General features: G+C 45.3%; 1 protein-coding gene and 1 pseudogene across 1 annotated transcript; one reads left to right on the top strand and one right to left on the bottom strand.

Annotated features, from left to right (window-relative positions):
- Positions 1-28,707: 28,707 nt before the first annotated feature.
- LOC139361529 (large ribosomal subunit protein uL23 pseudogene) lies at positions 28,708-45,857 on the bottom strand (annotated as a pseudogene).
- Positions 45,858-58,169: 12,312 nt separating this feature from the next.
- Positions 58,170-62,902, top strand: LOC139361530 (uncharacterized). The gene is made up of 5 exons (XM_071090117.1): positions 58,170-58,191; positions 58,280-58,456; positions 58,703-58,989; positions 61,015-61,610; positions 62,018-62,902. Exons 1-5 carry the CDS (start codon positions 58,170-58,172, stop codon positions 62,145-62,147), a joined length of 1,212 nt encoding a protein of 403 aa, XP_070946218.1. The 3' UTR covers positions 62,148-62,902.
- Positions 62,903-72,089: the final 9,187 nt, after the last annotated feature.

Below are 72,089 nucleotides of genomic sequence, written 5' to 3'. Positions count from 1 at the left end.
ACCAGTTTTAGCCGGTTTGATCCGGTTCCATCCGGTTTGATCTGGTCTGAACCGGTTTCATCCAGTCTGATCCGGTTTGAACCGGTTTGAGCCGGTTTGAACCTGTTTCAGCCGGTTTGAACCGGTTTCAGCTGGTTTGATCCGGTTCCATCCGGTTTGATCCGGTCTGAACCGGTTTCATCCGGTCTGATCCGGTTTGAACCGGTTTGAGCCGGTTTGATCCGCTTTCAGCCGGTTTCAACCGGTTTCAGCTGGTTTGATACGGTTCCATCCGGTTTGATCCGGTCTGAACCGGTTTCATCCGGTCTGATCCGGTTTGAACCGGTTTGAGCCGGTTTGATCCGGTTTCAGCCGGTTTCAACCGGTTTCAGCTGGTTTGATCCGGTTCCATCCGGTTTGATCCGGTCTGAACCGGTTTGATCTGGTTTGAACCAGTTTGAGCCGGTTTGATCCGGTTTCAGCCGGTTTCAACCGGTTTCAGCTGGATTGATCCGGTTCCATCCGGTTTGATCCGGTTTCAGCCGGTTTCAGCTGGTTTGATCCGGTTCCATCCGGTTTGATCCGGTTTCAGCCGGTTTGATCCGGTTTGATCCGGTCTGAACCGGTTTCATCCGGTCTGATCCGGTTTGAACCGGTTTGAGCCGGTTCCATCCGGTTTGATCCGGTTTCAGCCGGTTTGATCCGGTTCCATCCGGTTTTATCCGGTGTGAAACGGTTTGATCCGGTTTGAACCAGTTTGAGCCAGTTTCATCCGGTTCCATCCGGTTTGATCCGGTCTGAACCGGTTTCATCCGGTTTGAACCAGTTTTAGCCGGTTTGATCCGGTTTGAACCGGTTTGAGCCGGTTTGATCCGGTTTCAGCCGGTTTCAACCGGTTTGAACTGGTTTGATCCGGTTCCATCCGGTTTGATCCGGTCTGAACCGATTTCATCCGGTTTGAACCTGTTTTAGCCGGTTTGATCCGGTTCCATCCGGTTTGATCCGGTCTGAACCGGTTTCATCCGGTCTGATCCGGTTTGAACCGGTTTGAGCCGGTTTGATCCGGTTTCAGCCGGTTATAACCGGTTTCAGCTGGTTTGATCCGGTTCCATCCGGTTTGATCCGGTCTGAACCGGTTTGATCCGGTTTGAACCAGTTTGAGCCGGTTTGATCCGGTTTCAGCCGGTTTCAACCGGTTTCAGCTGGTTTGATCCGGTTCCATCCGGTTTGATCCGGTCTGAACCGGTTTGATCTGGTTTGAACCAGTTTGAGCCGGTTTGATCCGGTTTCAGCCGGTTTCAACCGGTTTCAGCTGGATTGATCCGGATCCATCCGGTTTGATCCGGTTTCAGCCGGTTTCAGCTGGTTTGATCCGGTTCCATCCGGTTTGATCCGGTTTCAGCCGGTTTGATCCGGTTTGATCCGGTCTGAACCGGTTTCATCCGGTCTGATCCGGTTTGAACCGGTTTGAGCCGGTTCCATCCGGTTTGATCCGGTTTCAGCCGGTTTGATCCGGTTCCATCCGGTTTGATCCGGTGTGATACGGTTTGATCCGGTTTGAACCAGTTTGAGCCAGTTTCATCCGGTTTCATCCGGTTTGATCCGGTCTGAACCGGTTTCATCCGGTTTGAACCAGTTTTAGCCGGTTTGATCCGGTTCCATCCGGTTTGATCTGGTCTGAACCGGTTTCAACCAGTCTGATCCGGTTTGAACCGGTTTGAGACGGTTTGAACCTGTTTCAGCCGGTTTGAACCGGTTTCAGCTGGTTTGATCCGGTTCCATCCGGTTTGATCCGGTTTCAGCCGGTTTCAGCTGGTTTGATCCGGTTCCATCCGGTTTGATCCGGTTTCAGCCGGTTTGATCCGATTTGATCCGGTCTGAACCGGTTTCATGCGGTCTGATCCGGTTTGAACCGGTTTGAGCCGGTTTGATCCGGTTTCAGCCGGTTTCAACCGGTTTCAGCTGGTTTGATCCGGTTCCATCCGGTTTGATCCGGTCCCATCCGGTTTGATCCGGTCTGAACCGGTTTCATCCGGTCTGATCCGGTTTGAACCGGTTTGATCCGGTTTGAACCTGTTTCAGCCGGTTTGAACCGGTTTCAGCTGGTTTCAACCGGTTTCAGCTGGTTTGATACGGTTCCATCCGGTTTGATCCGGTCTGAACCGGTTTGATCCGGTCTGATCCGGTTTGAGCCGGTTTCATCCGGTTTCAGCCGGTTTCAACCGGTTTCAGCTGGTTTGATCCGGTTCCATCCGGTTTGATCCGGTGTGAACCGGTTTGATCCGGTTTGAACCAGTTTCAGCCAGTTTCATCCGGTTCCATCCGGTTTAATCCGGTCTGAACCGGTTTGATCCGGTTTGAACCAGTTTGAGCCGGTTTCATCCGGTTTCAGCCGGTTTCAACCGGTTTCAGCTGGTTTGATCCGGTTCCATCCGGTTTGATCCGGTCTGAACCAGTTTGATCCGGTTTGAACCAGTTTGAGCCAGTTTCATACGGTTCCATCCGGTTTGAACCGGTCTGAACCGGTTTCATCCGGTCTGATCCGGTTTGAACCGGTTTGAGCCGGTTTGATCTGGTTTCAGCCGGTTTCAACCGGTTTCAGCTGGTTTGATCCGGTTCCATCTGGTTTGATCCGCTCTGAACCGCTTTCATCCGGTTTGAACCTGTTTGATCCGGTTTGATCCGGTTTCAGCCGGTTTCATCCGGTCTGATCCGGTTTGAACCGGTTTGAGCCGGTTTGATCCGGTTTCAGCCGGTTATAACCGGTTTCAGCCGGTTTGATCCGGTTCCATCCGGTTTGATCCGGTCTGAACCGGTTTGATCCGGTTTGAACCAGTTTGAGCCGGTTTCATCCGGTTTCAGCCAGTTATAACCGGTTTCAGCTGGTTTGATCCGGTTCCATCCGGTTTGATCCGGTCTGAACCGGTTTGATCCGGTTTGAACCAGTTTGAGCCAGTTTCATCCGGTTCCATCCGGTTTGATCCGGTCTGAACCGGTTTCATCCGGTCTGATCCGGTTTGAACCGGTTTGAGCCGGTTTGATCCGGTTACAGCCGGTTTCAACCGGTTTCAGCAGGTTTGATCCGGTTCCATCCGGTTTGATCCAGTCTGAACCGGTTTCATCCGAGTTGAACCAGTTTTAGCCGGTTTGATCCGGTTCCATCCGGTTTGATCTGGTCTGAACCGGTTTCATCCAGTCTGATCCGGTTTGAACCGGTTTGAGCCGGTTTGAACCTGTTTCAGCCGGTTTGAACCGGTTTCAGCTGGTTTGATCCGGTTCCATCCGGTTTGATCCGGTCTGAACCGGTTTCAACCGGTCTGATCCGGTTTGAACCGGTTTGAGCCGGTTTGAACCTGTTTCAGCCGGTTTCAACCGGTTTCAGCTGGTTTGATCCGGTTCCATCCGGTTTGATCTGGTCTGAAGCGGTTTGATCCGGTTTGAACCAGTTTGAGCCAGTTTCATCCGGTTCCATCCGGTTTGAGCCGGTCTGAACCGGTTTCATCCGGGTTGAACCAGTTTTAGCCGGTTTGATCCAGTTCCATCCGGTTTCATCCGGCCTGATCCGGTTTCATCCGGTTCCATCCGGTTTGATCCGGTTTCAGCCGGTTTCAACCGTTTTCAGCTGGTTTGATCCGGTTCCATCCGGTTTGATCTGGTCTGAACCGGTTTCATCCAGTCTGATCCGGTTTGAACCGGTTTGAGCCGGTTTGATCCGGTTTCAGCCGGTTTCAACCGGTTTCAGCTGGTTTGATCCGGTTCCATCCGGTTTGATCCGGTTTCACCCGGTTTGATCCGGTTTGATCCGGTCTGAACCGGTTTCATGCGGTCTGATCCGGTTTGAACCGGTTTGAGCCGGTTTGATCCGGTTTCAGCCGGTTTCAACCGGTTTCAGCTGGTTTGATCCGGTTCCATCCGGTTTGATCCGGTCCCATCCGGTTTGATCCGGTCTGAACCGGTTTCATCCGGTCTGATCCGGTTTGAACCGGTTTGATCCGGTTTGAACCTGTTTCAGCCGGTTTGAACCGGTTTCAGCTGGTTTGATCCGGTTCCATCCGGTTTGATCCGGTCTGAACCGGTTACATCCGGTCTGATCCGGTTTGAACCGGTTTGAGCCGGTTTGATCCGGTTTCAGCCGGTTTCAACCGGTTTCAGCTGGTTTGATACGGTTCCATCCGGTTTGATCCGGTCTGAACCGGTTCGATCCGGTTTGAACCGGTTTGAGCCGGTTTGAGCCTGTTTCAGCCAGTTTGAACCGGTTTCAGCTGGTTTGATCCGGTTCCATCCGGTTTGATCCGGTCTGAACCGGTTTTCATTCGGTCTGATCCGGTTTGAACCGGTTTGAGCCGGTTTGATCCGGTTTCAGCCGGTTTGAACCGGTTTCAGCTGGTTTGATCCGGTTCCATCCGGTTTGATCCGGTCTGAACCGGTTCGATCCGGTTTGAACCGGTTTGAGCCGGTTTGAGCCTGTTTCAGCCGGTTTGAACCGGTTTCAGCTGGTTTGATCCGGTTCCATCCGGTTTGATCCGGTCTGAACCGGTTTTATCTGGTCTGATCCGGTTTGAACCGGTTTGAGCCGGTTTGATCCGGTTTCAGCCGGTTTGAACGGTTTCAGCTGGTTTGATCCGGTTCCATCCGGTTTGATCCGGTCTGAACCGGTTTCATCCGGTCTGATCCGGTTTGAACCGGTTTGAGCCGGTTTGATCCGGTTTCAGCCGGTTTCAACCGGTTTATGCTGGTTTGATACGGTTCCATCCGGTTTGATCCGGTCTGAACCGGTTTCATCCGGTCTGATCCGGTTTGAGCCGGTTTCATCCGGTTTCAGCCGGTTTCAACCGGTTTCAGCTGGTTTGATCCGGTTCCATCCGGTTTGATCCGGTGTGAACCGGTTTGATCCGGTTTGAACCAGTTTCAGCCAGTTTCATCCGGTTCCATCCGGTTTGATCCGGTCTGAACCGGTTTGATCCGGTTTGAACCAGTTTGAGCCGGTTTCATCCGGTTTCAGCCGGTTTCAACCGGTTTCAGCTGGTTTGATCCGGTTCCATCCGGTTTGATCCGGTCTGAACCAGTTTGATCCGGTTTGAACCAGTTTGAGCCAGTTTCATCCGGTTCCATCCGGTTTGATCCGGTCTGAACCGGTTTCATCCGGTGTGATCCGGTTTGAACCGGTTTGAGCCGGTTTGATCCGGTTTCAGCCGGTTTCAACCGGTTTCAGCTGGATTGATCCGGTTCCATCCGGTTTGATCCGGTTTCAGCCGGTTTGATCCGGTTTGATCCGGTCTGAACCGGTTTCATCCGGTCTGATCCGGTTTGAACCAGTTTGAGCCGGTTTGATCCTGTTTCAGCCGGTTATAACCGGTTTCAGCTGGTTTGATCCGGTTCCATCCGGTTTGATCCGGTCTGAACCGATTTGATCCGGTTTGAACCAGTTTGAGCCAGTTTCATCCGGTTCCATCCGGTTTGATCCGGTCTGAACCGGTTTTATCCGGTCTGATCCGGTTTGAACCGGTTTGAGCCGGTTTGATCCGGTTACAGCCGGTTTCAACCGGTTTCAGCAGGTTTGATCCGGTTCCATCCGGTTTGATCCAGTCTGAACCGGTTTCATCCGAGTTGAACCAGTTTTAGCCGGTTTGATCCGGTTCCATCCGGTTTGATCTGGTCTGAACCGGTTTCATCCAGTCTGATCCGGTTTGAACCGGTTTGAGCCGGTTTGAACCTGTTTCAGCCGGTTTGAACCGGTTTCAGCTGGTTTGATCCGGTTCCATCCGGTTTGATCCGGTCTGAACCGGTTTCATCCGGTCTGATCCGGTTTGAACCGGTTTGAGCCGGTTTGATCCGCTTTCAGCCGGTTTCAACCGGTTTCAGCTGGTTTGATACGGTTCCATCCGGTTTGATCCGGTCTGAACCGGTTTCATCCGGTCTGATCCGGTTTGAACCGGTTTGAGCCGGTTTGATCCGGTTTCAGCCGGTTTCAACCGGTTTCAGCTGGTTTGATCCGGTTCCATCCGGTTTGATCCGGTCTGAACCGGTTTGATCTGGTTTGAACCAGTTTGAGCCGGTTTGATCCGGTTTCAGCCGGTTTCAACCGGTTTCAGCTGGATTGATCCGGTTCCATCCGGTTTGATCCGGTTTCAGCCGGTTTCAGCTGGTTTGATCCGGTTCCATCCGGTTTGATCCGGTTTCAGCCGGTTTGATCCGGTTTGATCCGGTCTGAACCGGTTTCATCCGGTCTGATCCGGTTTGAACCGGTTTGAGCCGGTTCCATCCGGTTTGATCCGGTTTCAGCCGGTTTGATCCGGTTCCATCCGGTTTTATCCGGTGTGAAACGGTTTGATCCGGTTTGAACCAGTTTGAGCCAGTTTCATCCGGTTCCATCCGGTTTGATCCGGTCTGAACCGGTTTCATCCGGTTTGAACCAGTATTAGCCGGTTTGATCCGGTTTGAACCGGTTTGAGCCGGTTTGATCCGGTTTCAGCCGGTTTCAACCGGTTTGAACTGGTTTGATCCGGTTCCATCCGGTTTGATCCGGTTTCAGCCGGTTTGATCCTGTTTGATCCGGTCTGAACCGGTTTCATGCGGTCTGATCCGGTTTGAACCGGTTTGAGCCGGTTTGATCCGGTTTCAGCCGGTTTCAACCGGTTTCAGCTGGTTTGATCCGGTTCCATCCGGTTTGATCCGGTCTGAACCGGTTCGATCCGGTTTGAACCGGTTTGAGCCGGTTTGAGCCTGTTTCAGCCGGTTTGAACCGGTTTCAGCTGGTTTGATCCGGTTCCATCCGGTTTGATCCGGTCTGAACCGGTTTTATCCGGTCTGATCCGGTTTGAACCGGTTTGAGCCGGCTTGATCCGGTTTCAGCCGGTTTGAACGTTTTCAGCTGGTTTGATCCGGTTCCATCCGGTTTGATCCGGTCTGAACCGGTTTCATCCGGTCTGATCCGGTTTGAACCGGTTTGAGCCGGTTTGATCCGGTTTCAGCCGGTTTCAACCGGTTTCAGCTGGTTTGATACGGTTCCATCCGGTTTGATCCGGTCTGAACCGGTTTCATCCGGTCTGATCCGGTTTGAGCCGGTTTCATCCGGTTTCAGCCGGTTTCAACCGGTTTCAGCTGGTTTGATCCGGTTCCATCCGGTTTGATCCGGTGTGAACCGGTTTGATCCGGTTTGAACCAGTTTCAGCCAGTTTCATCCGGTTCCATCCGGTTTGATCCGGTCTGAACCGGTTTGATCCGGTTTGAACCAGTTTGAGCCGGTTTCATCCGGTTTCAGCCGGTTTCAACCGGTTTCAGCTGGTTTGATCCGGTTCCATCCGGTTTGATCCGGTCTGAACCAGTTTGATCCGGTTTGAACCAGTTTGAGCCAGTTTCATCCGGTTCCATCCGGTTTGATCCGGTCTGAACCGGTTTCATCCGGTCTGATCCGGTTTGAACCGGTTTGAGCCGGTTTGATCCGGTTTCAGCCGGTTTCAACCGGTTTCAGCTGGATTGATCCGGTTCCATCCGGTTTGATCCGGTTTCAGCCGGTTTGATCCGGTTTGATCCGGTCTGAATCGGTTTCATCCGGTCTGATCCGGTTTGAACCGGTTTGAGCCGGTTTGATCCTGTTTCAGCCGGTTATAACCGGTTTCAGCTGGTTTGATCCGGTTCCATCCGGTTTGATCCGGTCTGAACCGATTTGATCCAGTTTGAACCAGTTTGTGCCAGTTTCATCCGTTTCCATCCGGTTTGATCCGGTCTGAACCGGTTTCATCCGGTCTGATCCGGTTAGAACCGGTTTGATCCGGTTTGATACGGTTCCATCTGGTTTGATCCGGTCTGAACCGGTTTGATCCGGTTTGAACCAGTTTGAGCCGGTTTGATCCGGTTTCAGCCGGTTTCAACCGGTTTCAGCTGGTTTGATCCGGTTCCATCCGGTTTGATCCAGTCTGAACCGGTTTCATCCGGTCTGATCCGGTTTGAACCGGTTTGAGCCGGTTTGATCCGGTTTCAGCCTGTTTCAACCGGTTTCAGCTGGTTTGATCCTGTTCCATCCGGTTTGATCCGGTTTCAGCCGGTTTCAGCTGGTTTGATCCGGTTCCATCCGGTTTGATCTGTTTTCAGCCGGTTTGATCCGGTTTGATCCGGTCTGAACCGGTTTCATGCGGTCTGATCCGGTTTGAACCGGTTTGAGCCGGTTTGATCCGGTTTCAGCCGGTTTCAACCGGTTTCAGCTGGTTTGATCCGGTTCCATCCGGTTTGATCCGGTCCCATCCGGTTTGATCCGGTCTGAACCGGTTTCATCCGGTCTGATCCGGTTTGAACCGGTTTGATCCGGTTTGAACCTGTTTCAGCCGGTTTGAACCGGTTTCAGCTGGTTTGATCCGGTTCCATCCGGTTTGATCCGGTCTGAACCGGTTACATCCGGTCTGATCCGGTTTGAACCGGTTTGAGCCGGTTTGATCCGGTTTCAGCCGGTTTGAACGGTTTCAGCTGGTTTGATCCGGTTCCATCCGGTTTGATCCGGTCTGAACCGGTTTCATCCGGTCTGATCCGGTTTGAACCGGTTTGAGCCGGTTTGATCCGGTTTCAGCCGGTTTCAACCGGTTTCAGCTGGTTTGATACGGTTCCATCCGGTTTGATCCGGTCTGAACCGGTTCGATCCGGTTTGAACCGGTTTGAGCCGGTTTGAGCCTGTTTCAGCCAGTTTGAACCGGTTTCAGCTGGTTTGATCCGGTTCCATCCGGTTTGATCCGGTCTGAACCGGTTTTCATTCGGTCTGATCCGGTTTGAACCGGTTTGAGCCGGTTTGATCCGGTTTCAGCCGGTTTGAACCGGTTTCAGCTGGTTTGATCCGGTTCCATCCGGTTTGATCCGGTCTGAACCGGTTCGATCCGGTTTGAACCGGTTTGAGCCGGTTTGAGCCTGTTTCAGCCGGTTTGAACCGGTTTCAGCTGGTTTGATCCGGTTCCAACCGGTTTGATCCGGTCTGAACCGGTTTCATCCGGTCTGATCCGGTTTGAACCGGTTTGAGCCGGTTTGATCCTGTTTCAGCCGGTTATAACCGGTTTCAGCTGGTTTGATCCGGTTCCATCCGGTTTGATCCGGTCTGAACCGATTTGATCCAGTTTGAACCAGTTTGTGCCAGTTTCATCCGGTTCCATCCGGTTTGATCCGGTCTGAACCGGTTTCATCCGGTCTGATCCGGTTAGAACCGGTTTGATCCGGTTTGATACGGTTCCATCCGGTTTGATCCGGTCTGAACCGGTTTGATCCGGTTTGAACCAGTTTGAGCCGGTTTGATCCGGTTTCAGCCGGTTTCAACCGGTTTCAGCTGGTTTGATCCGGTTCCATCCGATTTGATCCAGTCTGAACCGGTTTCATCCGGTCTGATCCGGTTTGAACCGGTTTGAGCCGGTTTGATCCGGTTTCAGCCTGTTTCAACCGGTTTCAGCTGGTTTGATCCTGTTCCATCCGGTTTGATCCGGTTTCAGCCGGTTTCAGCTGGTTTGATCCGGTTCCATCCGGTTTGATCCGGTTTCAGCCGGTTTGATCCGGTTTGATCCGGTCTGAACCGGTTTCAACCGGTTTCAGCTGGTTTGATCCGGTTCCATCCGGTTTGATCCGGTCTGAACCGGTTTCATCCGGTCTGATCCGGTTTGAACCGGTTTGATCCGGTTTCAGCCGGTTTCAACCGGTTTCAGCTGGTTTGATCCGGTTCCATCCGGTTTGATCCGGTTTCAGCCGGTTTCAGCTGGTTTGATCCGGTTCCATCCGGTTTGATCCGGTTTCAGCCGGTTTGATCCGATTTGATCCGGTCTGAACCGGTTTCATGCGGTCTGATCCGGTTTGAACCGGTTTGAGCCGGTTTGATCCGGTTTCAGCCGGTTTCAACCGGTTTCAGCTGGTTTGATCCGGTTCCATCCGGTTTGATCCGGTCCCATCCGGTTTGATCCGGTCTGAACCGGTTTCATCCGGTCTGATCCGGTTTGAACCGGTTTGATCCGGTTTGAACCTGTTTCAGCCGGTTTGAACCGGTTTCAGCTGGTTTGATCCGGTTCCATCCGGTTTGATCCGGTCTGAACCGGTTTTATCCGGTCTGATCCGGTTTGAACCGGTTTGAGCCGGTTTGATCCGGTTTCAGCCGGTTTGAACGGTTTCAGCTGGTTTGATCCGGTTCCATCCGGTTTGATCCGGTTTCAGCCGGTTTCAACCGGTTTCAGCTGGTTTGATACGGTTCCATCCGGTTTGATCCGGTCTGAACCGGTTTCATCCGGTCTGATCCGGTTTGAGCCGGTTTCATCCGGTTTCAGCCGGTTTCAACCGGTTTCAGCTGGTTTGATCCGGTTCCATCCGGTTTGATCCGGTGTGAACCGGTTTGATCCGGTTTGAACCAGTTTCAGCCAGTTTCATCCGGTTCCATCCGGTTTTATCCGGTGTGAAACGGTTTGATCCGGTTTGAACCAGTTTGAGCCGGTTTCATCCGGTTTCAGCCGGTTTCAACCGGTTTCAGCTGGTTTGATCCGGTTCCATCCGGTTTGATCCGGTCTGAACCAGTTTGATCCGGTTTGAACCAGTTTGAGCCAGTTTCATCCGGTTCCATCCGGTTTGATCCGGTCTGAACCGGTTTCATCCGGTCTGATCCGGTTTGAACCGGTTTGAGCCGGTTTGATCCGGTTTCAGCCGGTTTCAACCGGTTTCAGCTGGATTGATCCGGTTCCATCCGGTTTGATCCGCTCTGAACCGCTTTCATCCGGTTTGAACCTGTTTGATCCGGTTTGATACGGTTTCAGCCGGTTTCATCCGGTCTGATCCGGTTTGAACCGGTTTGAGCCGGTTTGATCCGGTTTCAGCCGGTTATAACCGGTTTCAGCCGGTTTGATCCGGTTCCATCCGGTTTGATCCGGTCTGAACCGGTTTGATCCGGTTTGAACCAGTTTGAGCCGGTTTGATCCGGTTTCAGCCGGTTATAACCGGTTTCAGCTGGTTTGATCCGGTTCCATCCGGTTTGATCCGGTCTGAACCGGTTTGATCCGGTTTGAACCAGTTTGAGCCGATTTGATCCGGTTTCAGCCGGTTTCAACCGGTTTCAGCTGGTTTGATCCGGTTCCATCCGGTTTGATCCAGTCTGAACCGGTTTCATCCGGTCTGATCCGGTTTGAACCGGTTTGAGCCGGTTTGATCCGGTTTCAGCCTGTTTCAACCGGTTTCAGCAGGTTTGATCCTGTTCCATCCGGTTTGATCCGGTTTCAGCCGGTTTCAGCTGGTTTGATCCGGTTCCATCCGGTTTGATCCGGTTTCAGCCGGTTTGATCCGGTTTGATCCGGTCTGAACCGGTTTCAACCGGTTTCAGCTGGTTTGATCCGGTTCCATCCGGTTTGATCCGGTCTGAACCGGTTTCATCCGGTCTGATCCGGTTTGAACCGGTTTGATCCGGTTTCAGCCGGTTTCAACCGGTTTCAGCTGGTTTGATCCGGTTCCATCCGGTTTGATCCGGTTTCAACCGGTTTCAGCTGGTTTGATCCGGTTCCATCCGGTTTGATCCGGTTTCAGCCGGTTTGATCCGATTTGATCCGGTCTGAACCGGTTTCATGCGGTCTGATCCGATTTGAACCGGTTTGAGCCGGTTTGATCCGGTTTCAGCCGGTTTCAACCGGATTCAGCTGGTTTGATCCGGTTCCATCCGGTTTGATCCGGTCCCATCCGGTTTGATCCGGTCTGAACCGGTTTCATCCGGTCTGATCCGGTTTGAACCGGTTTGATCCGGTTTGAACCTGTTTCAGCCGGTTTGAACGGTTTCAGCTGGTTTGATCCGGTTCCATCCGGTTTGATCCGGTCTGAACCGGTTTCATCCGGTCTGATCCGGTTTGAACCGGTTTGAGCCGGTTTGATCCGGTTTCAGCCGGTTTCAACCGGTTTCAGCTGGTTTGATACGGTTCCATCCGGTTTGATCCGGTCTGAACCGGTTTCATCCGGTCTGATCCGGTTTGAGCCGGTTTCATCCGGTTTCAGCCGGTTTCAACCGGTTTCAGCTGGTTTGATCCGGTTCCATCCGGTTTGATCCGGTGTGAACCGGTTTGATCCGGTTTGAACCAGTTTCAGCCAGTTTCATCCGGTTCCATCCGGTTTGATCCGGTCTGAACCGGTTTGATCCGGTTTGAACCAGTTTGAGCCGGTTTCATCCGGTTTCAGCCGGTTTCAACCGGTTTCAGCTGGTTTGATCCGGTTCCATCCGGTTTGATCCGGTCTGAACCAGTTTGATCCGGTTTGAACCAGTTTGAGCCAGTTTCATCCGGTTCCATCCGGTTTGATCCGGTCTGAACCGGTTTCATCCGGTCTGATCCGGTTTGAACCGGTTTGAGCCGGTTTGATCCGGTTTCAGCCGGTTTCAACCGGTTTCAGCTGGATTGATCCGGTTCCATCCGTTTTGATCCGCTCTGAACCGCTTTCATCCGGTTTGAACCTGTTTGATCCGGTTTGATCCGGTTTCAGCCGGTTTCATCCGGTCTGATCCGGTTTGAACCGGTTTGAGCCGGTTTGATCCGGTTTCAGCCGGTTATAACCGGTTTCAGCCGGTTTGATCCGGTTCCATCCGGTTTGATCCGGTCTGAACCGGTTTGATCCGGTTTAAACCAGTTTGAGCCGGTTTCATCCGGTTTCAGCCGGTTATAACCGGTTTCAGCTGGTTTGATCCGGTTCCATCCGGTTTGATCCGGTCTGAACCGGTTTGATCCGGTTTGAACCAGTTTGAGCCAGTTTCATCCGGTTCCATCCGGTTTGATCCGGTCTGAACCGGTTTCATCCGGTCTGAACGGTTTGAACCGGTTTGAGCCGGTTTGATCCGGTTATAGCCGGTTTCAACCGGTTTCAGCAGGTTTGATCCGGTTCCATCCGGTTTGATCCAGTCTGAACCGGTTTCATCCGAGTTGAACCAGTTTTAGCCGGTTTGATCCGGTTCCATCCGGTTTGATCTGGTCTGAACCGGTTTCATCCAGTCTGATCCGGTTTGAACCGGTTTGAGCCGGTTTGAACCTGTTTCAGCCGGTTTGAACCGGTTTCAGCTGGTTTGATCCGGTTCCATCCGGTTTGATCCGGTCTGAACCGGTTTCATCCGGTCTGATCCGGTTTGAGCCGGTTTGATCCGGTTTCAGCCGGTTTGAACCAGTTTGAGCCAGTTTCATCCGGTTCCATCTGGTTTGATCCGGTCTGAACCGGTTTCATCCGGTCTGATCCGGTTTGAACCGGTTTGAGCCGGTTTGATCCGGTTACAGCCGGTTTCAACCGGTTTCAGCAGGTTTGATCCGGTTCCATCCGGTTTGATCCGGTCTGAACCGGTTTCATCCGAGTTGAACCAGTTTTAGCCGGTTTGATCCGGTTCCATCCGGTTTGATCTGGTCTGAACCGGTTTCATCCAGTCTGATCCGGTTTGAACCGGTTTGAGCCGGTTTGAACCTGTTTCAGCCGGTTTGAACCGGTTTCAGCTGGTTTGATCCGGTTCCATCCGGTATGATCCGGTCTGAACCGGTTTCATCCGGTCTGATCCGGTTTGAACCGGTTTGAGCCGGTTTGATCCGGTTTCAGCCGGTTTGAACCGGTTTGATCCGGTCTGAACCAGTTTGATCCGGTTTGAACCAGTTTGAGCCGGTTTGATCCGGTTTCAGCCGGTTTCAACCGGTCTGAACCGGTTTGATCCGGTTTGAACCAGTTTGAGCCAGTTTCATCCGGTTCCATCCGGTTTCATCCGGTCTGAACCGGTTTCATCCGGTTTGAACCTGTTTTAGCCGGTTTGATCCGGTTCCATCCGGTTTGATCCGGTCTGAACCGGTTTCACCCGGTCTGATCCGGTTTGAACCGGTTTGAGCCGGTTTGATCCGGTTTCAGCCGGTTATAACCGGTTTCAGCTGGTTTGATCCGGTTCCATCCGGTTTGATCCGGTCTGAACCGGTTTGATCCGGTTTAAACCAGTTTGAGCCGGTTTGATCCGGTTTCAGCCGGTTTGAACCGGTTTCAGCTGGTTTGATCCGGTTCCATCCGGTTTGATCCGGTCTGAACCGGTTTCATCCGGTCTGATCCGGTTTGAACCGGTTTGAGCCGGTTTGATCCGGTTTCAGCCTGTTTCAACCGGTTTCAGCTGGTTTGATCCTGTTCCATCCGGTTTGATCCGGTTTCAGCCGGTTTCAGCTGGTTTGATCCGGTTCCATCCGGTTTGATCTGTTTTCAGCCGGTTTGATCCGGTTTGATCCGGTCTGAACCGGTTTCATGCGGTCTGATCCGGTTTGAACCGGTTTGAGCCGGTTTGATCCGGTTTCAGCCGGTTTCAACCGGTTTCAGCTGGTTTGATCCGGTTCCATCCGGTTTGATCCGGTCCCATCCGGTTTGATCCGGTCTGAACCGGTTTCATCCGGTCTGATCCGGTTTGAACCGGTTTGATCCGGTTTGAACCTGTTTCAGCCGGTTTGAACCGGTTTCAGCTGGTTTGATCCGGTTCCATCCGGTTTGATCCGGTCTGAACCGGTTACATCCGGTCTGATCCGGTTTGAACCGGTTTGAGCCGGTTTGATCCGGTTTCAGCCGGTTTGAACGGTTTCAGCTGGTTTGATCCGGTTCCATCCGGTTTGATCCGGTCTGAACCGGTTTCATCCGGTCTGATCCGGTTTGAACCGGTTTGAGCCGGTTTGATCCGGTTTCAGCCGGTTTCAACCGGTTTCAGCTGGTTTGATACGGTTCCATCCGGTTTGATCCGGTCTGAACCGGTTCGATCCGGTTTGAACCGGTTTGAGCCGGTTTGAGCCTGTTTCAGCCAGTTTGAACCGGTTTCAGCTGGTTTGATCCGGTTCCATCCGGTTTGATCCGGTCTGAACCGGTTTTCATTCGGTCTGATCCGGTTTGAACCGGTTTGAGCCGGTTTGATCCGGTTTCAGCCGGTTTGAACCGGTTTCAGCTGGTTTGATCCGGTTCCATCCGGTTTGATCCGGTCTGAACCGGTTCGATCCGGTTTGAACCGGTTTGAGCCGGTTTGAGCCTGTTTCAGCCGGTTTGAACCGGTTTCAGCTGGTTTGATCCGGTTCCAACCGGTTTGATCCGGTCTGAACCGGTTTCATCCGGTCTGATCCGGTTTGAACCGGTTTGAGCCGGTTTGATCCTGTTTCAGCCGGTTATAACCGGTTTCAGCTGGTTTGATCCGGTTCCATCCGGTTTGATCCGGTCTGAACCGATTTGATCCAGTTTGAACCAGTTTGTGCCAGTTTCATCCGGTTCCATCCGGTTTGATCCGGTCTGAACCGGTTTCATCCGGTCTGATCCGGTTAGAACCGGTTTGATCCGGTTTGATACGGTTCCATCCGGTTTGATCCGGTCTGAACCGGTTTGATCCGGTTTGAACCAGTTTGAGCCGGTTTGATCCGGTTTCAGCCGGTTTCAACCGGTTTCAGCTGGTTTGATCCGGTTCCATCCGATTTGATCCAGTCTGAACCGGTTTCATCCGGTCTGATCCGGTTTGAACCGGTTTGAGCCGGTTTGATCCGGTTTCAGCCTGTTTCAACCGGTTTCAGCTGGTTTGATCCTGTTCCATCCGGTTTGATCCGGTTTCAGCCGGTTTCAGCTGGTTTGATCCGGTTCCATCCGGTTTGATCCGGTTTCAGCCGGTTTGATCCGGTTTGATCCGGTCTGAACCGGTTTCAACCGGTTTCAGCTGGTTTGATCCGGTTCCATCCGGTTTGATCCGGTCTGAACCGGTTTCATCCGGTCTGATCCGGTTTGAACCGGTTTGATCCGGTTTCAGCCGGTTTCAACCGGTTTCAGCTGGTTTGATCCGGTTCCATCCGGTTTGATCCGGTTTCAGCCGGTTTCAGCTGGTTTGATCCGGTTCCATCCGGTTTGATCCGGTTTCAGCCGGTTTGATCCGATTTGATCCGGTCTGAACCGGTTTCATGCGGTCTGATCCGGTTTGAACCGGTTTGAGCCGGTTTGATCCGGTTTCAGCCGGTTTCAACCGGTTTCAGCTGGTTTGATCCGGTTCCATCCGGTTTGATCCGGTCCCATCCGGTTTGATCCGGTCTGAACCGGTTTCATCCGGTCTGATCCGGTTTGAACCGGTTTGATCCGGTTTGAACCTGTTTCAGCCGGTTTGAACCGGTTTCAGCTGGTTTGATCCGGTTCCATCCGGTTTGATCCGGTCTGAACCGGTTTTATCCGGTCTGATCCGGTTTGAACCGGTTTGAGCCGGTTTGATCCGGTTTCAGCCGGTTTGAACGGTTTCAGCTGGTTTGATCCGGTTCCATCCGGTTTGATCCGGTTTCAGCCGGTTTCAACCGGTTTCAGCTGGTTTGATACGGTTCCATCCGGTTTGATCCGGTCTGAACCGGTTTCATCCGGTCTGATCCGGTTTGAGCCGGTTTCATCCGGTTTCAGCCGGTTTCAACCGGTTTCAGCTGGTTTGATCCGGTTCCATCCGGTTTGATCCGGTGTGAACCGGTTTGATCCGGTTTGAACCAGTTTCAGCCAGTTTCATCCGGTTCCATCCGGTTTTATCCGGTGTGAAACGGTTTGATCCGGTTTGAACCAGTTTGAGCCGGTTTCATCCGGTTTCAGCCGGTTTCAACCGGTTTCAGCTGGTTTGATCCGGTTCCATCCGGTTTGATCCGGTCTGAACCAGTTTGATCCGGTTTGAACCAGTTTGAGCCAGTTTCATCCGGTTCCATCCGGTTTGATCCGGTCTGAACCGGTTTCATCCGGTCTGATCCGGTTTGAACCGGTTTGAGCCGGTTTGATCCGGTTTCAGCCGGTTTCAACCGGTTTCAGCTGGATTGATCCGGTTCCATCCGGTTTGATCCGCTCTGAACCGCTTTCATCCGGTTTGAACCTGTTTGATCCGGTTTGATACGGTTTCAGCCGGTTTCATCCGGTCTGATCCGGTTTGAACCGGTTTGAGCCGGTTTGATCCGGTTTCAGCCGGTTATAACCGGTTTCAGCCGGTTTGATCCGGTTCCATCCGGTTTGATCCGGTCTGAACCGGTTTGATCCGGTTTGAACCAGTTTGAGCCGGTTTGATCCGGTTTCAGCCGGTTATAACCGGTTTCAGCTGGTTTGATCCGGTTCCATCCGGTTTGATCCGGTCTGAACCGGTTTGATCCGGTTTGAACCAGTTTGAGCCGATTTGATCCGGTTTCAGCCGGTTTCAACCGGTTTCAGCTGGTTTGATCCGGTTCCATCCGGTTTGATCCAGTCTGAACCGGTTTCATCCGGTCTGATCCGGTTTGAACCGGTTTGAGCCGGTTTGATCCGGTTTCAGCCTGTTTCAACCGGTTTCAGCAGGTTTGATCCTGTTCCATCCGGTTTGATCCGGTTTCAGCCGGTTTCAGCTGGTTTGATCCGGTTCCATCCGGTTTGATCCGGTTTCAGCCGGTTTGATCCGGTTTGATCCGGTCTGAACCGGTTTCAACCGGTTTCAGCTGGTTTGATCCGGTTCCATCCGGTTTGATCCGGTCTGAACCGGTTTCATCCGGTCTGATCCGGTTTGAACCGGTTTGATCCGGTTTCAGCCGGTTTCAACCGGTTTCAGCTGGTTTGATCCGGTTCCATCCGGTTTGATCCGGTTTCAACCGGTTTCAGCTGGTTTGATCCGGTTCCATCCGGTTTGATCCGGTTTCAGCCGGTTTGATCCGATTTGATCCGGTCTGAACCGGTTTCATGCGGTCTGATCCGATTTGAACCGGTTTGAGCCGGTTTGATCCGGTTTCAGCCGGTTTCAACCGGATTCAGCTGGTTTGATCCGGTTCCATCCGGTTTGATCCGGTCCCATCCGGTTTGATCCGGTCTGAACCGGTTTCATCCGGTCTGATCCGGTTTGAACCGGTTTGATCCGGTTTGAACCTGTTTCAGCCGGTTTGAACGGTTTCAGCTGGTTTGATCCGGTTCCATCCGGTTTGATCCGGTCTGAACCGGTTTCATCCGGTCTGATCCGGTTTGAACCGGTTTGAGCCGGTTTGATCCGGTTTCAGCCGGTTTCAACCGGTTTCAGCTGGTTTGATACGGTTCCATCCGGTTTGATCCGGTCTGAACCGGTTTCATCCGGTCTGATCCGGTTTGAGCCGGTTTCATCCGGTTTCAGCCGGTTTCAACCGGTTTCAGCTGGTTTGATCCGGTTCCATCCGGTTTGATCCGGTGTGAACCGGTTTGATCCGGTTTGAACCAGTTTCAGCCAGTTTCATCCGGTTCCATCCGGTTTCATCCGGTCTGAACCGGTTTGATCCGGTTTGAACCAGTTTGAGCCGGTTTCATCCGGTTTCAGCCGGTTTCAACCGGTTTCAGCTGGTTTGATCCGGTTCCATCCGGTTTGATCCGGTCTGAACCAGTTTGATCCGGTTTGAACCAGTTTGAGCCAGTTTCATCCGGTTCCATCCGGTTTGATCCGGTCTGAACCGGTTTCATCCGGTCTGATCCGGTTTGAACCGGTTTGAGCCGGTTTGATCCGGTTTCAGCCGGTTTCAACCGGTTTCAGCTGGATTGATCCGGTTCCATCCGTTTTGATCCGCTCTGAACCGCTTTCATCCGGTTTGAACCTGTTTGATCCGGTTTGATCCGGTTTCAGCCGGTTTCATCCGGTCTGATCCGGTTTGAACCGGTTTGAGCCGGTTTGATCCGGTTTCAGCCGGTTATAACCGGTTTCAGCCGGTTTGATCCGGTTCCATCCGGTTTGATCCGGTCTGAACCGGTTTGATCCGGTTTAAACCAGTTTGAGCCGGTTTCATCCGGTTTCAGCCGGTTATAACCGGTTTCAGCTGGTTTGATCCGGTTCCATCCGGTTTGATCCGGTCTGAACCGGTTTGATCCGGTTTGAACCAGTTTGAGCCAGTTTCATCCGGTTCCATCCGGTTTGATCCGGTCTGAACCGGTTTCATCCGGTCTGAACGGTTTGAACCGGTTTGAGCCGGTTTGATCCGGTTATAGCCGGTTTCAACCGGTTTCAGCAGGTTTGATCCGGTTCCATCCGGTTTGATCCAGTCTGAACCGGTTTCATCCGAGTTGAACCAGTTTTAGCCGGTTTGATCCGGTTCCATCCGGTTTGATCTGGTCTGAACCGGTTTCATCCAGTCTGATCCGGTTTGAACCGGTTTGAGCCGGTTTGAACCTGTTTCAGCCGGTTTGAACCGGTTTCAGCTGGTTTGATCCGGTTCCATTCGGTTTGATCCGGTCTGAACCGGTTTCATCCGGTCTGATCCGGTTTGAGCCGGTTTGATCCGGTTTCAGCCGGTTTGAACCAGTTTGAGCCAGTTTCATCCGGTTCCATCTGGTTTGATCCGGTCTGAACCGGTTTCATCCGGTCTGATCCGGTTTGAACCGGTTTGAGCCGGTTTGATCCGGTTACAGCCGGTTTCAACCGGTTTCAGCAGGTTTGATCCGGTTCCATCCGGTTTGATCCGGTCTGAACCGGTTTCATCCGAGTTGAACCAGTTTTAGCCGGTTTGATCCGGTTCCATCCGGTTTGATCTGGTCTGAACCGGTTTCATCCAGTCTGATCCGGTTTGAACCGGTTTGAGCCGGTTTGAACCTGTTTCAGCCGGTTTGAACCGGTTTCAGCTGGTTTGATCCGGTTCCATCCGGTATGATCCGGTCTGAACCGGTTTCATCCGGTCTGATCCGGTTTGAACCGGTTTGAGCCGGTTTCAGCCGGTTTGAACCGGTTTGATCCGGTCTGAACCAGTTTGATCCGGTTTGAACCAGTTTGAGCCGGTTTGATCCGGTTTCAGCCGGTTTCAACCGGTCTGAACCGGTTTGATCCGGTTTGAACCAGTTTGAGCCAGTTTCATCCGGTTCCATCCGGTTTCATCCGGTCTGAACCGGTTTCATCCGGTTTGAACCTGTTTTAGCCGGTTTGATCCGGTTCCATCCGGTTTGATCCGGTCTGAACCGGTTTCACCCGGTCTGATCCGGTTTGAACCGGTTTGAGCCGGTTTGATCCGGTTTCAGCCGGTTATAACCGGTTTCAGCTGGTTTGATCCGGTTCCATCCGGTTTGATCCGGTCTGAACCGGTTTGATCCGGTTTAAACCAGTTTGAGCCGGTTTGATCCGGTTTCAGCCGGTTTGAACCGGTTTCAGCTGGTTTGATCCGGTTCCATCCGGTTTGATCCGGTCTGAACCGGTTTCATCCGGTCTGATCCGGTTTGAACCGGTTTGAGCCGGTTTGATCCGGTTTCAGCCGGTTATAACCGGTTTCAGCCGGTTTGATCCGGTTCCATCCGGTTTGATCCGGTCTGAACCGGTTTGATCCGGTTTGAACCAGTTTGAGCCGGTTTCATCCGGTTTCAGCCGGTTATAACCGGTTTCAGCTGGTTTGATCCGGTTCCATCCGGTTTGATCCGGTCTGAACCGGTTTGATCCGGTTTGAACCAGTTTGAGCCAGTTTCATCCGGTTCCATCCGGTTTGATCCGGTCTGAACCGGTTTCATCCGGTCTGATCCGGTTTGAACCGGTTTGAGCCGGTTTGATCCGGTTACAGCCGGTTTCAACCGGTTTCAGCAGGTTTGATCCGGTTCCATCCGGTTTGATCCAGTCTGAACCGGTTTCATCCGAGTTGAACCAGTTTTAGCCGGTTTGATCCGGTTCCATCCGGTTTGATCTGGTCTGAACCGGTTTCATCCGGTCTGATCCGGTTTGAACCGGTTTGAGCCGGTTTGATCCGGTTTCAGCCGGTTTCAACCGGTTTCAGCTGGTTTGATCCGGTTCCATCCGGTTTGATCCGGTCTGAACCGGTTTGATCTGGTTTGAACCAGTTTGAGCCGGTTTGATCCGGTTTCAGCCGGTTTCAACCGGTTTCAGCTGGATTGATCCGGTTCCATCCGGTTTGATCCGGTTTCAGCCGGTTTCAGCTGGTTTGATCCGGTTCCATCCGGTTTGATCCGGTTTCAGCCGGTTTGATCCGGTTCCATCCAGTTTGATCTGGTCTGAACCGGTTTCATCGGGACTGATCCCGTTTGACCCGGTTTGAGCCGGTTTGATCCGGACTGAACCGGTTTGAGCCGGTTTGAACCGGTTTCACCTGGTTTCATCCGGTTCCATCCGGTTTGATCCGGTCTGAACCGGTTTCATCCGGTCTGATCCGGTTGGAACCGGTTTGAGCCGTTTGATCCGGTTCCATCCAGTTTTATCCGGTCTGAACCGGATTTATCCTGTTTGAACCAGTATGAGCCGGTTTGATCCGGTTCCATCCGGTTTGATCCGGTCTGATCCGGTTTGAACCGGTTTGAGCTGGTTTGAACCTGTTTGAGCCGGTTTCAACCGGTTTCAGCTGGTTTGATCTGGTTCCATCCGGTTTGACCCGGCCTAACCGGTTTCATCCGGTCTGAACCGGATTGATCCGGTTTCAACCAGTTTGAGCCGGTTTGATCTGGTTCCATCCGGTTTGATCCGGTCTGAACCGGTTTCTTCCGTTCTGATCCGGTTTCATCCAGTCAAAACCGGTTTGATCCGGTCAAAACCATTTGGAACCGGTCGATCCAGTTTGATCCGTTCTGATCTGATCTGGTTTGATCCGGTCAAAACCGGTTTGAACCTGTCTGATCCGGTTTCATCCGGTCTGGTCCGGTTCGATCCTGTTTGATCCAGTCTGATCCGGTCAAAATCGGTTTGATCCCGTCAAAACCGGATCCATCCGGTTTGATCTGGTTTGTTCTGGTCAAAACTGGTTCGACACAGCCGCCACCACCTGCCCGCCGCCCTGGCTTCTGGGAGCCCCATCGCCGGGGGGGTCAGGCACCCCCCGTGATCGGGCTCCCAGCCGCCACCACCGGCCAGCCCCCCTGGCTTCTGGTAGCCCCATCCTCAGGGGTGCAGGCACCCCCCTCGATCGGGCTCCCAGCTGCCACCCCCGGCCCGCCCCCCTGGCTTCTGGGAGCCTTGTGGACTCACAGCCTCTTTCTGATATTGTGAGTAATATCATCTCCACATCTGAAAATTTTCATCTCCTTCTCAGACGATTGTACACCCCCAGTGTGCACATACTCAGAGGGAGTAACCCCCTCTGTATTAGGAGTCATATCAGCCTTTTCCTCCCTGAATATTCAGAACAGTATCCCAGGGTTGTTTCTACTTCCAGTGGTACTGATTGTCATATCCTCCTCTCCCAAGCAGAAGTTCGAAACACTATTACGGGGGGTGTACACCGTCTGTGATATAGAAATTAACATCGTCCTCTCCCCGGTGGATATCAGGAACAAGTCTATTAATCATTAATATTAGTAATTATATTAATATTAATAATAATTATTGATATTAATGATCACAATAAAGAGAGTAAAAATTAATACTGGTTTAAAATGTTAATGATTTGTAACAATAATTATTAGTAATATCACTATTAATAATAATATAACGATATTAGCAATTAATGTGACTTAAATCAATACCCAGTGATGCTGGGAATCAAATAATAATTAGTTTTAGGAACTAATAATATTTGATGACATTAATATTAATAATTAATTGAAAGCAGGCATAATCATGTATTGAAAATCATTATCCATAATTAATAATGGTATCTTATGAATTTTTAGTATCATTGATAATTATTAAAATCGATCATTGATGATTAATAATCATATTATTATTCCTCATTCCACAGGAAATGTAAACCTACTTGTGATGCTGTTCTTAATATCCAGGGACGGAAAGCAGGATTTTAGTTTTTTTTTTTTTTTTTTTGAGATGGAGTCTCGCTCTGTCGGCCAGGCTGGAGTGCAGTGGCCGGATCTCAGCTCACTGCAAGCTCCACCTCCCGGGTTCACGCCATTGTCCTGCCTCAGCAGCCTCCCGAGTAGCTGGGACTACAGGCGCCTGCCACCTCGCCCGGCTATTTTTTTGTATTTTTTTAGTAAAGACGGGGTTTCCCCATATTAGCCAGGATGGTCTCGATCTCCTGACCTCGTGATCCGCCCGTCTCGGCCTCCCAAAGTGCTGGGATTACAGGCTTGAGCCACCGTGCCCGGCCGGATTTTAGTTTTAATATCACAGTAGGTGTACGCTCACCACGTGATGCTGATCCGAATATAAAGCGGGGTAGAGTATCACATGACTCCAAACATAGCAATGAATGGATAGCTACCCGGTAATATTGCTCCTAATATTCCCGGAAGAAGCCTATGCTATTAGTCCGAATATGGCACTGAGGGTACAGCTCTTCTGAGATAGTGTTCCTAGTATGCGGAGGGGTAGAGGATGATAATAATTCGCAGGCTGTGTGCTCCCGCCCAGTGATATTGTAATTACTATCCTGGGAGGGAGAGGATGATATTGCACTCTGTACAGCAGGAGGCGGACACCCAGTCTGGGATATTGTTCCTAATATCCATGGAGGGGACAGGCTGATATTACTCGCAATGTGGCACAGGGTGGACATTCACCCTGTTTCATCCTTCTCAATATTCCAAGGCCGAGAGACTGATATTAATCTCAGTATCACAGACACTGTACAACCCCTTGTGATACTCTTCCAAATATCCAGATCAGGTTCCCAGCAGCCACCCCCAGCCTGCCCCCCCGGCTTCTGGGAGCCCCATTGCCAGGGGTGCAGGCATCCCCCGCGATCGGGCTCCCAGCCGCCACCCCCGGCCCACCCCCCTGGCTTCTGGGAGCCCCGTCGCTGGGGGTGCAGGCACCCCCCGCGATCGGGCTCCCAGCTGCCACCCCCGGCCCGCACTCCTGGCTTCTGGGAGCCCCATCGCTGGGGGTGAATGTCCCCTTTGTCCTTATCAGCATGTAGCTAGCAATATTGTGACATTTTTACTGCAGAGTGAATGATGACTGGGGCATCTTAAGAGGAGTTGTAGGGTGTTTCTTTCTGCATAGGTACCTCTTCTCCCTCCTACCCGCAATTGACAAGTGCCCATCCACTCCAGCATTAGAGATGCTACTAATATGTGAATTTTTGGTGGTCCCTCCAGGTGAGCCTTCCCAGACTTTCCCTTTTCCAGGAGCTCAACCTCCTGTTCATGTCTAGCTGTCTATCTACTCTAACAGAGCCCACTATCCTGTGTCTTTCCCAAAAATAGTGAGGGAACAATGAATTGGAAACCATAGCAAATGATATACATGTAGATGAAAACTTTACAACTTACACAAATAATCACTCAAAATCATCCTTACACTAAAAATGCAAGACTATACAATTTCTAGAAGAAACTATAGAAGAAAAGCTATGTGCCTTTGGGTTTGGTAATGAATTTTAACAAATGGCAAAAAAGGTTGATATACCCAGAAGAAATGACAATGTGAATTTCTTAATATTTATAAATATTTAAAGTTTATACTCTGGAAAATACCTTGTGAAGGGAACAAAAAGACATGTCACATATTGAAAGAAAATATTTGCAAAATACAGATCTGAGAAAGACTTTGTATTCAAAATACATACAAAATTCTTAAAACTGAACAATAAGTTAAACAGCCCAATTAAAAATGCACACAGATCTGAACGGACACCTCACCAAAGATGATCTACAGAAGGCAAGTAAACATACCAAAAGATGCTCAACATAGTACATAACTGAAAACCACAATGAGATAGCACAGCTGGTCTATACCTCTTACAACTGCTAAACTCTTTAAAAAATGACAAATTGCTGGAGGAAAAACAAGAACTCTTTTCATTGCTGGTGGGACACTGTGTATAAGACCAAAATATGCCACCCTAAAATATAATGGCAGGAAACCAGAATATGCCACCCAAAAATATGTCCCTTTGGCTTAAGAATTATTCCAAGCTGATTATTTTGAAAAAAAAAAAAAAAAAGCCAACAAAGGAAGTTCTGAAAACAGAGTAGAAGTTACCCTTGTGTAAGGAAAATTTACATCTATAAAGGAAATCCCCATTTAAAAGCTACCTCTCTCTCTCAGCACCAAGAAGAGAAAGGTAACTAAATCACTAAAGAGTCTTATCAATAAGGTATATATGTTTTTAAAACTTTTCTGTTTTTCTCATTTTAATCTGTTGTTTGTTACAGAGGGTCCTATCTAAGAATTCCAAAACCACAGAAAATTGTTTGTCCTCCCCTATTACAAGTTGGGCAGTTTTTTCCAAAGCTAAACAACTCTCACCTTACAATCCAAAAATCACATTCCTAAGTATTTTGACAACTACTTTGATGTTATTTCTAAATAAAAGCTACCATGCAGTTATTTACAGAAGCTCTATTCATAATGACCAAAGGAAAAAAAGAATCAGAAAGTCTTATAGTAGATGACTGTGTGGGAATCCACTCAGACATCAAGAGTTCTTATAAAGATTATTTAAATGAAAACATTTGAGATACTGAAGATAAAGGAAGAAATCTTACCAGAACTTACTTTATCCAATTAAAGCAGAGCTCCCAGAAAAATACAGCTGCCATTAACTCCATCCAAGGAGTTTCTTGCAAATTCAGCTGCCATGAAGACAGTGTACTCTTTCCCATTAGCATTGATAAATGAAAATGAAATCCTAAGCTCCCAACTGACTGAACAGACCAACTCTTGGCTGAGGGAACCCCAGAGTAACTTTCAAAACTGAGTTCTCAGCTTGGCCAGGATGGGATGATGGGGGTCAGATACACCGCGTTATTCCCCCTCGTTTGCTAACCATGATGAGGCTTTCTTCCCTAAGGATTAAACAGAAACCAGCCCTTTCAAAGGTGCCACCACTGATATCAACCTCTCCTTTCTTGCCTAATAAGAGACCACCCATGATGGAGAGGTTCTGGCCTGTGTACAGAGGATGCACAGAGCAAGTTTTCATGTCCTCTGCTTCACCTTTTAATGTCAGAGGGCTGAAAACTCTACCCTGGGATCGTGCTAACACTGCCATCTTTTGTACATGGGACCCATGAAGAAGCAAGAAACTCAATTGCACAAGCATGCATTTCTCCTTTCATAAATATTCATGACTCCTCCTAGAGTTTATTAAATATAGGTTTTTGCCAATTCCACTCAGCATAAATTACTATTTCCTTTACATCTCCCTTGAAGCATCTGTTTCTGGCTTCTGGCTGGAGGCTATGCTTCCCAGTCTGTGAGAAGGACAATCCTGCAGGCTGCAACTCTTTATAGGAAATAAATCTCTCATTGGGTGTGGTGGCTCATGCCTGTGATCCCAGCACTTTGGGAGGCCATGGCAGGTGGATCACCTGAGGTCAGGTGTTTGAGACCAGCCTGGCCAACATGATGAAACCCTGTCTCTACTAAAAATACAAAAAATTAGTCAGGCTTGGTGGTGGGCATCTGTAATCCCAGCTAATTGGGAGGCTGAGGCAGGAGAATCGCTTGAACCCAGAAGGTGGAGGTTGCAGTGAGCCGAGATCGCACCATTGCACTCCAGCCTCGGTAACAAGAGTGAAACTCTAAAAAAAAAAAAAAAAAAAAAAAAACCATAAAAATAAAGAAATGTCTCCTTTCCAAATTTATGAAATTGTCATTTTGTTAATCATTTTGGATGCTGAAGAACTTGTAATCCAATGAGTAGAAATGTTGGTAGCCCATTTATGGCTGTCAACCTGCCAATTCTGAGGAGTTTGTATGATCCTAAATCTGAAAGAATCTCATCCCATTAGGATTCTTGTCTCCTTTTCTGTTGCCTTTGCCCACTGGCTCTGCCAACAGGGGTCTTTCTTTCTCCTTGGCTATCTTTGGATAGGGGGGCTCCATCTTCTGTACCACCTTAAGGAATGCCTTTTGCATGCATGGCTAAGTCATTGAAAAGCCTACAGTTTCAGTAACATTTTGAGTGAGTACTCTGTGAAGCTGGGTTGGAATCTCAGGCTTCTTTGTCTGGAAGGTAACTTTTGGGATACAAGTTTCTTATCCTAGCTTTGGTTTTGAGGCCTCTGTGTTCTCCTCTTGGGTTGGAAGTTATTCCTGGCTTTTTGTTTCATGGTGTCTCTGTGATCTTGATCTTGCTCTTTTCATGGGAACTTCTCAGTTGACTAAATTCTCCCTTCTCAAACCTCTGCTGACTATGTGTTCCACCAATATGGAGCTAGTTCTGTCTACTTCCTTTCCTGTTTGCATGACTTTACTAAGAATAAGAATTATTTAGAACTTAAATGGCTCCTTTGAGAAAATTTTTATCTTCCAAACTGCCTCCTTTTAGATCTTTCCCTTCCCATTTGAGTCTCTCAACTCCCTACAATCACTGAAACTTTAGGCACCCTGCTCCATGCCTTGGAGGCTCTCAACATGCTCAAGAATCTGCAAAAGCAAACACCTGGGGCTGAAAAATAAAACAGAAAAAAAAATTATTTCTCAGCCTCTGTAAGATTGTATGTCAAAACAAAAGAAAATCTTACAAATCTCCAAAATTATTAGCGAGAAAAAAGCTTTAGCCCTCATATGAAGAAGGTAAAAACTTGTTCCGTTTTCCAGAAACACAGTTATAATACAAATAAAAAATGGGGCAAAGACAAAAACCAAGTCTTCTGTATAAACTAGTAAATTTTGTATTATTGTAATCACATTAGTCAGGGTTCTCCAGAAAGACAGAATCAATGTGATATATGTAGATAGATAGATGAGAGAAGACTCATTAGGGGAATGGGTTCACATAATTATGGAGGCTGAGAAGTTCCACGATAGCCTATCACCAAGTTGGAGAACTAGGAAAGCGTAGCATGGCTCAGTCCAGGTCAAAAGGACTCAGAATGAGGGAAGCCAATGGTGTAACTCTCATTCTGAGGCCAAAGGCCTGAGACCCTAAAGTTCTGATGTCAAGGGCAGGAGAAGAAGGATGTTTCCATTTCAGAAGGAGATAATTCCCCTTTCCTCTTCCTTTTCGTTCTATCTGGGTTCTCAACCAATTGGATGGTGCCTGTATTCATCCATTTATACACTGCTATGAAGAAATACCCGAGTCTGAGCAATTTATAAAGAACAAAGAGGTTTAATGCGCTGACAGTTCCACATGGCTGGAGGGGCCTCACAACCATGGTGGAAGGGGAAGCAAAGACGTCCTTCTTCACATGGCAGCAACAAGGAGAAGTGCTGAGCCAAATGGGAAAAGCTCCTTATAAAAACATCAGATCATGAGAACTCACTCACTATCATGAGAACAGCATGGCAGTAACCACCACCATGATTCAATCACCTCCAACTGGGTCCCTCCCACGACATGTAGGAATTATAAGAACTACAATTCAAGATGAGATCTGAGTGGGGACACAGCAAAACCATATCTGTGCCCATCTACATTGGGTCAGGGTTATCTCAGTGTCTTCCAGAAATACCCTCACACATATGCCCAGAAATTGTGTTTTACCAGCTGTGTGTCTCTTAATCCAATCAAGTAGATGTCTAAAATTAACCATCAGAATATTTATGCCTGATTCATGCCTGAAATTTCAGGATGAAAGCTATGAAATCTCTATTTGTGTTTGTATGTCTATTAATGTGTGTTATGTATATGTGATATTTTCTTAACTCAGGTTAGCGTTGCAAAATTCATTTATAAAATTCTTTAAAAGTGTTCTATTCTAACTTGGCTTGCAAAAACATAAGCATTTATAAATAAATATTCACCAGACTCCTAGAAATATAGGAACTGGTCAAATGTTTTTTAAGTTAACATGATTTGGATAAAACTTAATTAAATAAGGTTAATATAATATTTTTGGTGTAATAAAACAACTATGTCTTCAAAGTTACCACTATCGAATATAAAACAAACATAAATTCCTATTCTGCTTGAGTTCTACTCAAATAAGCTAATATTATACTTACTAGAAAGGTAAAATCTTAAAGCTTTTAAATTTGATTCTAATTAAGTTGTCATTCTTATGAAAAACATTATTTCTTTTTTATGGTGAAAAGATATACATATATTTAGAGTTAGTCAGTTGGACTCGGTTTAGATGATCCCAATTTTGTTGCAACATCCAAAGCATCATAATCGGGAGCGAGTCGAACATATGCTTTCTTCTCTTTATCAGGTCGAATCAGGATGTTGACTGTGGCCACATCCATGTCCCAGAGCTTCTTCACAGCCTGTTTAATCTGGTGCTTGTTGGCTTTAACATCCACAATGAACACAAGTATGTTGTTTTCTTCTATCTTCTTCATGGCCGACTCAGTGGTCAGCGGAAACTTGATGATAGCATAGTGGTCAAGCTTGTTTCTCCTGGGGGTGATCTTCCGAGGATATGTGGGCTGCCTCCGGAGTCGCAGTGTCTTGGGCCCCCTCAAGGTGAATGACATGTGGATCTTCTTTTCTGTATGTTGCTGTGGACACCTTTCAACACTGCCTTCTTGGCCTTTAAACTTTGGCTTTGGCTTTGGCTTTAGGAGGGGCAGGAACTTCCTTCTTCACTTTCGGTGCCATCTTGTGAAAAGCGAAAAACATTATTTCAAAAATAATTTGTTTACTGTAAATCTGCTTAATAGTAGTTTCCAAAATACTTTTGGTAATTTTTAACCTTAAAGTTAAGCTAAGTAAAAGATTTGCATTAAATATCTAGACCATTTATAAATAAGATACAATACTAAAACATTAATTACTGAACATAAATAATTAAAGTTTATATAATTTTCGCTTCTTATTTTTACAGAGAGACTAAAGATATTTTGGACCATTAATAAACATGTTTTTGTCTACCACAATGAGAAATTGTACGATGAGGAAACACATCCATGTAGATGTCGGGAGATGGTATACTCATACATTTTCTAACCTACTATGGAATGCTAATATATGACAGTTTATAACTGTTTACTTGTTAGTTTTCTCTGGAAAATAAAAGATTACTAAGTATTAAAATTATAATCAATATGTGTAAATAAAACTACTAGAAGCAATAGAATAACTAGAAACAACTCTATGCAAAGCATGCAAGAAAAGTAGGGCATGATTCACAAGTAAAGTAGGATGTATTTTTTATAAGGAAAACCTTACAAAAAATACAAATAAAAAGAGATATCTAACCTTCCCTGTGTTATATTTGTATCAGTAAAATGTTGTTTTCAGAAATTATACAAAATTCCTGGAAATTTGTCAATGTCCTCCTTATCCATGCTATGTGCCAGTATAGAGTTATGAGTCATAATTCCAATTATTATTTTAAATGTTGTGCCGGGTGCAGTGGCTTATGCCTGTAATCCCAGCACTTTGGGAGGCCGAGGTGGGTGGATCACAAGGTCAGGAGATCAAGACCATCCTGGCTGACACGGTGAAACCCCATCTCTACTAAAAATACAAAAAATTAGCTGGGCGTGGTGGCGGACACCTGTAGTCACAGCTACTCGGGAGGCTGAGGGAGGAGCATGGCGTGAACCTGGGAGGCGGAGCTTGCAGTGTGCTGAGATCACGCCATTGTACTCAAGCCTGGGTGACAGAGCGAGACTCTGTTTCTAAATAAATAAATAAATAAATAAATGTTGTATGCCACAGAAAAAATCAAATATCCTTGTCAACTGTGGTATAATCACAGCCATTTCATACTCTTTGTCATTTAGATATTATTTCCCCCTGATGCTTTCCTGAAAGCTCCTGCGATCAGCTACAGGTCAGAATGTTCATCTCCGATACAGGACTCCCTCTGAGACTCATGGAAAAGAGTATGACAGGTACTCTGGTTAAAGACTTCTGATGATATTGCTTAAATAACTTTAAGACCATACACTTGACTCAGTGAAGATCTCCAGAAGCCTGGTGGAGAAATTGATGGGGTCACGAGACTGCTAACCCAAGATCCAGCAAGACTGGAATTGATTACGTGGCACTGAATGAACTGATGAAAATTGATTATAATTTTATAGCTTTTTAGAGCATTGCTGGTTCTTTAATGTTCTAGTTTCTGAATTTAAGAAATCTCTTTCTCTTAATTTAACTGTAACTTACAACAATTTGGTAGATTATACTTTTGTAAACAGAAATGAAGCGTTTACATTTTTTTCCCTGCCTAATCTCTCCAGAATTTTGAAATTCTTACTGAATACTCTTTTTTTCATGATGATATAGTTATTAGCAAAAGTCCAGTAAGAATCTGTTCACCTTATAACAGGACATAATTGGAAAATTTGGTTATATTATCAAGATTTTTACTGGAACATCATATTTTAGAAGTGTATCTAAGATCAGTTATGACCAGCAATTTTAAAGAAGTAAGGTTGACTATTATGGAGACAATGCTTACAAAGCACTGTGAGAAATGGGAAAGTTCTTCAAAGATTGTAAAAAGTCACAATTTCTTACTATAAGATTGCTATCCACTATTTGTGTGTGTGTGTGTGTGTGTGTGTGTGTGTTCCAAATCAGTTGTCCTAGCTTGCTCCGGCATGCCTGGACAGAACTAGACAAGCCCCAGCCCATACTGTATGCCATTCCTTATTTGGAGATGCTTCCTTAACTATCCCTGGCAACTTCCTTTTCTTTCTTTGTTCTATTCCCCTTACCTAATTAAGAAAGTTTTAAACTAATAGCCAATTGGGTAAAGTGTAAAATGTGAGGTCCTATTCCAGCCAATGGTAACTGGACACAGCAGTAGGGTAGACATATCAGGTTATAAGTAACTCTGTCTCCTTTGTTCGGTGTGCTCTTGTGGCTGGACAGCTATTGAGTAGCACCCTTTCTGCAGAAAGTAAAGCTCGCCTTGCTAAGAGATTATTTGTTCCCATGTTAATTCTTTTTTTTTTTTTTTAGAACACCAAAAACTTCGTTCCCAACAGTACTCTGAGAAAAGTCAGCCTGATACTTACGTTACAGGGTTCACAGCCTTACAGGTTAGTAAAGAAGGCCATTTCCTGGTAGGCCCAGGAATTTAGGGATATTTGGGGGGCCTCAAGAAAAGAGGAATTCACACAAAGCTATAAGGACTGCAGCTGAAATTTGATAGTATGTTCTTAGCTTGGCTTTTAGCCTGAATGAGGCCTTTAAAAGTCAAATCTGAGATTCTGTATGAAAACTTCCAGCAAAGAAACTTGAAAGCACCTATGTGGTCGTCTCCTGTTCTTGCTGCACTTACGTAAATAATCAAGCAAAATCTAACAAAACTATACTTAAATTTAAAACAAGAATAGTCTTACTTTGGTTATGGTCAAAAATGATGGTTACTACAGAGAATAACTTTATGTTTCAATGGAAAACTATAACTTGGCCAGGCATGGTGGCACATGCCTATAATTCCAGCACTTTGGGAGGCCAGGAGTTCTAGATCAGCCTAGGCAACATGTTGGAAACCCCATCTCTACCAAAAATATAAAAATTAGATGGGCACGATGATATGTGCCTGTAGTCCCAGCTAATCAGGAGGCTGAGGAGGGAGGATCACTTGCACCAAGGAGGTAGAGGTTACAGTGAGCCGAGATTGTTGCACCTTTGCACTCCAGCCTGGGTGACAGAGCCAGACCCCGTCTTGAAAAAAAATTTTTTTTTAAGGAAAGCTATAGTTATTGTGGGTTATCAGATTCTAGTCTTGTTTCTTGTTTTTGGGCTATTTTTACCTCTTTGTAAACTGGATCCTGCCATCTGATGAATTTTGTCCCACAATAATACTTGTGGAATAAGAAGCCAAGTATTGTCTCTCCTACTAATGTATCTATTGTCAGTTAATTTGAAGGTCTCCAACTCTGGAACAAAGTTAGAAGAGGCAGGTTTTGCTCCCCAAAATGCATAACCAAACTGTGGTACATTCATGCAATGGAATACTATTTAGCCATAGAAAGGAACAAGCTATCAACTCACACAAAGACATGAGTGAATCTTGTATGCACATTGCTAAGTGGAAGAAGACAGTCTGAGGAGAATACACACAGTGTGACCTCATTTAATGAGACACTGCAGAAAGCAAACTACACAGATGGGAAACCATTGGCTCCATGGGGTGGGGGTTTCAAGCATTTCATATGATACTTTAATAGTGGGATACCTACCACAATGCACTGGTCAAAATATGCAGAATTTTACAACCAAATGGGTAAATCAAACTCTATTCAAATTAAATAAAATTACTCAGGATGTGGAGTATCCCAGGACAGAATACATCATGTGAAAAATAATTTAACTATGCTACAAATTACTGTGGTTTGGATGTGGTTTGTCCCTGCAAAAACTCGTGTTGAAATTTGACCCCCAATGTGGCAGTGTGGGGCAGTGGGGCCTAGTGGAAGGTGTTTGGGTCATGGGGACGGATCCCTCATGAACAGATTAATGTTCTCCATGGGGATGAGTGAGTTCTGCTCTCACAGGAATGGATTAATTCCTGCAGGAGTAGGTAGTTAACAAGAGTCTGGGTTCCTTGGCTTCCCTCTTGCTTTCGTTCTTGCTATGTGATCTCTGGTGCACCCCTTGCTCCCCTTCCACTTTCCACCATGAGGTGAAAAAGACTGAGACTCCACCAGATGCAACTGCCCAATCTCAGACATTCCAGCCACCAGTATTGTGAGCCAAAAGGACCTTTTTTATTTATAAATTACCCAGCCTCAGGTATTCTGTTACAGAAGCACAAAACAGACTAAGACACAAATGTAGGAAAAAACTCACTGAAGGTGTAGGGAAAATGGTGTTGACCTAAGTCACTTTGAAAATTAATAGAATCCGTATGCTGAAGGCAAACAAACTATACTTCATCACTGGATTCTATTTTATAAAATCCTTTCCAACAGAAGCAATTGTGAACAATTGTAAAACCACAGTATCTGTATCTGGAATAAAACAATGACTTACATAAGTCGCAGATGGTAGTAACCAGGTTTCTCACTGTTGAAGTGGGAGGTTACAAATTAGCAAGGGGAGAAGGCTAGAATGATTCATGTGCTATTAGATCAGAGGTGGAGACATGAACGTAAACTTATGTTTAGTTTAATATAGATACACACAGTTCTACATAGAAAACTTTATAATTAGGTGTGTATAGGTAGGTTACACACACACATATACTTCCTAGCATTGCTAATGAGGAACAAGTGCTCATTCAACAATGTGCTCATTCGGCAGCCAGATGTAAGTTTTCCTACCATTCTGAAAGGAATGAGGCTCTTTGAAGAAATGTCTGATACTAGAACTGGGACAGTAAATATAGGAGTCGGGATAATCTTGAAGTATCAGAAAGTAAGTACTAAAAAAAATTAAAATATATCAAAGAAAAATAATAGCCAATAAAAACAGCTACTGATGGCCAACACAGGAATGAATTGTAGTGTTGAATAATAATTAAAGCTGAAAGTAATTATCTAGGTGTCTGTATTTGTATACACAGGTGAATAAGAAAACAGAGTTGCATAGAAATCTCCTTTGCAAAAGAATTCCAAGTAATTGATGTAGACACTCAGCCATCAATAATGTGGAGCCAACTCCTCACTCCGTAAGTGTGGGCTCTGCACAGTGACTTGCTCCAAAAGAACACATGCAGTATGGGCAAGGAGGAAAAATAACTTCACAGTGGAGAAACCTGACAAACAGTAGCTCTTCCAAATGATTCAAGTGAACATAAAAGGTGACAGTTCACCTTGAGAACATGCAGTGACAATGGGGGACATTCTACAAAATTCCTGACCAATCCTCCTCAGTACTATCAAGGTCATCATGACATGGAAAGCCTGACACACTGTCACAGCCAGGAAGAGCCCACAGGGACGTGATGACCACATGTCATGCGTGATCCTGGATGGGATCCTGGGTCAGAGTAAGACAGAACCAAGGGCATCCAAATGAAATATGAACTTTAGTTAATAATAGTCTATCAGTATTGGTTCATTAACTATGACAAATTATGTAAGATATTAATAAGCCATGTGAGACACACTGATAGAAGATGTTAATAAGAGATGAAACTAGGTTGCAGCTACATGGGAAATCTCTGCATTTTTGGGGGGGCAATTTCTGAGTAAGTAAAAAAAAATGATGTAAAATAAAACTTTATTGAAAACAGTTATAATTTTTGAATACTTCTTTGTTTAATTATTTATACCACGAATTACTAGTAATTGACACTGTTAACTAGTCCTGTTTTTTTAAATAAGAGCATTTATGACACAAAAAATTAAACAGTACAGATTGATATATAAATCAAAACAAATGCTCTTTACATGTTTTCTGTTAGAGTAGTCACACATATGTGTAAACTTAATTATCATACTTTTTTCTTGTGCTGTAGTTGTGTCCTGGTTCATTCTCTAAAATGCTGTTCGCCTTAGACCGGGAAAAAAAACCTTACAGACTCTGTTTCAATTCATGGCTAAATATTTTCAAAACAGTGACTTTGTAAAAATATGTTCCAATGGAAAATTGATTCATTGTGATGGGATCACTTATTCCAAAGACTTCTTGTCTTCATTTCGTGTCCATGGCTACCTTTTAGCCATAATACAACAGAATTGCCCATGTGTTTCTTGTTGTTCTGAAGGGTTATAGATATACAGGGGTTGGTTATATTCATGTTTATTTACATATATGTTTAAAATTGTCCATATAAGGGTTTTAAAGATTACATTGGAAGCCTTATGTTTTAAAATGTACTCAAATTTGTTTTAACCAGGGATGTTAAGACCTGGAGACATGGAAGTGACTGTCCCATTCAAACTCAAAGATCCCTAGAAATAGGAGGCACAGGGACGCCCCAGGCAGAGGCAGGAGAGGGGAAGGCACGGGCAGGATCCTCTGCTGTAGTCTCTGTGGGACAGCAAGGGCAGGCAGGGCAGGCAGGCTTAGGCTGCCCAGCGTTAATAGCTTCAGCAGGCTCTGGGGCATAGGGGCCATTTCTAGTTGTCTAGTACCTCACCCTGTGGTGATTAAGGAAGGGCGGTATTGTCTCCTACAGTATCAGAGCTAGATAAAGTAGGTGGTTAGGAGTATGGGTTCTGAATTGGTAGTTTAATTGGCTGGTCCTGGGAAAGACAATCTTTTCCCAGTATAGACTAGATGCTAGAGCGTCAAGAAAACAGAAAATAAGAAAATATAATTAATGCATTCTGTGTGTACAGATGGAGTCTTCTTTTGCTTCCCCAAAGGAAGAGTCCACAGGAGCCTGGCACTCCTGGACCTGAGGAAACCCTGAAAATGTTGGTATCTGCAGATCCTCTCCAAAAAGAGGTCGCCAATCTCCTAAGACTACAAGCTGATCCCAGCATTCTGGGAGCCAAGAGGGAGAAAGAATCCGCTGATCTCCCTGCTCAGTAAATTGGCTTTCACTAAATACTGTCTTTGCATAAGCAGCATTATCCAGTGTCCTGGAGCTTAGAAAAGTTCTGTTTCAGTATCTGAAGAAAATAAATTGTTTCTTTTTCTGATGTCAGGGAGGAGCATTTGACTGCCAGTGTGGACTGAGGGGTCTTGGGATCAGTCTTCCCAATGTGCTTTGAACCGACCCTCTGTGTCTGCCTCACCATCTCCTCAGCTTACCTAGACACTTGGGAACCCTAACACAAGCCCTTCTAGGAGTCTGTGGTGTGGCTTAGCTGCCTCTGTAGGAATCTCTTGGGGTTAAACATTTTCCACTCTGCTAAGTCAGTGCCATCTGTTCTTTGGCTTCATCTTCAGAAGACCCTGAGCCCTTCCCCACCCTCCTTGCCCCACCCTCCACACCAACTACGTGGCGCCCTTGAGGCCATAGGGTTGCTACCATAGGATTTTTGTATTGAGTGCTCTCATTCCAAGCAACTGTGAGAGATTTCTATGGCAGGGCCTCCGGGTTCCTGTCAAATTAAATTGTAGTTGAGTGGTGGGTGCTATTTAAGAAGCATCCCCCTTTCTCCTTCCCAACAGAGCCCTGAATTATTCAGTCACGTGGTTTGAAACATGGGGTGGGTCCCGGTTGACTTAACCAGCACTGTCTCACCCTGTGTCACAGTTACTGGTTCCAAAGTGAGTGCATAACTGAGGCTCATGCCAGGTGCCACAAAGCACTCCCTTGGTCCCCCTAATGGACTTTGGGATGGGCGGGGTCTGAGTTGTTCCAATTAGAGTCAAATACAAGTTGCGCTAGGTTGTTAGGAACAAGGGTGTGCTTGTTCATGCTCCCTCTTTGGTGAAGAATGCAACCTCATAAATTGTTCCTGGAGATTTTGCCACATGCAGAATTATTCTGACTTCACTGAAGGCAGAGCAGAAAATTGGGAAGAGACTGAGTCCTGGTAGCATCCATGAGCTTCTGTGCTCAGATTCACACTGAAGCCTGGCCTCCTTCTGAACTACCCACCTGAGTCAATAAATTCCCTTGTATTTAAAGTAAAATTGAGCTAGATTTTTAGTTACTTGCACCTGCAGGTGTTCTGTGAAGGTGGTACTGTGACTTTGCATCTGAGAATATTTACAGTGTTTCCCTCATGGTTGAGTCAATCATTTCAAGGATGCTCTGAGGGTAAAAAGAACGATGAATTGTGAAGCAGTGAATTGTGCTGCCAGGCACAATTCATTGGACAATAGAAAGCCTCATCTCCTGGGCAGTAGAAAGTTTCATTGTACATAAATTACATATCTTGTTTCTGTCTCAACCTCTTATTTTTTCATATGCAAAGGAGGAAAGGAAATCCAAATAAGTCCAGCAGCTAATATGCCTCTCAGACATGATCCAAAACAGAATTGAATTATGTAAGCCTTGTTAAAATTCATCATCATCATTCATATTTCTGAATATTTAAATTAGAAATTCTGAAAAAGTAGTTTGTTTCAGGGTAGTTTGTATGTAGGTAGGTATTTTTTCAGGATCAAAAGTTTATTTTTTATTATCTAATTGAGTTTAATTTACATATAACAAAATTTAGTAATTTTAAGTGTACAAATCAATGCATTTTGACAAATATACATATAGTCATGTACACAACAGTACCATTAAAATACATTTCATTACCTCCAAATTTCTCTTGCATGCTGCTGTAGTCAGTGACCCCTGCCCCACACCACAGCTTCCGGCAGTTGCTTTCTTTCACTCTAGTTTTGTTTGTCTTAGAATATGATACAGGCCACATGCAATGACTCAGGTCTGTAATCCTAGCACTAGATTGAGAAGCGGGGATCACTTGAGCCCAGGAACTTGAGACCAGCCTGGGCAACATGGCAAAACCCCATCTCTTAAAACACACACACACACACACACACACACACACAAATTAGCCAGGTGTGGTGGCACACCCCTTTGGTCCCAACCCCTTTGGTCCCAGATACTCAGGAGGCTGAAGAATCACCTGAGCCTGGGAGGTCAAGGCTGCGGTGATCTGTGATCACATCACTGCACTCCAGCCTTGGTGACAGAGTGAGATGTTATCTCAAAAAAGAAGTATTTGATATAAATGGAATCATATAGAATATTCTCTTATACCTAGTTTCTTTCATGTATTCTAATGCCTTTGAGATACGTCCATGTGATTTCCAGTGTATATGTCATTCTTATGTTGGGCAGTAACCGTTGTAGGAATATATTACAGCTTATCTACTCTTCAGTGATAGACTATTTTAAAAATATTTGGCTATTAAGAAGAAAGTTGTTATGAATACTTATATTCAGACCTTTGTGTCAACAGATTTTCACTTCTCTTGGTTGAAAACTTAGGAGGAATTATTATTTTTTTAGGTTATGGATTTTTAAATGATTGTCAGTTGCCAGTTACTTTAAAAAAAATGCAAGTTCTTAAATTTTAAAGTTTAAGATGCCTGACTACCCTGACAAAAACAAGCAATGGGGAAAGGATTTCCTATTTAATAAATGGTGTTGGGAAAACTGGCTAGCCATATGCAGAAAACTGAAACTAGACCCCTTCCTTACACCTTATACAAAAATTAACTCAAGATGGATTAAAGACTTAAACATAAGACCTAAAACCATAAAAACCCTAGAAGAAAACCTAGGCAATATCATTCAGGACATAGGCATGGCCAAAGACTTCATGACTAAAACGCCAAAAGCAACGACAACAAAAGCCAAAATTTACAAATGGGATCTAATTAAACGAAAGAGCTTGTGCACAGCAAAAGAAACTCTCATCAGAGTGAACAGGAAACCTACAGAATGGGAGAAAATGTTTGCAATCTATCCATCAGACAAAGGGCTAATATCCACAATCTACAAGGAACTTAAACAAATTTAAAAGGAGAAAAAAAAAAACCATCAAGAAGTGGGTGAAGGATATGAACAGACACTTCTCAAAAGAAGACATTTATGTGGCCAAGAAACATATGAACAAAGGCTCATCATTACTGGTCATTAGAGAAATGCAAATCAAAACCACCATGAGATACCAACTCATGTTAGTTAGAATGGCGATCGTTAAAAAGTCAGGAAACAGATGCTGGAGAGGATGTGGAGAAATAGGAACACTTTTACACTGTTGGTGAGACTGTAAATTAGTTCAACCATTGTGGAAGACAGTGTGGCAATTCCTCAAGGATCTAGAACCAGAAATACCATTTGCTCCAGCAATCCCATTACTGGGTATATACCCAAAGGGTTATAAATCATTCTACTATAAAGACACATGCACACGTATGTTTACTGCAGCACTATTCACAATAGCAAAGACTGGGAACCAACCCAAATGCCCATCAATGATAGACTGAATAAAGAAAATGTGGCACATATACATCATGGAATACTATACAGTCATAAAAAAAGATGAGTTCATGTCCTTTGCAGGGACATGATGAAGCTGGAAACCATCATTCTTGGCAAACTAACACAGGAACAGAAAAGCAAACACCGCATGTTCTCACTCATAAGTGGGAGTTGAACAATGAGAACACATGGACACAGGGAGGGGAACATCACACATGGGGGCCTGTTGCAGGGTCGGGGCCTAGGGGAAGGATGGCATTAGGAGAAATACCTAACATAGATGACAGGTTGACAGGTGTAGCAAACCACCATGGCACGTGTATACCTGTGTAACAAACCTGCACGTTCTGCTCATGTATCCCAGAACTTAAAGTATATAAAAAAAATAAAAGTCACAGGATGTTTGTGATAGTATCTATTACACTGATGTTGACATCACACATGGCTGACTATTTGGAGACTCCAAGCGAAATTTCTTGCAGTTCTCAGTGCCAGGAAAATATGTATTTCTGGATAAAAACTGAAAAATTTTAGAAAAACTTCCAAGTTTCATAGTCTAGAGCTCTAACGCTGAAATCTTCCAAATTTAAGGATTAATGATTTACCTAAATCTAAAAATAGTAGGTTGCAGATGTATTTAAACAGTGTGCCTAGGTAGTATGCTTATATATTAAGATTAAAATGGTCTTCTAAAGTTTATTAATTCTAATATAACCTTTATTGTTTCATGTAGACATATCTTTCTGGTTCCCAGGATAATTTAAACAATTAATTCTAAGCAACTATTAACTTAGTTCTAGATTGGGATATCTATTTATGCATTTGAAGCTTTAGATATGTATTTCAAATCAGAAATGTGTGCTGGTCATGGAAAGTTGTGACTTAGAGCCTCAGGTAAGTTTTTTTTCATGTGAACATACTCCTTCCAATTGTTGTTATGCCCAGAGCAGACAATTAATAAATACCCTTGGAACTGAATGAGTGATTAACTGCAAATATCACAATACATCTTCTTAGCGGGAATGATAATTAGACATATTTAGTCCTTGCTGTAACGTAAGAAAGGAATTCTTTTCATTAAATGTTTAATGTCTCACCCCGTTCATACAGCCGGAGTTACTGATTCAGTTTGATGTGAATTCAGTCTTATAAAAGACCCATCATTATAACCTGCACTTATGCTTCCTATAGTATTGGAACTTCCAACTTGTATACAAAATAGATATCCTTCATATTCTTACAAACCACAAGAAATCTCCCTTTATTCATAATAAACACAGAATTAGGTATTCTATTAAACTGAACAATAGAACTCACTGGGAGTGACCGCATAAACTATATCACGAATTGTCAAAGTGTCTGGAAAAGTCAGTGGGTCATTTCGCTCCACGCTGTGCCATGAGCCAACCAAGAGGGTTGTCAGTGACTCTGCGTGGGTCACCCAGGGCACGTGGTGCTGAGGCTGTCAAAGAGCAAGACGGGGCTGCATCTAAACTCAGGCCTCTGCTAAGTGTCCGAACTCGGGCAAGATGCTAAAGACTTTAGAGACGTTTCCTTTTCTATGATTGGGGTTATAACACTCACCCTGTCAGGTTCTCCTGTGCGTTGACAAGGCCGGCACGTGACACACCAGGGGCAGAGCTGGACGGGAACCTTCTTCCTCAGACATCAGGGTCCTCATGAGCATCAACAAAATAAAGAGAGCAGGAGAGCAGGAGAGCGGGGGAGCGGGGGAGCGGGGGAGCGGGGGAGCAGGGGAGCAGGGGAGCAGGGCATCTCCAGCTGTGTCGGGACTGCAGCAGGGACTCAGCAACAATCAGTCTCTTTCTCTTGTTTCATCCAAATCATATATTTAAAAAATAGGTGGGGTTATCATGGATGTTTATATTGATTCCTGGGATCAGACAAATATACCTTTCCTTGTCATGCTGTTTTCTCTTCCCAGATGGTTTGAAGAGCTTCGTTTTGGACTTGATATTCCTGGAGTGCATTTCTTTTTCTAATTAGTTCAGTCTTGACCCTGAGCCATCACCCCTCCAGAGTAGCAGGATATTCCACTCCACCATTGTTGGGGTGCCACAATTTCACTACTAATCAAAGGCTCCTTGGTTACTGAAAAATGAGAGACGTACCTCTAATAATCAGTCTAGATTGTCACTGCTCACTTCCTCATTTTCCAATTCCTCAGGGGCCCCCCAAAGCCCGGAAGGTCTCATTTCAGACGTCTTATGGACCATGGGAACCAGGAAACACTGGGAACCCTAGGGCCAGCACCCACCTCATTTGCACCCTGTCTCTGTTTCCATCACCCTCTAGATATTGCCACAGAGCAGTGTTGGGACCCACTGGAGATCTGACTGCTCGCAGTCTGGGAAACTGCCTTCTCTCCCTCCACTGATATCGTATTTCTACTTTCCACCCCACAGAAATCCTTGAACTAATCACAAAAGGGATTGATAGTTACCTGGTGTGAAGCAGAGCTGAGCCAAAGGATGAAGCAATATTGCAATGGACTCTGTCATTGATATCACTAGTTCGCAAATCTGTTACCACTATGGTCAAATTTTTATATTCACTTTAAAATTATAACTCATTCTGCTCATTGTATTCAAGGCAACATCTACCCTAAAATATACTCAGGCATTAATTTACGCTCTTCTGTTTACAAATGAGAATTCATAAGCAAATTGAGGTAGCAATTACATTTTTTTAAACTGAAGGCAAAACAGAAGACATATACACATACATCAGAGAAACAAAACAGAGAGCCCAGAAACAGACTGAAATACAGCCAGCTGATCTCTGACAAAGGAGCAAAGGCAATTCAATGGAGAGAGGAGAGTCTTTTTAACAAATGATGCTGGAACAAATGGACATCCATGTGCAAAAAAAAAAAAAAAAAAAAAAGAATCTATAAACAGACGTTACACCTTTTACAAAAGTTAATGCAAAGTAGAGATTAGATCAATATATGAAATGCAAAATTTTCAAACTCCTAGAAGATAACATAAGGAAAAACTCTAGATAACCTCGGATTTGGTGATTCTTTTAGATACAACACCAAAAGCATTATTCACGAAGAAAAATATTGGGAACTTGAACTTTAACATAAAAAAACTTTAGTTTTGTGAAAGATACTGTTAAGAGAATAAAAAGACAAACCAGAGACTGTGAGAAAATATTTGCAAACTATATCTAAGGATTCATATCTGAAATATGCAAAGAACTCTTAAAACTCAATAAGAAAACAAACAACCCAATTAAAAATGGGTAAAAGCTGAACATTTATGCAGATGGAAATTAAGTATATGAAAAGATGCTCTGTATAATGTCTTATTAGGAATTGCCAATTAAGACAACAGTAAGATACCACTACATACCTATTAGAATGGACAAAATCCACAAGACCAAAAACAACAAATGCTGGTGAGGATGTGGAGCAAAAGAAACTCGCATTCATTGCTGTGGGCATTATGTGACATTTTGGAAAAGGGAAAATTACATAGATAGCAAAATAATCAGTGGTTGACAGGGGTTGGGAACAGGAAAGGATGGATGGGCAGAGAGCCTTGGCTGTTTAGGGCAGTGAGACCACTGTGTGCGATATCACAATAGTGGACCCACGACAGTGTGCAGATGCCCACACCCATTGAATGCAGACCACAAAAAGGTATTAATTACATAAACCATAAACTTTCATAATGAAATAAATGTTTTTTAAAAGAAGATAGTGTTGTTCAGTTACTGTCTACTTTCTGAAATGGAGATGGTGGAGCGCTTCCATGGTTGTGAGGATAAAAATAGATTAGAGAATGTAATAACTAAAATAGGTGTATAAACATTGTTAAACTATTTTATTCTCATTTTAAAAACATGCCTTAAATATATTTGTTATGCTTTACAATTGAGCAAGTAGTGCAAACACATTAATATAATTCTCCTCTAGCTCCACTGAGAAGCCAGGACTGCAGGGCTTCAGTGCAGGACTGCACAGCTCCACCTGCACCTGCCAAATGCAACAACCTCTTTCAGTGTCATTAAAATATTTCAATAGGAGGATTGAGTTTAGATCCAACCTGTGTTTTCTCCCCTGGAAAAAAAGGTTTTTTTGAAACAAAGAAGGTCTTTACCGTCTTCATCCGAAATGCTGAGGCATCTGCAATGTCTGCTGTAAGTGACACCAGGCTCTCCTCTGAAATCTAGCAATGGGAAAATAGACTGTAGATTCTGCTTTCAGAAAGGGGGGAATCAGAACTAAGTCAAAATGCCATGTCCTCATTCATAAACATCTTATTTTACAAATTCCACAGGTTTAGTTATTTTGGGATTAATATGGGCCTATATTAAAGTGCATTTATTAATTTAGCATGAATTGTTCAAATGCATTCTGGATCCTGAGCTGACATCCAGCAATGCTGAGTGTGTGCCTGTGTGAGTCACCAGCAATGAAGAGCCTCAGGTTATTGTATTTATAAAATGAAGGGGTTTAGGCTTGCTCTGATTTTTTAAAAACCATTTTTAAAAGTAAAAACTGTTTTTCTTGCTATATAAAAATGTACAAGAAAAACTCAAACATTACAAATGATAAATTATAATTTTATTAATATAAATATTTTTGTGAGCTCAATTTATATGACTTAGTTATTATAAAAGAAATAAGCAAGGCCAGGCGCGGTGGCTCAAGCCTGTAATCCTAGCACTTTGGGAGGCCAAGACGGTCGGATCACGAGGTCAGGAGATCGAGACCATCCTGGCTAACACGGTGAAACCCCGTCTCTACTAAAAAAATACAAAAAAACCAGCCGGACGAGGTGGCGGGCGCCTGTAGTCCCAGCTACTCGGGAAGCTGAGGTAGGGGAATGGCGTGAACCCGGGAGGTCCAGAAACACCGTTTTTACATTGCCATAGCTAATGTTAACACCTCCTAGAATAAAGGGGGAATCACCACCAAGGGTCAGTTCTGGTTCAGACTCTGGAGTGAGGGCATTATTCTTTTTGCATATAATGCAGTGACTCCACATTGCACCAGTGGCTTGGTCAAAAAAGACAAAATTTCTGGGGAATTAGTGTTGATTATTTTTAGATATCATAATCTTGGCTTTATGGACACCTTATATTAAACAGATCTCACTTGCCAAATGCCACAGGATGCAGGCCAACAGACAGGCTCCGAGGGCTCTTGTGAGCTGGAACTGCCATATAAGCAGAACCACAAGAGAGAGAGAACACTGCCCATATCCAACACAGCATAGCCACCCTGAAAGCCTCACCCTTTCTTTTAGAAATGTGTTTAGATTTTATACACTTTTGCTAGATTTTGTTATGTAAGATTTATGTATTGAAAGGTCTTAAAGATTTTTAAATGTTGAGTAAAATGTTCACGAGTATAGTTTATATATATAGATGTATATGAAACAAACCTGTCATATAATTTATTTTCTTTAAAAACAAGGCACTGGCTGGGTGCAGTGGCTCACGCCTGTAATCCCAGCACTTTGGGAGGCTGGGACGGGCAAATCACGAGGTCAGGAGTTTGAGACCAACCTGGCCAACACGGTGAAACCCCGTCTCTACTAAAAATACAAAAAATTAGCTGGGCATAGTGGCAGGCACCTATAATTTCAGTTACTTTGGAGGCTAAGGCAGGAGAATCACTTGAACTCGGGAGGTGGAGGTTGCAGTGAGCCAAGATCATGCCACAGCACTTCAGCCTGGGTGACAGAGTGAGACTCCATCTCAAAACAAAAAACAAAAAACAAGACCCTTATACAAATTACCCTTGGAACTTTTATTTAGAATTTAAGGTTATTTGGGGTTTAGTGTCATGTAAACAAAATTCTCCCAATTGCTAGGGTCCTCTTGGGGTGCTGCATCCTGTAAGATATGATCATGCCAGAAAAACAGACCCTTCTCCATCTAGGAACTCAAATGCCAAGAGTGATGCCGGATCAACTTTCATTACTGAGTCATATATTCCTAAATTCAGTGTATCATAGAAAAACAGACATACCCTTAACAGTTTAACCTGATAAAGTTCTGAAATACTTCCGTTGCAATAAAAGTTGTGAAAAGGCTATCTTGCTAGAGATCTCTGACTCAGAGAAGAAAGTGAAGGCTGGGCACAGTGGCTCATGCCTGTAATCCCAGCACTTTGGGAGGCGGAGGCAGGTGGATTACTTGATGTCAGGAGTTCGAGAGAAGCCTGGGAAACATGGTGAAACCCTGTCGCTACCAAAAATAAAAAAATTAGCTGGGCATGGTGGTGGGTGCCTATAACCCCAGCTACTCGGGAGGCTGAGGCAAGAGAACGGCTTGAACCCTAACCCGAACATGAACCCTAACCCTAAACCTAACCCAAAACAGAACCCGAACCCTAACTCGAATCTTAATCCTAACATGGAACCAAACCCTAACCTTAACCCAACCCCAACCCTAACCCCTAACCCGACCCCGACTCCGAAACTGACCCTGACCCTAACCCCTAACCTCTAACCCTCTAACCCTCACCCTCGCCCTCGCCCTAGCCCTAAAACCCTAACCCTAAAATCCTAACCCTAACCCTTGGGTGGAGAGAACCTCTGTGCGCAGGATTCAGAGGGGATTTCGGTTTCCCGTTTTCCACACTGAACCATTCTAAGTAGTCTCTGACCTTCGTTATTCAGGGCTAGAAACAGGAAGTATTTTATTCACTGTGGATGCGGCCCCGAGTTGTCCCAAAGCGAGGCGGTGCCGCCAACGTCTGTGCTGAGCACAACGCAGCTCCGCCCTCGCGGTGCCCCCCACGCCAGGGTCTGGGCAGGGTAGAACGCTGCTCTGTCTTCACGGTACCCCCGAGGTCTGTGCAGAGGACAACACAGCTCCGCCCTCGCGATGCTCTCAGCGTCTGGGCTGAGGAGAATTCAGCTCCGCCCTCACAAACGTACAGCACCGGCGCTGGCGCAGAGTCACACGCCAGGCGCGGGCGCAGGCCGACGCAGGCGCAGAGTCAGAGGCCGGCGAGGCGCAGGCACAGAGTCGCACGCCAGGCGAGGCGCAGGCCGGCGCAGGCGCAGAGTCGCAGGCTGGCGCGGCGCAGGCCCAGAGTCGCGCGCCAGGCGCGGCGCAGGCCAGCGCAGAGTCGCAGGCCAGCGCGGCGCAAGCGCAGAGTCGCACGCCTGCGCGGTGGGGGGGAGGGGGGGGAGGGTCGCGGCGCAGGCGCAGAGACGCATGCTTAGAGGGGAGCGGCGGAGACGGGCGAAACATCAGTAATCTGAAAAGCCGGGCTCCGGTGACCTCTGCTTGCAGCCGCGCACTACAGGGCCCTCTTGCTCACAGTGCTGTGCCAGTGCGCCCCTTGCTGGCGACTACAGCAACTGCAGGGCCCTCTTTCTTGCAGTGGTGGCCAGCGCCCCCTGCTGGCGCCGGGGCACTGCAGGGCCCTCTTGCTCGCAGTATAGTGATGGCACGCCACCTGTTGGCAGTTGGGGACGTTGCAGGGCTCTCTTGCTCACAGTGTAGTGGCAGCACTCCCGATGCTGGCAGCTGGGGACACTGCCCGGCCCTCTTGCTCCAAGTGAAGTGGCGGCTGGCTCCGCAGCTGGCAGCTGGGGACACTGCCGGGCCCTCTTGCTTGCCTTGTAGTGGGGGCACGCCCCCTTCTGGCCGCTGGGGGTACTACAGGATCCTCTTGCTCACAGTGTGGTGGCAGCACGCCCCCTGCTGCCAACCAGGACGCTGCAGGGTCCTCTTGCTCATGGTGTGGTGCCCGTGCGCCACCTGCTGGCAGCTAAGTACACTGCAGGATCCACTTGCTCACAATGTAGTCGTCGTACGCCCCCTGCTGGCAGCTGGGGACACTGCCGGGCCCTCTTGCTGGCAGTGTCGTCGCAGCACAACACCTGCAGGCAGATGGGGACTATGCAGGGCCCTCTTGCTCCAGGTGTGATGGCTGGCGCCCCCTACTGGCCACCTTCTGCACCACTTAACGTTGGAGCGCCAGTTATTAAGCGCCATCAGTTCTGGAAATTCAAACTGAAACGGAGCTATTACTGGGGAGAGCTGATGTCCCAGTTCTTGTCTAACTTGGAAGAAGTATTTTCACCAAGAGGCAATACAAAGATGGCAGATAACTTCATTGAAAAAAATACAGTGTGAAGAGCTTATTGTAGAAAAATAGGAAGGAGTAGGCTGATCGTGCAGGAAAGAAGTCTAAGAGTCCTGTGCAGGGAATTTTATTTTGGACTTCTTCACATTCCTGCCTCTGTCTCAAGTCTCCACCTGTTTTCTTTGTCTGGTTTTCCTGCTACTGCCTTAGGTCCCCAACTTGCCCCACTTAGGCTTGTGGGACCTCCTCACTGTTGGTTGAGGCACATGTGTGGTGATCAATCCGAACTCACTCTGGCACCAGGCTCCTTCCCGCCATCCCAGGCAGGCTGACAGCAGTCACATTTGTATCTACTGTGCCTATCTCTTTTGAATGTCCTTCTCTGCCCTAATCTGTACTTATGGTGCCAGGTTTCTTTTAAGAATGTCCCCTTTGTCCTTATCAGCATGTAGCCAGCAGTATTGTGACATTATTACTGCAGAGTGAATGATGACTGGGGCATCTTAAGAGGAGTTGTAGGGTGTTTCTTTATGCATAGGTACCTCTTCTCCCTCCAACCCACAATTGACAAGTGCCCATCCACTCCAGCATTAGAGATGCCACTAATATGTGAATTTTTGGTGGTCCCTCTAGGTGAGCCTTCCCAGACTTTCCCTTTTCCAGGAGCTCCCCCTCCTGTTCATGTCTAGCTATCTATGTGCTCTAACAGAGCCCACTATCCTGTGTCTTTCCCAAAAATAGTGAGGGAAAGATTAATGGGAAACCAAAGGAAATGATATGCACATAGATGAAAACTTTACAACTTACACAAATAATCACTCAAAATCATCCTTATACTAAAAATGCAAAACTATACAATTTCTAGAAGAAACTATGGAAGAAAAGCTATGTGCCTTCGGATTTGGTAATGAATTTTAACAAATGACACCAAAGGTTTATATACACAGAAGAAATGACAATGTGGATTTATTAATATTTAAAGTTTATACTCTGGGAAAGACCTTGTTAAGGGAACAAAAAGACAAGCCACATATTGAAAAAAAATTTGCAAAATACAGATCCGAGAAAGAATTTGTATTCAAAATACATACAAAATTCTTAAAACTAAACAGTAAGTTAAACAGCCCAATTAAAAATGCACACAGATCTGGACACCTCACCAAAGACAATCTACAGATGGTAAGTAAACATACAAAAAGATGCTCAACATAGTAGATAACTGAAAACCACAATGAGATAGCACAGTTGGTCTGTATCTGTTAGAACAGCTAAACTCTAAAAAAATGACAAATTGCTGGAGGAAAAACAAGAACTCTTTTCATTGCTGGTAGAAGACAGTGTGTAAGACCAGAATATGCCACCCCAAAATATGTCCCTTTTGGCATAAGAATTATTCTGAGCTGATTACTTTGAAAAAATGCTAAAAAAGGAAGTTCTGAAAACAGAGAAGTTACCCTTGTGTAAGGAAAATTTACATCTATAAAGGAAATCCCCGTTTAAAAGATCTCTCTCTCTCTCTCTCTCTCTCTCAGCACTAACCAAGAAGAGGATAACTAAATCATTAAAAGAGTCTTATCAACAGAGAACGCATGGAGTTAAGACTGTATAAGAAAACTTACCCTTGTCTACTGTGCTTTTGCTTGCTATGTCCCCACTACTGAGCCTCAAATCTTCTTTCTTTAAGTTGAAGATAGCATTTACACTTGAATTGAAAGCCACCTACTGGGGATTTACTCATTTTTCCCTGAGTATCTCCCATGTATCCATAAGGTATACATGTTTTTAAACTCGTCTACTTTTTTCTCATTTTAATCTGTAATTTGTTACAGAGGGTCCCATCTAAGAATTCCGTAAAGGTAGAGAGAAAATTATTTTTCCTCCCCTATTAGTAGTTGGGCAGTTTTTCCCAAAGCTAAACAAGTCTCACCTTACAATGCAAAAATCATATTCGTAAAGTATTTTGACCGCTACTTTGATATTATTTCCAAACAAAAGCTACCATGCAATTATGTACAGAAGCCCTATTCATAATGACCAAAGGAAAAAAAGGAATCAGAAAGTCTTACAACAGATGACTGTGTGGGAACCCACTCAGACATCAAGAGTTGTTATAGGGGCCAGGCACGGTGGCTCGCTCTTGTAATCCCAGCACTTTGGGAGGCTGAGGCAGGTGGATCACAAGGTCAGGAGATCAAGACCATACTGGCTAACACTGTGGAACCCTGTCTCTACTAAAAAAAATACAAAAAAAATTAGCTGGATGTAGTGGTGAGCACCTGTAGCCCCAGTTACTCGGGAGGCTGAGGCAGGAGAATGGCATAAATCTGGGAGGCGGAGCTTGCAGTGAGCCAAGATCGCACCACTGCACTCCAGCCTGGGTGACAGAGAGAGACTACATCTCAAGGAAAAAAAAAACTTGTTTGTTTTATATTTAATAGTGATAACTCTGAAGACATAGTTGTTTTATTACACAAAAAATATTAAATTTATTTTATTTAAGTTTTATCCAAATCACATTAACCTGAAAAACATTTGGATCGGTTCCTATATTTCTAGGAGTTTGGGAATATTTATTTATAAATGATTTTTTTCCAAGCCAAGTTAGAATAGAGCACTTTTAGAGGATTTTATAAATGAAATTTGCAATGCTATCCAGAGTTAAGAAAAATCAAATATACAAAACATACATTAATAGACATACAAACACAAATAGAGATCTCATATCTTTCATCCTGAAATTTTAGCCACGAATCAGGCATAAATATTCTGATGGTTAATTTTAGATGTCTGCTTCATTGGATTAAGAGATACTAACATAGCTGGTAAAGCACAGTTTCTGGGCATAAGTGTGAGGGTGTTTCTGGAAGACACTGAGATAAGGAAGATCCACTCTGACCCAATATGGATGGGCACTGATATGGTTTGACTGTGTCCCCACCCAGATCTCATCTTGAATTGTAGCTCCTATAATCCTTACATGTTGTGGGAGGGACCCGCTGGGGGACGATTGAATCATGGTGGTGGTTACTGCCATGCTGTTCTCATGATCTGATGGTTTTATAAGGGGCTTTTCCCCTTTGACTTAGCAATTCTTGCTGTTGCCATGTGAAGAAAGACATCTTTGCTTCCCCTTCCGTCATGATTGTGAGGCCCATCCAGCCATGTGGAACTGTCAGCCCATTAAACCTCTTTGTTCTTTATAAATTGCTCAGCCTCAGGTACTTCTTCATAGCAATACAAAAATGGACTAATAAAGGCACCATCCAATTACTTGAGAGCCCAGATAGAACAAAAAGGAAGAGGAAAGGTGAATTATCTCCTTCTGAAGCTGAAACATCCTTCTCTTGTCTTTGACATCAGAACTTCAGGGTCTCAGGCCTTTGGCCTCAGAATGAGAGTTACACCATTGGCTGAACTGATTCTGAGCCCTTTGGACATGGACTGAGCAATGCTACCAGCTTTCCTAGTTCCCCAACTTGGAGACAGCCTATTGTGGACTTTCTCAGCCTCAATAATTATGTGAACCAGTTTCCCTAATGAATCTTCTCTCATCTGTCTATCTACATAAATCCGACGGATTGTGCCTTTCTGGGGAACCCTGACTAATGTGATAATAATAATACAAAATTCACCAGCTTATATAGAGGACTTGGGTTTTGTCTTTACCCCATTTTATATTTGTATTATAACTGTGTTTCTGGAAAAAATGGAACAAGTTTTTATCTTCTTCATATGAGGGCTAAAACTTTTTTCTCACCAATATTTTTGGAGATTTTTACGATTTTCAAGATTTTTCTTTTGACCCTAACCCCTGAACCAAACCCTCACCCCTACTGCTAAACCCTAACCCTAACCCCTACCACTAAACCCTAACCCTAACCCTAAACCTAAACCCTAACCCTAAACCCTAACCCTAACTCTAGCCCTAAACTTAACAGAACCCCAACCCAAACCCTAAATCCAACCCCAAACCCAACCACAAACATAATGCTAACACTAACCCAACCCCATCTCTAAAACCATGACCCTAAAATCCTAACAACCCTAAATCTAACAACCCTAACCCTAACAACACTAACAAACCTAATGTTAGCAACCCTAAACCTAACAACTGTAACCCTGACCCCTGACCGTAACCCTTTGTATAAATATCAAGTGATCTTGAATAGACAAAACACTCCTGAAAACGAAAAGCCCACTTAGTGGCTCACATTTCTCATTGTCAAATATTACTGCAAAGGAATAGTAATCAAGACAACATAATACTGGCATAAGGAGACAAATATAAATCAATGGAACTGAATGTCCAGTCCAGAAATAAAACTATACCTCTACGGCCAACTGAGTTTTGACACGAGCCAAGACCACTAAATTCAACAAATGCTGCTAGCATCTGACTACCTAGAGTCAGAGGTAAGAAACTGTACACTTACCTCACAACACAGAAAAAGTAACTAAAAATGGTTCAAAGCCCTACATATAAGAGTTACAAATAGAAACTCTAGAAGAAAACAGGGATATAGCTTCATGACCTTGGATTTGGCAAAGGTGTTACAGATCTGAAACCAAAAGCACTAGCCACAAAAGAAATAATTTCCTCAAAATTAACAACTATGCATCAGAAGACATTATCAAGTAAGTTGGCTGTGCACTGTGGTTCACGCCTGCAATCCGAGCACTTTGGGAGGCAGAGGCAGGAGGATCACTTGAGTCCAGGAGTTCAAGACCAGCCAGGATGACAGAGCAAAACCCCATCTCTACTAATAGTACAAAAATTAGCCAGGAATGGTTGCACACAGCTGCAGTCCCAGCTACTAGGGAGACTGAGGCGGAAGGACTGCTTGACTCCAGAACGTAGAGGTTGTAGTAAGCTGAGATCACACCACTACACTTCAATCTGGGCAACAGTGCAAGACCCTATCTTAAAAAAATAAAGAATGGGTATGATGGCTCACGCCTATAATCCCAGCAATTTGGGAGACTGAGGCAGATGGAACACTTGAGGTCAGGAGTTGGAGACCAGCCTGGCCAACATGTCGAAACCTTGTCTCTACTAAAAATACAAAAATTAGGGCCGGGAGCGGTGGCTCACGCCTATAATTCCAGCTCTTCTGGAGGCTGAGGCAGAAGGATTAACTGAGGACGGGAGTTCAAGACCAGCCTGACCAAGAAAAGCAAACCCCATCTCGACTAAAAATACAAAATTAGCTGGGCGTAGTGGCACATGCCTGTAATCCCAGCTACTCGGGAGGCTGAGGCAGAAGAATCATTTGAACCCAGGAGGCGGAGGTTGTGGTGAGCCAAGAGTGCACCACTGCACTCCAGCCTGGGGAACAAAGCAAGATTTGGTCTCCAAAAAAAAAAAAAAAAAAAAAAAGAAAGTGAAAAGACAACCCACAGAAAACAAGAAAATATCTGCGCATTATATATCCAACAACGGTCTGTTGACTACAGTATATAAAAAATTTGTATAACTCAACCACAAGGACAACCAAATTACAAATGGAGACAGAGTTGAACACACACTTTGCCAAAAAGACATGCAAATGAAAAACAAGCACATGAAAAGATGATCAATATCATTATCATTATGGCCATCCAAACTGAAACCACAACCAAATACTCTTTCACACACACTAGAAAGGTTACAATCCAACAAATGTAAAGTAACAAGTGTTGGCAAGGTTGGAGAGAAATCAAAACCATTAAATACTATATGTAGAATATAAAATGGTGCAGCCTATTTGTAACATAGTTTGTTATGTCCTCACAAAGTTAAAAACACAATGGGCATGGTGGCTCATGCCTGTAATCTCAGCACTTTGGGAGGCTGAAACAGGCAGATCACTTGAGTGCAGGAGTTCAAGACCAGCAGAAGGACATAACAAAACCCCGTCTCTACTAAAAATACAAAAATTAGCCAGGCATGGTGCCACACACCTGTAGTCCCAGCTACTAGGGAGGCTGAGGCGGGAGGACCACTTGAGCCCAGAATGTGGAGGTTGCAGTAAGCCGAGGCAACACCACTACTCCAGCCTGGGCAACAGCGCAAGACCCTGTCTCAAAAATAAAATAAATAAATAAATAAATAAACAAACAAATAAATAAAGGCCGGGCATGGTGTCTCAATCCTGTAATCCCAGCACTTTCGGAGGCAGAGGCAGGCGGATCATCTGAGATCATGAGTTTGAGAACAGTATGACCAACATGGAGAAACCCTACCTCCACCAAAAACACAAAAATTAGCCAGGCATGGTGTCCCATGCCTGTAATCGCAGCTACTCGCATGAACCCAGGAGGCAGAGGTTATGATGAGCCAAGAGTGCACTACTGCACTCCAGCCTGGGAAACAGAGCAAGACTTGGTCTCCTAAAAAAAAAAAAAAAAAAAAAAAAAAAAAAAAAAAAAAGAGGAAGAGAAAAGACAACCCACAGAAAAGAAGAAAATATTTGCCCATTATATGTCCAACAACGGTCTGTTAACTACAATATATATAAAATTTATATAACTCAGCAACAAGAACAACCAAATTACAAATGGAGAAAGAGTTGAACACACACTTTGCCAAAAAGACATGCAAATGGCAAAGAAGTACATGAAAAGATGATCAATATCATTATCATTATGGCCATCCAAACTTGAAACCACAACCAGATATTCCTTCACTCACACTAGAAAGGCTATAATCCAATAAATGTAAAATAACAAGGGTTGGCAAAGTCGGAGAAAAATCACAACCATTAAATACGGTATGCGGAATATAAAATGGTGCAGCCTATTTGTAACAGAGTTTGGTATTTCATCAAAAAGTTAAAAATAGGCCGGGCAAGGTGGCTCATGCCTGTAATCCCAGCACTTTGGGAGGCTGAAGCAGGTGGATCACTTGAGTCCAGGAGTTCAAGACCAGTCAGGATGACATGGCAAAACCCCGTCTCTACTAATACAAAAATTAGCTGGACATGGTGGCACACAGCTGCAGTCCCAGGTACTAGGGAGGCTGAGGTGGGAGGACTGCTTGAGCCCAGAATGTGGAGGTTGCAGTAAGCTGAGATCCCACCACTACACTCCAGCCTGGGCAACAGTGCAAGACCCTGTCTCAAAAAAAAAAAAAAAAAAAAGAAAGAAAGAAAGGGCCAGGTATGATGGCTCACACCTGTAATCCCAGCACTTTGGGTGGCTAAGGCAGATGGATTACTTGAGGTCAGGAGTTGGAGACTAGCCTGGCCAATATGGTGAAATCTTTTCTCTAGTAAAAATACAAAAATTAGCGCCAGGCTCTGTGGCTCACACCTGTAATCCCAGCACTTTGGGTGGCTAAGGCAGGCGGGGCACTTCAGGTTGGGATTCGAGACTAGCCTGACCAACATGGACTAACCCCATCTCTACTGAAAATACAAAATTGGCTGGGCTTGGTGGTGCATGCCTGTAATCTCAGCTACTCGGGAGGCCTAGGCAGGAGAATCGCTTGAACCTGGGAAGCAGAGGTTACGGTGAGCCAAGAGGGCACCATCGCACTCTAGCCTTGGCAACAAAAGCAAAACTCTGCCTCCAAAAAAAAAAAAAAAATATATATATATATATATACACACACACACACACACACACACACATACACACACAAAAATTAGCCAGTGTGGTGGCGCACACCTGTAACCCCAGCTACTCAGGAAGCTGAGGCAGGAGAATTGCTTGAACCCAGGTGACAGAGGTTGCAGTGAGCCGATATCAGGCTACTTCACTCCAGCCTGGGTGACAGAGCAAGACTCGTCTCAAAAAAGAAAATACATGGGAGGAAATGGTATATCCTGAAATGAGGACTTTCATTCTGGACTAGGGTTTCCAACGAAGGTGACAGTTTATCCTTCAGTCTCCACAGGCCAAGAATTTGCCATCCAGCAAGAGGCAACAGAGGAAGCCCCCCAAGTCCCATGCCAGAACTATGACATTATTACATTCCATTTCAATACTTAAATATTAATAATTCATCCGCTTAAATATCTACACTTACTTTACCAATTTTCCATTGTATTGATGAAGAGGTTTCCAAATTTCATATAGGTCGTCATGATGTGGACAGGACTTTTTGATAACTATACCAAATGACTATATAAAATATAAGTGTTAAGGCCAGGTGTGGTGGCTTACGCTTGTAATGCCAGCACTTTGGGAGGCCGAGGCGGGCGGATCACGAGGTCAGGAGATCGAGACCATCCTGGCAAACTTGGTGAAACCCCGTGTCTACTAAAAATACAAAAAAATTAGCCGGACGTGGTGGTGGGCGCCTGTAGTCCCAGCTTCTCGGGAGGCTGAGGCAGAAGAATGGCGTGAACCTGGGAAGTGGCAGAGCTTGCAGTGAGCAGAAATAGTGCCACTGCACTCCAGCCTGGGCAACAGAGTGAGACTTTGTTTCAAAAAAAAAAAAAAAAGAAAGAAAAAGAAAAGAAAAATATAAGTGTTTAAACGTAAAATACCTTGCAACTGCTAACACAGGGCTAGAGAATATAGCAAGGTAATAGTCTGTCCAGTAAATTCTTCTGAAAAAAAATTTTTTCTTTGAAACAGAGTCTCACTCTGTCAACCAGGCTGTAATGCAGTGCCACGATTTCAGCTCAATACAACCTCCACCTTCCAGGTTCAAGCGATTCTCCAGCCTCAGCCTCCCATGTAGCCAGGACTACAGGTGTGTGCCACCACACCAGGCTAATTTTTGTATTTTTAGTAGAGACGGGATTTTACCAACTTGTCCAGGCTGGTCTCGAACTCCTGACCTCAGGTGATCCGCCCACCTCAGTCTCCCAAAGTGCTGGGATTACAGGAGTGAGCCACTGCGCCCAGTCTTCTTCTGCAATTTCGACAATCAACTGTGCGATTTGCCTTTCCTTCAGCACCGAGATTTTATTTTTCTTTCCTAATTATTTCAAACATGAATTTTGGTTCCAGGGAACTAGTATTTCCTTAATTTATAAATTGAGGGTGGCTGAGCATGGTGGCTCATGCCTGTAATCCCAGCACTTTAGGAGGCCAAGGCAGGCAGATCACTGGAGGTCAGGAGTTCAAGACCAGCCTTGCCAACATGGTGAAACACTGTCTCCACTACAAATGCAAAAATTAGCCAGCTGTGGTGGCAGGTGCGTGTAGTCCCAGCTACTAAGGAGACTGAGGCATGAGAATCGCTTGAACCCAGGAGGTGGAGGTTGTGGTGAGCCAAGATCATGCCACTGCACTCCAGCCTGGGTAACACAGGGGGACTCCATCTCCAAAAAAAAAAAAAAAGAGGGTCATCTCACAGATGATCTAATAAATAATGCTTTGTCTTTAGAAATTCACATTATTAACTTTTCTACTTTTAGATATCGTAACTGCTGTGACTTGAAGGACTTATCTCAACAAAGCCTTAAAAAACTAGGGTGGGCAGTGGGTGAATGGGTTGGAGGAACCCACACAAAATCCCCAAGACATCTGGAAGCCCATGACCCCATGAGAGGGACTGCAGGGAGCTGTAGCAGACTGGATGGGAGAGGACAGCAGGCAGGAGAACTCAGGGTCTGGAGGCCATGGTTCTAAGGCCAGAGGAAATCATTGGCAAACTTAAATCCAGAGCTTGACAGGATGAAATTTGTGATTGTAAATGAATATTTGCCATTACCAAGTGAGATCGCCAGTGGTTAGGTGCTCCTCCATGTGGGCCACAGTGAGGAGAACATGGCATCAGGCCAGGGTGTTCCTACCAGGAATGCAGGATCTGCACCTGTTTAGGACGAAACGCTGGGCAGACCCAGCTTAGAGTCATCTCTGCTCTTTACATCTGTCAAGGCTGTGAAAACTGAGAGTCGCCCAGATGCGGTGGTTCACACCTGTAATCCCAACACTCTGGGATGCTGAGGCGAGTGGATCACCTGAGGTCAGGAGTTAAAGACCAGCCTGGCCAACATGGTGAAATCACATCTTTACTAAAAATACAAAAAATTAGCCGGGCGTGGTGGTAGATGCCTGTAATTACAGCTACTCCAGAAGCTGAGGCAGGAGAATCTCTTGGAACAAGGGAGGCGGAGGTTGCAATGAGCCAAGATGGCACCACTGCATGCCAGCCTGGATGACAGAGTGAGTCTCTGTCTTAAAAAAAACAACCAAAAAAAACCCCAGAAAACTGAGTCTCATGAACAGTTCCCGAAAAAGAAATTGGGCCCACATGAAAACACATTTTTCTCCCAGCTGGGGCAGGCAATGAAGTGAAATAGGTCTGCGGACTGGACTTTCACATAGAGACCGTATATTTCCTAATTTGGGGGTTATGTGGGGATCATCTGGAGGACTGTTCCTGCTTTTGGTGAAACACAGGGAGGTATTCTTTGTGAAGCTGCAAATATGGCACAGCAATAACCACTGGGGAATTGGAGAGAAAAGAGAAGGCATACTAACTGCTGTTGTAAGTTTCCCAGAAGTATGACATTATTGGGAAGTAAACTGCTTCTTAAATCAACTGTGTCAATACCACGTCAGTAAGGCACAGACAACAACATGAAGTTTCATGACAGGCCAAATCTAGCCCAAACCCAGTCCGGCAGAGGTTGTCAACCCAGCGCCCCAGCAAGAGCCAGAGGGTCCCACCCTGGGAGCTGCAGACGCTCTCCTGTGGGCTGCAAAGGCCATGGCCGCATCCTGGACAGGACGTAAGCTCTCAGGGATACATGCATGTTCCTGGGGTTATATGAGTGTGACGGGTGTGGCATTAGTCTGACGGTGTCACGGGCATTCCAGTGGTTACGTGTGTGCTCGGAGGGACAGATTGCGTGTTCCGGAGGTTATATAAGTGTGACAGGTGTGGCGTTAGGCACACGATTTCATCCCCGCATTCTGGGCGTTACGTGCGCTCTGAGGGACACATCCGCATTCCTAGGGTCGGATCTGGACAGCAGCTGTCACGTTACCCTGACGGTGTGATCTCTGTATACAACGGGTGCTAACACCAGCATCACAGATGGAGTGTTCTTAGTACTACGGGGGTTATTATCAGTGTGGCGGATGTTCCAGTTGCTTTCCTGAGGCTACATTTCTGTTCCGAGACCGTGGCTTGGCTCCGTGGCTGCCTCGCCTTGGGTGCAGAGAACGAACCTCAAGTGTGCTGGATTCACAGGGGCTTTTGGTTTCTAATTTTCCACAGGAAGGGTCTCTGCCCCTCAGCTGCCAAGGCTGAAAAAGGAAGGATTTTATTCACCACGGACGCGAGCTCGAGGTGTCCAAAAGCGAGGGGCGTATCCCAGTATGTGCTGAGGAGAACGCGGCTCCCGCTCTCGCAGGACTCAGGCGAGGAGGTAGCACTCGGCCGCCTCAGGGCTCAGAAAAGACGGACTCGCGCGCACTCTGCTGGCGGCCGGGGGCACTGCAGCGCCCTAGAGCTCACTGCGCTGTCCGCAGCCCCGTGCCCGCTGCTACACATCCCGCTGCACCACTTAAAGACAGCATGGAGTGTTTGGCGCTATCGTTCTAGAAATGCAAACTGACACAGAGCCCACTAGCCCGTGAATTTATAAAAATGCAGAAGGCACAATTAATTGGAAACCATAGGAAATAAAATCAACATGAATGCACATTTTACAACTTATGCAAAAATTTACTCAACATAGTCCTCAGACTTAAAACGCGAAACTGTCAGAGGCCTCTTAACCACAGTGACTTTATTATAAATAAAGGTTTTAAAAAAGTTAAATCTGGGCAGGGCGCAGTGGCTCATATCTGTAATCCCAGCACTCTGGAAGGCCAAGGCGGGCAGATCACTTGAGATCAGGAGTTCAAGACTAGCTTGGGCAAATTGTGAGAACCCTATGTCTACAAAAAACACACAAATTAGCTGGCATGGTGGCATGTACCTGTAGTCCCGGCTACCCGGGACGCTGAGGCGGGAGGATTGATTGAGCTCAGGAGTTTGAGGCTGCAGTTAGCCCACCATGATCACACCACTCCACTCCAGCCTAGGCGACAGAGTGAGACCCTGCCTCACACACACACAAGTTAAATTTGTTGGATTATATATTTAGGGGGTTGAGTACTTTTGGTTATAAAATATTTATGGTTGCGGGAACAAGTTAATAAATAAAGACATAAAACTTATAAAAATGTACCAGGACTTTAAGAACAAAAAAGCATTCTTAGTTTAAAAATAAGTTTTACTTTAAAGGTAATAATACACTCATAAATTCTTGTTAAAATCCACAGTAACATAGACAAGTAACAATATTAATAGCCTGTCACAAACTGATCACAAGCCTTTATAAAAGACAACACTATTTATAATAACCTATATAAACAAACATTAAGCCCGGGCGCGGTGGCACATGCCTGTTATCCCAGCACTTTGGGAGGCTGAAGCGGGAAGATCACTTGAGACCAGGAGTTCCAGACCAGCCTGACCAACATGTGAAACCCAGTTTCTACCAAAAATACAAAAAATTAGCCGGATGTGTTGGCACGCGCCTGTAATCCCAGCTACTTGGGAGGCTGAGGCAGGAGAAACCTTGAACCAAGGAAGCAGAGGCTGCAGTGAGCCGAGATCATGCCATTGTGACAGGAGTGAAACTCCGCCTCAAAAAATAATTTTTTAAAAACAGGTGCATTCCTCCTCTTGCTTTCTGAGGACGCCCTGCTATGTAGTTGAGTAGTCGCTAATAAACTACCTTAACTTCACTATACTCTGTGATTCGCCATAAATTCTTTCCAATGTGAGATCCAAAAACCCATTCTTGGGGTCTGGGACAAGATCCCTTTTCCAGTGACAAAACTATACAAATTCTAGAATAAAACACAGAAAACTATGTGACCTTGGGTTTGGTCATGAGTTTTAACACATGACACTGTCAGAGGCGTTTAACGCCTCCTTTATATGAACTCCAGGGTGGTTTATGTTCCATTGGCTAAGAGAAAGTTTTCTTCCAAAATGTAACATGATTTGAGGTCAAACATTAATATCAAGTAAACTCAAAAGATGGAAAAGATAGCATTAGTTCTGGGAAAACCAGAAGTGTGCCTTTTTTGGAAATAATCATCGGTAGCACAAACTTCAGATTCTACAAAGGAAATAAAAATGAGTTAACTTACATTTTTCACAAATTAAGATATAAATCAAGATAATGAAATCCAGAAATCCAATCTTACTGCTTTTAATGTTCATTAAAAAAAAAAAAGACATCTTTATCAAATAGCCCCAGTAATAGTCACCAACTAAGTCTTTACTACTTAAAAGCAAAATCCACCTATCTCCTGAACAGTATCCACTTTACAAGCCTCATTATACGTACTGGAAACAAGTTTCAGAAATAAATATATGCATGTATATATATAAAAATATATTTCAAATAAAAAATACTTTTAGATAGTGGTATTACAATACATTTAGAAATTAATAACGGAAGCAAATTATGGGAGATCATCCACGCCTGTCCCAAAGGTACCGAATTTATAAATCATCTCAGATGCGGTGCAGGACAGGTTGAAAATAGGAACGCAATGAACCCGTGCGGAGCAGCGGCCGGCGCGGTGTCCAGGGCAAGACCCTACCCGGTCCAGGCCCCTCCGGCCCTGGGCCCGACGATTGCTACGCCTCTGACTCCACGCTAACGCGGAGCCCTAGCGCGCGTAACAACGTGTGGGGCCGGGGAGGCTGCTACCCAGAGGCGGAGTGCGGGATCGCGAGGGTGCCCACCCGCCTCTCGCTCCCGCCGGCACGTACGGACTCGCGTCCCCGCCGGGCGCCGACTAGGCAGCAGCACCGCCCCCGGCACAAGAGGCTCACGCGCCTCTTACCTAACAGGAAGTTGGAAGCGGCGCGCCCCCAAGGTGCACTGAACGCACTCAAACAGAACCGGACGCAGACACGCGCTTTCAGCCCAGGGGAAAAAACTGGCAGGGTCGGAAAAGCAAGCAGCGCGTGCGGGAACTCAGAATGCGCCCTGCCTCGGCCCGAGACCCCGCCCCGGCCCGGCCCCGCCTTTTTGTCTGCCTCACCCCTCCCCGCCCGGCACGTACTGGCCCCGCCCTTCGCGCGGCGTTTTTTGTTGACCCGGAAACGGATTCTCCGGAGCCAAGGTCCGCTCGGGTGAGTGCCCTCCGCTTTTTGTGGCCAAACCCAGCCACGCAGTCCACTTCCTGCGCCATCCTCCATACCCGGGGTCTGTGGGTCTCCACGGACGTCACAGGCTCGGCAACAGCCCCACTGTAGGCGGGGAGCCCCGCGAAGCCCTGAAATGCCTCGAAGCCTGTCGCTCAGCTGCCAGATCTGCGTCTGTGTCCGGTTCCGTCACTGAGGTCGCCCCGTCCAGCCCTTCTACCCTAGTTCTCTTCAGCGTCCGCCCATCCTATCGCGCGCCGCGTCAGGTCCCCATTCGGCACATGGCTTGTCTCCCGTCGTCCCCACCCTTGCCCCTCTTGGCAGCTCAGGGCAGCCCTGGGATTTGGCAGACGCCAGTCCTCCCTGAGATGTCTCCCCATCCTTCCCTCCGCCAGGCCCTACGTCTCCGCAAACCCCCCGCTTCGGGGTGACCGCTTCAGACAGGAAGCTGAGTCCGGGCCTGGGGTAAGGGACCTGCCCAATCCTGTGACAGCCCGCGTCCTTCTGACAGTCACCTCCCACTAGCGGTGACCTTCCCGGTGCCCCACTGAGAAGTGGGCTCTTCCTTGGCAGGGGCTTCTTCACTGTATCGCTGTGGATGTCGAGGTGGGGCAGGATCGTGAGGAGAAAACAAGAGAAGAGGGAGGTAGGGCCAGCGAGGGACAAAAGGGGAGGGAAATTTAGATGGGAAGTGGATGGGTGTGAGGAATTTGAACAAACACTGAGAATGAAGGAGAGTGACCTGAGCAAGTAGTAGTGGGGTAAATGGAAATAGACAAAACGGCAATCAGCAGAGATGTGGAGGACAGAATACAATGAGGGGGCCCTGACTGTCAGTAGCAGAGGGGGCAACAGAAGCCTAATTCTCAAATTCCTTAGATGATTTTCTGATTTCCAAATTAGTTTCCCTTTGAAATTTGTTGTATCAGGTTCAGTTTATGAGGCCTCAATACTTTTCAGTCTTAATTATGTATTGAAAATACTTTTTGTTTGGTAAATACTTTTACATTAATTCAGTGTGCACTTTGTAAGAATATTGATGATTTGAGTTAGTTTAGTTTTCAACATCTTCCTCTATTCCTTTATATGATCTCTGTATTTAATGACTGTAGGATAAAATTTCCAACTAAGTATAAATATCAAGTTTTCTTTGTGCTGTTTTCTGAAATTATTGAAGGATGGGCTGAATTGTCCTAGAACTTTGTTCCAACAGATTCCATGTGTTCATAATGAATAAATTGCTCAAAGATATTTCGAAAGCTCACCTTTTATGTTTTTTTTTGCCAATAATTACATCTTTTTAGTTTTTATATTTTTGGATGACTTAATGTGATGTTCTGGAAAAGACAAATGCTTTTAGTCAATATGATTAAAACCGTGAAAGACAAATTGCTGTTACTTAAGAGTGTGAAATTTGATCTCAAATCTTTAGGGGGCAGGGATGTTAAGGGAAAACTGCCACTGTCGCATCCAGATCATGTCATTCCTGTTAAGCTGGTGCTGGTTACTGTCTACTGGCTTCTGTTCACCTTTCCACCTGCCCCAAGACATACACATAGTGACATAAGGCAGTGGATAGGGAAAGAGCAAGACTTTTTAAAGTAAGCAGAGAACAAAGGTGTCTTTCTAATGAGGAGGAGCTGTTGGTTCCGGGAAGGAAGCTTGGAGGAGAAAGGGCAATAAGATTTGGGTATTCAGGATCCAGAAGTGAGAGAGAGCTTGGGAAGCTCAGGAACCGGAGAAAGAAAAAGCATTGCCCATTCTCACCCATGACCCTGTGCTCAGCAGGTACTAGCAGAGACTTCAGCAGGAACCAGAGAAAGAAAAAGCATTGCCCATTCACACCCATGACTCTGTGTTCAGCAGGTACTAGCAGATACTTCAGGCTCTGTGACTAAAAGGGATCAGACCAGTTCATATACCCACAGCTGCCATGTAAGGATGTGTGTGGACTTTACTAGGGAAGAAGGGTGTTATGAAGGAAGGGGCGGAAAAACTCACCTGTTGGTCTCCAGGTAGAAGTTTATTGTCCCGAATTCCTGGAGGTTCAGTGAAAAGCAGAAGACTGTCTTTTTCACATGTTGAGTTATGCCCCCATATATGTGGTTGTGATAAAGAAAGAGGGTATGTCGATGGGAAGTCCTGAAATGCATGTTCCTAACATTCAGCAGGGACTTCTCAAGACACATCTTGCCTTAGAAAGAAGCTCAGAGAAGAAAAATGGAGAACAATTAGATATGACATTTTCACTGGAAAAAGTCATATTATTCACTGATTGTTTTGTCATCTCCCTCCTTAAATGTTGTTTTTAGGATTTCGTAATATCTGACCCTGCCTAACACATTTCCTAACTCACTCATAGCCTTCCCTTAACTTCATCCCATCTTCACAGTATCACACTGTGACCCAGTGATTTCTAACTTGTGAAGTTCCATTCGGGGGATCATATGGGAAGGCCTTCACACCCAGACATGGTGTGGAAGTGGGCCACATAATGTCAGTGAGGCAAGTATGGATAGTTTAGGGATGATGCACTGTCAGATCTTGTTGACCATGATTAGAAACACTGTGCATATTAGTAGTGAATTAATGTTGGGAATACCTGACAAATCCTGGAAAAGAAGATTAATGAGAGGAAATTTGTTCTGCCCAATTGTATAATGCATTTGAAGCTTAAAACAATGAATCAGTATTGATCTAGCCTCAAAATATTAATGATTTGGATTAGAAGGAAGACTTTAGAAAATGATAGCTATGACAAATTAAAGTAGCATTTCATCCACACGATGGAGTTTGTTTATTCAGTAATTGCTTTAAGAATGGAATCAACGTAAGTGTCTAACAGGAGGGTATTTTAGAAATTGTTCACAGCACGTCTGTTCCAAGGAGACCTTGATGTTCATAGATTTGTAAAGAATGCTGCTTACTAGCACACTGACTTATCTGCAAATGTCTGAGGGTTCCTCCACTTGGGTAACTTGGGGGTTTGATCGCAGAGTAAATAAATGGTACATTTTATATTGTAATATAGCAAGATGCAGCCCACAAACTGTAGATACTCTTAACTACCACATAAAGTTCATCTACTACTTTAACCAGAACTTGATACTGTATGTATGTTTTTTGTAGATTTGGATAAAATGACAATTCATTATTATTTCCAGTTCACAAAGTAATTGTGAGGCTGAATACATTTTATTATTTTATAGATGTATGTGTAAAATGAATTTTTCTGCGTGACTCATTTTTGATGTATTTTAGATGCTATTTTATATTTTGTAGTTTAATTGTATGTACACACACACAAATACACACTTAGGTGTCTTATTATGTTTCTGTAGCGAAACCAAAATCCTTCCTTCATGCCGTTTGACTTTATGTTTTCCTCAGGAAGGCAGGACCTATTTTATATGATAAAATATTATGTTTTATTGAGTCCACTTATGATATTGTTTAATATTATGAATATTTACATGACTTATTTTAAATTTCCAACTAACATAGATTTACATGAAATTTGACATCTTTATTTTTTTCTTTTCACAACTATTTTGACTATATCCTCACCAAAAATCAAAATTTAGACAAAATTGGCTTTTAGACTAATTCTCATTTTTTACATGTGAAAGACTACATGTGACTTTTAAGTCTAGCTTGCCCTGAGTCTGCAGTCACCGGGGTTTTATGTCACTGTGTCCTCCAATCTAATAATATTATTTTCAGGCTATATTCATGTCATTTTAATGTCCTCATTAAGTTTTAAAATTTCTTTACATGGGCCTACAAATTTATTTCAAATGTTCCTCATAATATTTTGCTATTGTAAATAGAGACTGATTTTGTGTGTTTGCTTTGTTTAAAGATTAATGTTACTAAACAGGAAATACTGATTTCAGCTTATTCAGAATAGTTTTGCCCACTTTTTAAATGTTCTTATTAGTATTGATAATTAGAATGGATTCTACTTTTTCAAGTTTACAGTCACATCATCTGAGAATAACTACAGTCTCATGTCTTTGACTCCATTTTTGTAGTCCCTCTCCTTTTCCGTCTTGTTTTGGTCCCACCTCAGGCATCATGTGCAGTGGTGAATGGCATCAGCCCCAGCCAGCCTCCTTATTCCAGCCTTACCTTAAGTGGAAATGGTTCTTTTGTTAACTCTTCAATATATAGTTTAGATTTTATTGATTAAGAATAATTAGTCCTCACAATTCGATATGATTTTTAAAGATTTTAAATTACTTTTAAAGATTTAAATTATTTGAAAGTGTTTTTTCAAATATCAGTTGATGTGATTGTTTTTAATCTTTAAAATTAATATGTGAAAGTAATACGTTTTCTAGTATGGAATTATCCTTTTATTATTGCAATTAACTCCACTTTACAATGCTCTGGTATTATTTAACCATACCAGTGATGGCCAGGTGACCAAAATAAATAGCCAAATGGCTAAAAGTGTATTAATGATTTTTGCAAATATAATTAATGAAAATTGTTGGTTAAAATTCTAGTTATTGTTGCATTTATGTTCATTTTGATTAGCATAATAAACTAATGAGGACAGGCTTATTTTTCTCCTTCAAAAGCATTTACATTACAAAGGAGGTAGAAGTGATTTGACATGAACTCTGATGTATAACTTAAACATTAAAATTAGCTAATCAGATTTTTTCTGCTGATTACTGAGGGAAAGTTTTAACTCTATTTTCATGGAAATTAATCAATGTATCATGTATTCATGTTAGAATACAATTGTTCTGATTTCTTAGATTTTGAGTTACTACTTTTAAATAAATACAGTCTCTTTTATTTACCTGTGTTTTTTCTTTCCACCATGAGTCTTTTTGGTTTCATGATCTTGCTCTCAAAACTTTTAAACTATTGATTTCTGTCAAATCTGTTCATTCATTACATTATTTTATTATTTATTAAATTCTTTTAACTTTTTAACTTTTATTATTATGTACTGCATTTGTAACAATTTGGAAAGTCAAGTAACTACTGTTTTATTTTTCTTTATCTTGGTTTATGAGTGTTTTTAAAGTTTTACTTTCCTTGAAGATCACAGCTGTAGCCCCAATTCTATGGTTCTGGCTACTTTTATTTATCAGACTTACTAATATCATGAATGTAATTGGAATACTCCTTTGATTTTACTGATGACATATACCCACTAGTGTACTGAGATGGGGAAAAAAAGTCTTTACAACTCAGATAAATATAGAGTTGATATTTATTATTTATGTAAGTGTGATCTTGTTATTAAATTCCTCTATCATATTTATGGAATTAGCAATTTCTCTTTGAATCCAGACGTTTCTAGTCATGTGTATTTCCAACATATGTTTTTAGCCACATACACTTTTTTGAATATCATATTTGGTGTTTAATTTTTGCTAGGATTATAGGCTGGACTCCAGATCCAAACTCGACATGTAGCAGACCCACTAAAAACATACATTAAGCCCCTAGCACTGTTTTAATCTCTGTGGCCTGGCTGAGCTTCTGCCATCTGTCCTCCTAGGCACTGTGAGGTCTGGACATCTCATTTGGCATAACTCAGCAGTGGCCATTGGTGGATCTCATCCTTAGTACTACTCCCTGCTGGCAAGGGTGGCCCAGGCCCACATAAGCCATTGCTGGGCTCCTTGGAGGACTTAGAGAATCCTGAGATTGCCCATGAGGATGGGCATGCCTCCCAGTCTAGCACCCATCTTTACTGATGCCTGTAGAGATTTAGAAGCTCACAGGGGTCTTTGATGTCTTTCTTATGCCTCCATTGTCTGCAGTGTGACTCCCATACTCCTAAGCCAAGGTAGAGAATTTTGAGGAGGCTTGTATGGAGGTTTATGGTGACCCCCATGGTTCTGTGAGACTGGTAGAAGGCACAGACCCCTTAGACTTCTCCCCCAGAGGAATATGTGAGACTAGTGGAGGAAAGGAGAGTAATGAAGTATGCATTTAGCATCCCAGGCTATCATTGCACAGCTCTAAGGAGAAATACAGGGTGTCTTATGGCAACTGGCACAGCTCTGTGAGACTGGGAGATATTGAACAACCTTGAAAAATCAAGGAGATGTGACCCTACTGAAGGAACAAAATAAATCTACAATAATTGACCATAAAGAAATACAGGTTTTTGGCTGGGTGCAGTGGCTCACACTTGTAATCAAAGCACATTGGGAGGACGAGGTAGGCAGATCACTTGAGGCCAGGAGTTCAAAATCAGCTTTGCCAACATGGTGAAACCCCAGCTCCACTAAAAATACAAGAAAAAAAAATTAGCTGGGCATGGTGATGGGCACCTGTAATCCCAGCTACTCAGGAGGCTGAAGCAGGAGAATTGCTTGAACCCAGGAGATGGAGGTTGCAGAGAGCTGGTATTGTGCTATTGCACTACAGCCTGGACAACAAGAGTGAAACTCCGCTAAAAAAAAAAAAAAAAAAAAAAGAAAGAAAAAGAAATGGAGGTTTCTGAATTTCCTGATAAGAATTAAAGATAAATTGCCTTAAAGGAGCTCAATGAGCTGTGAGACGACACTGATAGACAAGTAAAATCTGGAAAAGAATACATGAACAACATGAGTATATCAACAAAGAGAAACCATAATAAAAGAAATGTAGATTCTGGGGCTGAAGAACACAGTAACTGAACTAGATCAATACAGGGTTTCAAGAGCTGACTTGATCAAGCAGAAGGAATAACCAGTGAACTCAAAGACCGGTTATTTGAAATTATTCAATCAGAAGAGCAAAAAGAAAAAGAATCTTTTAAAAAGTGAAGAACCTCTGTCTGACTTTGCTAAAAATTGGAGGTTCCTAAGAACTCCTTCCCCGCCACCCCCTGCAAGGCAGACTCTTGCTCTGTCTCCCAGACTGGAGTGCAGTGGTGTGATCTCGGCTCGCTGCACCCTCCACCTCCCAGTTTCAAGCGATTCTTGTACCTCAGCTTCCCAAATAGCTGGGATTACAGGTGCCTGCCACCACGCCCAGCTAACTTTTATATTTTTAGTAGAGAGGGGGTTTCACCATGTTGGCCAGGCTGATTTTGAACTTCTGACCTCAGGTGATCCTCCCGCCTTGGCCTCCCAAAGTGCTGGGATTACAGACATGAGCCACCATGCCCGGCAAGAACTCCTTTTTATGTTAGATTTGCTAGGGTTTAGCAGCTCACAGAACCCAGGAAAACAGTTTGCTTAGCTGATTTATTACAAAGGACATTTTAAATATTACAAATGAACAGCCAGCTAAAGAGTTACATACAGCAAGTTTTGGAAGGGTCTTAGTTTTAGGAGGTCTGTCTCCAAGCAGTTGGCATGTACCATTCTTTCAGCGTGTGGATGGCTCTTCACTCATGCAGAAGCTCTTTGAATCCCACCATTCAGGGATTTTTACAAAGTGTTCATCTAGTAGGCATAATTGTTATCAACTCGATCTCCAGCCTCTGCCCTTTACCAGAGGATAAATCATTAAAAAATTGATCCCTGTTGAGGTAGAAGGATCTCGTCCTCATGCTCCTCAGTTCCTTCCAGAATCAGCTTCCAGTTCAGCTGCAGAACAGGTTCTGGTGCTGGCTGGAGTAGCCCAGGCAGGTGCCGTCGGGTCTGAGTTCACACTGGTGCCCATGTGGTCTCCAGTTACGGTGTGGGCCGTGGGGTCTGAGTTCACACCGTTGCCCATGTGGTCTCCAGTTACAGTGCTGGCCATGGAGTCTGAGTTCACACTGGTGCCTGCGTGGTCCTCAGTTACAGTGCTGGCCATTTGTGCCTTTCTGGAAAGTTAGAAGGAGGAGCATTTCATCACCTCTCTGTCCTCCCACACCTGATCTATGCTGGGCCACCGTGAATTCTTCCTTTTAACTGTTTCTCTCATCACGGGCAACGCTGGTGTTCTGTGGTCAATGTTTGCCATTTCTGAAAACGGATTCTGTGTTTCTTTATATAATCACGTGGTCTCTTTTACGAATTTCGCTTTTCTTTAAGAAAATAATCGTGCTTTTATCTCTTCAATCTCAACTCTGTTCCCTGACACAGGCTCTTACCAGCTCGAAAATTAAAGGTAATCTTTGATTATACTTAATACTTTCTAAAGTTTTCAAAAGTTTATCAGCACGTGGGTTACTGAACATTGACTGTTTATTTAATGGAAAATTACATTCTAAGTAGAGTATTAGAGTGAAAATGATCTTTTGATTTAATTAAAATATTCAGGTAAAAATATTAAAATGCCTTCGCCAAACTTCATGCCTGTGTATCGTGAAAACATTAAGCTGCTCTCTGCTCCCGGGAATACATGAGTAGAGTATGTGTTTGAAAGCGTCATTCCAGTCTTAAGTTTTAGGTATTCTTAAAGGGGTTGGCTGGAGAAGTGACATTTAACATTGAGTGAACGTTTGACAAAGATTTGTCTCGATATAAAAATAGTTAAAAACAATGTTTAGTGTTTCCTGTCAGGGTTCACCCATTAAAGAATGGTCTTGTAAAAAACTCATCCAGAGTGTCGGCGCCCAGAGGTGCTACCTTGCCCACAGTTGTGTCATCTGCTCTCACCAGGCGACACGCCCAGCGTTTAGCTGCGCGTCAGATGTGGCCACGGGGCCACAGGACATCCCTGCGGACGGATGTTCTTATGCAGATTAATGAGGATGGAGACCGCTGCAGAACTGTAAGCCCCCCAGGGGCTGACGGAAGCCTGGGAATACCCGAGACACCAGAGTCGCTGCTGCCCTGGGTGGAAGGAAACCTGCCCTGGAAGATGGGAAATGCAATAAGGAGAAAGTACCAAGGTACATGATGCTGTGAAAATGGAGATGTTTTAATTAAATTAACAATTAAAATCATTTTAATTATGTGAATTATTTGAACTCATGTTAGTTCTTTTTAGGAAATTAATACTTAAAGCAAGTTTGTTTTCTGAATTGTTTGAATTAATTGAGTCAGCACAAGAGTTAGCATTGATATCTGACCCTCTTCCAGGGTTGGGGCAGAGGAGATGGGGGCAGAGGAGACGGGCCTCCCACCCGCTTTCCCCTGGAGCTCAGCCAGAAATTCCCATTGAGGAGCCCTCAGCTCCCCGAGAGCCAGGAGCTCTTGCAGAGAAGCCGCTGTCGGCATGCCACCCGCTTTGATGGCCCTGCGCTGCCATCCCTGCGCTCCAAGGGCCGGAACCTGCCGCTGCCTGTGCCAGACGGGTCTCAGGGAGGTGCCAGCCAGGGGGTATGCATAGCGAGGCCTGAGCATCGCTGTCGGGATTCCGTGGCTGCTGGTTTCATTGTCTCGCTGTTTGTCCCCCTAGCAAGACTCATGAGGTTCCTTGAGGACAAGACCCCCTCCTGCCACCTGGTCTGTTTCCTGAACATTCTCTGCACTAGTACAGCCCCGGGATGCAGCCCTCGGGAATCAGGGTGTCGGCCATAGTAGGGTGGGTCGCTCTGCAGGGCACCATGATGGATGTTAGCCGCTGTGCTTCACTTTGGGGACATGTTTAAGTACAAAAGTAATTTTAAAATTTCACCATTATTTCAAGACAGCTGAGAGCCTATTAGCACAGAATCCCTGGTCTGAATGAAATCAAACGGTTCTTATTAATTATTCATGATACCATGAATATGTAGCCTTATTTTTTATAATTGCCAGTCTGTATAATTAACCTTTCATTTGGTTAAAGTACTTAACACTAAGTAGAGCTGTAATTTCAACTGTTTATAAAGCATATGGAAGAATGTTTAAATGTTTAATTAGAACCACTTTTTTTAGTTTCATAGAGAATTTTTTTTCTTGTCAACGAGAGTCTTTAATTAATTAAACCAAAAGAGAAAAACAGACCAGAAAAGAAAAACAACTAGTAAAGCTCGGAACTGCGAAGGTGGCATCATTCCGTTAGTCTCGGGTTTTGCTTCCTGGGTTTGTGACGTGGTCAGAGTCCTTGTCTTTGATTTCCTAACACAAGTTGTTAAAGTTGGAAGTGAGTGTGAAATTGAGTTAGTCTAGCTTTATTCTTTCACGGATGAGAAGTGAATTATCTTCAGCAAGGTGGGTGCGGGCGTGGTCCCCGGGGGTCACTGTGGTGAACAGGCCGCCCTTGTGGGGAGCCAAGTTCGTCATCACTGGGACAGAGCCCAGGACACTTCCCCGGCTGGCCAGCCTCTTCCTAGAACCCCACACATTGCAAAGGATGGAGTCCAGATCTATGTCATAAAGAAACGAGGGTGGTTACAGAAAGCACCACCATCTCAGCTGAGTGGCTCTGAGCACCCCAACGTTGGGGCACCTCAGCATCCTGTGTGGCTCAGGCTGTGTCCAGCAGGGAGGCTGGCCCGATCGAGCTGCGGTCTCCACCCTGAGAGTGAGGGCTCCTTCCCCCAGCGCGGGTTAAAGCACCGTGTGTCCACCTGTGCAGTGGCTGGTCCCAGTGGCCCTGGAGGGCTGAAACCCTGGGTCCTGCCACTGGTCCGGGGCATCCGTTTCG

Source organism: Macaca nemestrina, unplaced genomic scaffold (assembly GCF_043159975.1).
Source record: "Macaca nemestrina isolate mMacNem1 unplaced genomic scaffold, mMacNem.hap1 Scaffold_57, whole genome shotgun sequence".
Taxonomy (NCBI): Eukaryota; Metazoa; Chordata; class Mammalia; order Primates; family Cercopithecidae; genus Macaca; species Macaca nemestrina.
The sequence above is the reverse complement of the archived record's forward strand: the minus strand, read 5'-3'. Positions and strand labels throughout refer to the sequence as shown.

Excerpts from the sequence above, each read along its gene's own strand:
- LOC139361530 (XM_071090117.1), top strand. The coding sequence starts at position 58,170 with ATGGCCGCATCCTGGACAGGAC. Across the intron at positions 58,192-58,279 it reads GGCCGCATCCTGGACAGGAC|TGGTTACGTGTGTGCTCGGA; the intron begins GTAAGCTCTCAG and ends CGGGCATTCCAG. Across the intron at positions 61,611-62,017 it reads CGGAGCCAAGGTCCGCTCGG|GCCCTACGTCTCCGCAAACC; the intron begins GTGAGTGCCCTC and ends TCCCTCCGCCAG.